Source organism: Drosophila teissieri, chromosome 3L, assembly GCF_016746235.2.
Source record: "Drosophila teissieri strain GT53w chromosome 3L, Prin_Dtei_1.1, whole genome shotgun sequence".
NCBI classification, from domain to species: domain Eukaryota; kingdom Metazoa; phylum Arthropoda; class Insecta; order Diptera; family Drosophilidae; genus Drosophila; species Drosophila teissieri.
Genome location: NC_053031.1, coordinates 9,621,924 through 9,678,114, shown reverse-complemented (window position 1 = coordinate 9,678,114; position 56,191 = coordinate 9,621,924). Strand labels below are relative to the sequence as shown.

The 56,191-nt window shown below is 43.2% G+C and overlaps 3 protein-coding genes across 9 annotated transcripts; 2 read left to right on the top strand and 1 right to left on the bottom strand.

Moving 5' to 3' along the window:
* Window positions 1–3,595: 3,595 nt before the first annotated feature.
* Window positions 3,596–43,094, top strand: LOC122615753 (zwei Ig domain protein zig-8). 6 transcript variants are annotated; one of them, XM_043790843.1, is made up of 8 exons: window positions 3,596–3,731; window positions 7,405–7,701; window positions 33,752–33,963; window positions 35,417–35,627; window positions 36,727–36,864; window positions 39,381–39,508; window positions 39,977–40,145; window positions 40,779–43,094. In XM_043790843.1, exons 2-8 carry the CDS (start codon window positions 7,662–7,664, stop codon window positions 41,126–41,128), a joined length of 1,248 nt encoding a protein of 415 aa, XP_043646778.1. In that variant the 5' UTR covers window positions 3,596–3,731; window positions 7,405–7,661; the 3' UTR covers window positions 41,129–43,094. The 6 variants fall into 6 exon arrangements, with proteins under 6 accessions (XP_043646778.1, XP_043646775.1, XP_043646780.1 ...); XM_043790840.1 differs by having other exon boundaries at window positions 3,640–3,763; XM_043790844.1 differs by having other exon boundaries at window positions 3,692–3,735; window positions 7,485–7,701.
* On the top strand, window positions 22,824–24,069 carry LOC122615754 (antigen 5 like allergen Cul n 1). Its single transcript, XM_043790846.1, has 3 exons — window positions 22,824–22,997; window positions 23,060–23,466; window positions 23,526–24,069. Exons 1-3 carry the CDS (start codon window positions 22,848–22,850, stop codon window positions 23,800–23,802), a joined length of 834 nt encoding a protein of 277 aa, XP_043646781.1. The 5' UTR covers window positions 22,824–22,847; the 3' UTR covers window positions 23,803–24,069.
* LOC122617680 (scoloptoxin SSD552) lies at window positions 37,522–38,709 on the bottom strand. 2 transcript variants are annotated; one of them, XM_043793628.1, is made up of 3 exons: window positions 38,684–38,709; window positions 38,405–38,549; window positions 37,522–38,349 (listed from the first exon to the last, which is right to left on the bottom strand). In XM_043793628.1, exons 2-3 carry the CDS (start codon window positions 38,528–38,530, stop codon window positions 37,732–37,734), a joined length of 744 nt encoding a protein of 247 aa, XP_043649563.1. In that variant the 5' UTR covers window positions 38,531–38,549; window positions 38,684–38,709; the 3' UTR covers window positions 37,522–37,731. The 2 variants fall into 2 exon arrangements, with proteins under 2 accessions (XP_043649563.1, XP_043649562.1); XM_043793627.1 differs by lacking the exon at window positions 38,684–38,709 and having other exon boundaries at window positions 38,405–38,632.
* Window positions 43,095–56,191: the final 13,097 nt, after the last annotated feature.

The window sequence follows — 56,191 nt, the reverse complement described above, 5'->3', positions numbered from 1 at the left end:
ATGGCGGCGTGTCCTTTTGCACAACCCCCTTTTCACCCATTTTCCCGCCAGGACACCACCCAGCACACGTATCTGTGTCAGGTCGCTTGCAGTTTTCATTAATGTTGCAACTGGGCGAGGAGTTCGTCGAGGTCCAGGTGCAAGCGAGAGGGGAGACCGGGGGGAAAGGGTCGGAGACAGGGCAGACCTGGAACAGGATCCCCCGAACAAAGTAAATATGAGTGCGTTGTATATCGTATATTGTGTTGCAACCTTAGGCGGAAGGACATGCAATTTGTTGTTGTTTGCCCTTGTTGTTACGCCAGCTATCGCCCTCCCCCTCCCACATCCGCTGGCCCGCATGACTCCCTCTCGCTCGCTCTCTCTCTCTCATCATGCATGCTGTTTGCTTTGTCTTGTCCTTGTCTGCCGGCGGAGGGAAAGAGACGGGCGGCATTGCTGCTCTTTGTTGCACCTAAATTGACAACAATATCGTTTCATTTGCTCACTGAAGTGAACTCATCAGTGCCCAAGTCCTGCAGCCTGCTGCCCACCAACACCCACCACTCCCCTCGCTACAGATAAAAAAAATCTTCGATATACATAAGTAATTGACACTAATGATGTGAGAAAACTGATCTTCTTCAATATGGAATCCATTTAAAGTCTTAAGAAGCCTGCTTAAGTTGATATATAATTCTTATAACTAATAATTAACAACACTTTATTATTAACTGCTGTTACTGGAATTTCTCCCAGTGCATGCCACACATACCCACACATTGCCACGTCATTTTTTGCCAGCTGCTGCCGCTTGATTATATTGGCTCTCAGCGAGGAGGACAATGTGGTTCCACTTGAAGTTTTAGTGGATCGCCCCGTTCCTGATTGCTGATGCATGGTTGCGATTCCGGTGTTCCCTCAGAAATTCAGCAGGCAACAATTTAAACAAATTCAATTGTCAGGGGAAGAGGGCCGAGCAAAACTCATTTACACTTTTGCCTGCCACTGTTGCCCATGGCAAAAAGCACAAATAAGTAAAGTATGGGCAAAAAAAAAATATGTACACAATTGTTGCAAAACGAAAATTCTTGAGCTTGAAATTTGCATTTGTTATTACTTCGTCGGTTTGCAGTGGCAATTGTTGAATATGCAACAATGCCCCCGAACAGAACCCCCTCTCCCCCCTTCCCTCCCCCACCATGGAGCGCTATAACTCGGTTAGCAGATTTAATTCCAAGCCAGATCCTGATTGTATTACAATGTGGGCGGCATCACGCCCCTTTCATTTGAGAGTGGTGGAGAACAGCATAGAAATATACGTTGAACATTTCCATAAATCATAAAATTTTTGGTTGGCAAATGAACTGCATTCGCCCCAAGTTGTTGAGCTAGGGGAAATCGTTTGTAAGATGCCAGATGTGTGTACAGATCTCGTCTGAAATTAAAGTAAATTGAAACTACTTTGCCAATTAGTTGAAAAATAAAGATTTGCTTCATTAATCAATTTATAACTATTTCCAAGTGCTTTTGAGGAGTCAAGAGTTGAAGCTGGCAATATCATAAAACATCTTTCACTTTTATCGGTTACATTTTAATCTGAATTTTTGAAGTGCATTTTTTGTTCGTCGAGTGGGAGTTAAGCAAATTCCTGCAACAATATTTTCTGTGCTACCAAATTGGAAACTTTTGGTTTTTTGCCGTTTCGCAAAGTTTCTAATACCGAGCAAGTAGCGAATGCCGCTCATCAGACTGCGACCACGCCCCCCAGGATCCCCGACGCCCACTTAACCCCACAGTGACCCAGACTTTTAAACACCTCTGACAATATGTGCAGAAAGTTGATAACTGGAGAAATGTTCTGGGGTCGAGTTGGTTAGGAGTTGTGGCAAACTTTACCGAGATGGACTCTAAGTGGGTGGTGGGTGGTTGGTGGCGGGATGAGGTGGCCAAGGTCGGCGGAATGTCGGACCATAATCGGCTTGTTTAATTAGCTCACTAAGCCCCACCTGGATGGGCATTATGCGGCTGTCGGAATAAGATGCTCTGATTGAAAGTGCCGCGTGGCTTGCCACAAAAGCGACAACTAATTGCCACATAATCAACAACAGCAGCAGCACAGGCACACCACAAAAACAAGCGACAACTAAAACCCAAGGCCGCAGGCGAGGTTTTCGGGTGGTGCTAGGTTTGTGGGTGGTGGGGTGGTGCTGCTCCGAGTGGTGGTGGTGCTGGTGCCACACAACTGGGTGGCTGGATTTTGAACACTTGCGCTTTTTACCAACTCAATTTACGCTAATTACTGCCTTTCGCTCCAGCGATAACTGCTGTCAGCTGGCTTGCACCCCGCCACTTTGCCCCGGATTTTCATCATCCCGATACCGCTTTCCCTGCGAAGAGCGGGAAATCCCTTAGCCGGCTACCCAGTTTCCCCATCTACCCATCTGCCACGCATTTCCATACGCCGCGCGAATTTATATTGTCATTAGCTCTTTTTGTGCCAACTCCAGTGTATTTTATTGAAATCCCTGCCTTCTGGCCACATCATCCAATTCGCCGCTAAGGAGAAAGAGCTAATTTAAGAGCACTGAAGAGTTTTTAAGAGCATGCGCACTCTTTTCTAGTTTCCAAGCAATTTCTCTTCGACACTGACCTAAGTCTGTCAGTCTGGCGAGAGATATTGTCCCAGGCAGACGACTTACGTCCTTTATAGAGATGACGTCCCTAAATGTAAATATATGAGAACCGAACATACACAGAGTACAAATGGGTAATCATATAATATAATCGTGTAATCATAAAAATGATAATAGAATATGCAATTCTCTAAAATAAAAGAATATGTTCTTTAGAAAAATTGAATAACTTTTTTAATTGTCTACGAAACACGGAGAACTTTCCATGATTATATCATGATCATATCGTATCATATTTTACCTTTTTTAATATAACATTATTATTATCTTTATCATTATCTTGTTATGGGCCGTTACTCCTTTCATTAGAGTAACCCTTTTTACTATACATTTTTACTAAATGATGTTGTTGTGTTGAACATGGTCTAATCATATTTTTTTAAGGACCCATAATAAATGCTTTAAGTATTTTGCATCTAGGACAGCTGTTCTCTTGCAAAAACATAAACTGAATTACTGCCTTTCACTTCCCTTGCTTGTCACTTAACTTCCCTGCATTAAAATCAACTTAACCCCTTAAAAACAGGATCGTAAAGGACACTTTTATTTGCTTTGAGAACATAATTCGACGGCACTAAGCTGAAACCCCCTGTTGCCACTAACAAAATAATCGCGAATTTCCAAAACTATTTAAAACCTTCTATTGCAAGACCTTGAAAGAGGACGCAGTGTTGTGATTAAAAAGGGAAGAGCAAATTAAGAGAGCGCAATGCGGCGAATTCAGCTGCAATAACTCGCTCGGCACACGATTTCCCGTTCCCCTTTTCCACACACACGCTTTTCCCGAGCCGAAGACAACAAACCCGAATGGCCGCTGATAAAGGCTCGTGTGAGTTCGGAAAAGCCCCCGGAGGCCCCAACAAATGCTCCACTGGCTGGCAGAAATCAGTTTCAGTTTCTGTTTCTGTTTCAGTTTCAGCGCGACATCGACGGTGAACGAAAGGCGAAGGCGCGGAAAAGCGCGTGAAAATTCGAATAAAAAGTTGAGGGAAATGTGAGGCCCAAATACGTGAGGCGCGACATTTTCCGGACAATAGTGTGTGAGCGTGTGTGCATGTGCGTGAGTTTCAGTGACTCGAGGCTAGAGAGTGAGTGTGAGTGCAAACGGATAAGGAAAAGCGGGCACAATTGGGTCGTAAATTTTGGAAAACGTGTGAAAACGCAGGAAAAGCCTCATTGCCTCATTGCCCCATTGCCGGCAGTCGAAAATTGAATGACCTTTTGTCGCTTTTTTTGTTGTTCCAGTTACTGTTACTGTTACTGTTTAACGTTACTGCTGTTGCTGCCAGTGCTGCCATTGCTCTTATTGTCAAATTAAAACGCTTTCGGCACGCGAATATTTTACGACATCGCCCCAAAAAAATCATACACCTAAAAAGGAAAAGTAATAAGAAATCTAACGAAATTCGGTGCGTGCTAGCTGCTTGTCAAATGTGTGGCCAGAATAAAAAGAATAAAAGCAGGAGAAGCATTCCGTCTGCGGACAAACAAATTATAAAAGTGTTAAACGCCCACACAACGGCCTCCAGCCACGCCCCCCGCCCCCCGGCTATCTCATTAGCATGCAGCAAATTAAGTTGTTTTATATTTAGACGACGGCGAGGGGAGCCCAGACCCCAAATACAAATTAACAAATTAAAACAACACACAAATGCCAAACAAAAAACAAAAAACGGAGCCAAACTATCTTTGATCTGCGTCAAAACAAAAAAAGCATTGCCACAAATATCGAGCGTTAATACATTCATTTGTGTGTAATCCAATATTTCGGCCGAGGGGAGACACTGAAAGAATGTGACAAAAATTAATAGAAAACACATAAAATATTATGTGTATGAAATTTACGACAGACTGATCACAGTGCGTATGCGCAATGTGCGTCGCCCAAAGGAACCGAAATATATGCGAGTATATCGCTCGTATGGGTATGATAAGATGTGGTGGCTGTTGGGGAAAATTAAGTTTCCTTGGGAAAAACTTTCGCTTGTCTCAACTGAACAACTGCAGTTGTTGATGGAAAAGTTTTTGTCGAGTGCCAAGTACTTTGGCTTTTCAACGATTTTTCTTTCTCCCCCAGCCGCAGCACCAGCACCATCACCATTGTGTTGGGTATCAACTTTTAAGGCCATCAGCTTATGTGCAATCCTGCCCTGACATCCACAAACACAATTAAATTGTTTCCTTTCTTTGTTCTCGCACATAATGCCATGTAGCCAATAAAATGCGAAACCCTTCCTCAATAAAATATTCATACACCAGGAGTTAACCGGCGCACAATGGGCCAGAAACAAAAGCAAAGAGTAGAGATTGCCCGTGGGTATAGAGTGGGTGGCAAATTAGGCCCACCCGGAACTAGAGTTGCCCCCTAATCACAGTTACTAAGCATTAGAGCAGACACTGCCCCCAAGCTGAGAGGCAAAATGCAGACGCTTACAATTAGAAAGAGAGGCCAGAGGACACTCAGAAAGAGAGAGGGGATAGTGGCAACGAAGGAGATGGGCATAGCAATTGAGTGCGTTAACACTTTTGAGAGACACTGCTGACGTTGGCAGGAGTCTCAGACTCCGTCTCTGTCTCCAAGTCCTGAGTCCTGAGTCCTGCGTCCTGAGTCCTTGCCTCGGGCCTGGCCCTCCTGATTCCCACATTCCGGTGAACCCCCTGTCCCCCCCCCCTAATTCCATTACGGAAGCAACAGTGACAAGTGGCCAAGGATGCAAGGATTCCAGGCAGGATTCCCAACAGGAGCAGCATGTCAGCAGCAGCCACTTCTGATTGAAGTCGCACACAGAGGATCCCGCAGGCAAAAGAATTTCACCTCAGAGCCAGTGATGATCTTCTTTTTTAAGTATTTGTTTTGAAACTATTATTTATTTTTAAATATATTTATTGGATTTCATATAAGCTGATTTAGAATTTCGATTTCATATCAACAGCTGCAAAGAGTTTAAACAAAATTAAATGACATTATTTTTAGAATTTGTTTGTTCTTGCCAGGTTTAGTTATTTATATTTATTTATATTATTATGGTAATTTTGTCAGTTTTACAATGACATTATTTTTAGAATTTTTTGTTGATGCCAGGTTTGATTATTTCCATTCAAAAGATAAACAAATCGATACTTTTTCCGATAATAAAATAGACTATTCAATTGTTTCCATTATACATAATGAGTTCCCATTGTTCCATGCTAAAATCTTCCCTTTGTTTTACTGTGTTTCTCTGCATGTCGAATGAGTCCTGCAGTTGAACTCGGACCTTAATCCCAACCCCCCGCTCATTAGTGTGTCAGTATCTTGCGGAGCAGCGGAGTTTGCAATTAATTAAGTTTTAATTAATTTCACACAGTGCCGGAGATAAAAATTCGAAAGGAAAACACACACACCGTGTGTTCCAGGGGTTGCAAGGGGCGTGTGAAAAAGGCAATTCCCCAGCAAATGTTTAACAAATTAGATGTAAGGAAAAATGCCCGAGTGGCAGTAAAGTAAAGTTTTTCCCAGTTTTTCCCCTGGGCAGGGCAATTGATTGATGCCAAAGTGAATGGATGGCAGGCAGGTCTGAAAATAGTACCTCCAGAAGATGGGGCGTTGCTGCTTTGAATGAGTTCTCCAAGAACGCCTCATAATTTTGGGGTTTTCGGGTTCCTGGGGCGGAGAATTATTTTCGGATCCGGATCCACATGCCACCGAAGTTTTTGGGAAATGAAATATGCAAGGGCAGCTGACCAGAGACACTTCCCAACTTCTGTCGATTACTGATTCCGGTTTATGCATTAACCATTATTAATTGTACGATGTGAGCAGGTCTTTCGAAGGAAACAGCACTGGGCGTGTAATGTTCTTCTAATTTGTGGAGTAAACTTTTGTGCGCCCTTGGAGAGGGAAAAGGATTCCATTTTAGGCCCTTTTTAGCCTTAAATAATTCTCCTTACTCACAAGACAGCCAGCGATTGAAATCGATAGTTGATTGGCTTTATTAGTTAGCAGAATTTTTAAGGTCCTTTTTGAATCAGAAAATCTTGATTTATGCTGTGTTTTATTGTCCATCAGAATCTAGCTTATCAGTCCCGACATCAACACAAATTTAATCAATTTATGTTGCACAACATCAAGGGTAGATGCGGGGCAAAAACACAACAACGAAAGCCGGACAAATGAAATTCCTTTTAAAGCTCTTTAGTCCCAGACGAAAATCAATTCTTTTTGGGTACGTTCCAGGCGGAATGAAAATAAAAGTTGTCCATGGAAATGCGAAACGGGTTGGGCAACAAAAAATATTATTTCGGCCTAGGACGAGCCAAAAGAGCAAACACAAGTGCAACTGCAACTGCAAGAGCAGCAGCAACAACAACAGCGACAGCAGCAACAAGGACGAAAAACAACAAGGACCATTCCGAAAAAGTTCAACAAACGAACGTTAAAGGATTAAATTGTCTGCCATTGATATTAAGTGTTTTAAATGTCATTGCAAGTGTTTAATTCACGCGAAGCGAAAAGAGAAAATTGAAAACAGGCGCAATTGCAGAGAGAAAAATTTGTAGTCATGTAGATTTATTGCGCTATTAACTATTAAATTAACTATATTTTATAACGTAATATGATTGAAGAGAATTACTATTACTATTGGAATTCCTCTTTGTAATATTTGTGGGATAGTGAATCCTTTTAATTGGAGAAATGGTCAATTTACAATCTATTTTTTTGGAAAACTACAATTTTCTCACTCTGCAGAAAAAGCTAATAGAAAGCAAGACTCAAAAAAGTGCTGTGTGTGAATAAGGGAAATCAAAACAAAAATATATCAACCCCAGATATTGCCTGCCGTAGATCAAAGTTCGTAAAGCAAAGTGCGAATTGATAGGACACAAGGCAAACCATATAAAGTGAAAGAAAAAAGAACCGAAGGAGGATTTGAAGCAGAGTGCAAAGGTTATAGCTGCAGCCCTAAAAAGAGACAAAAAGGCAGAAACCGAGTGGGTCATCGCAAGATGTTGACCCTGTGGACGGCACTCTTCTGCTGCCTGACGGGTAAGTCAAATTCCCCACAGGATCCTGTGTCCCACAGGACAAACAACTCATTCCATACTCGTATACTGCAGTCTGCTTAAGCATGCATACGATTATCAGCAATATATATATACATATATACCTATATACATATACAAAATAGGCCTCCACCAATCCGCTCAAGGTTGTTATTGTTGCCGCCTCGTCGGGCGCTGAATCCTTTTAAAAACATTTGTGGTTCGGGCTGCGAAAATCCTGATTTATGTTTCTGCCTGCTGCGTTGTCCTTGCAATCCTGTGCTGCTGTTCTGACATGGCCACTGCCAACCGCAGCAGGAGCAGTGAAAGCGATGGGTACACGCAGAGGAAAGTCGAGTACAATGCAGTATTAATATCTAGTGGTCCTAATATAAACACTATCTCAACTGCAACCAAACTTACAAAAATTTGTATTCAAATTTCTACCAACTACATTTGAAACTTTCAACTAAACACCCTTAAGTATGTATTTATTATTAAGCTTTTATAAATCATAGTGATACCATTGCATATATTCTTTTTGATCTGCATATTTTTAAAAAAGTGGCTTATATTTTTCCCGGTGTAAAATTGAGAGACCAACGCGGAGCCAAAGCAAACAAATGCGGTCGCTTGCTGGTCGCTTGGGGTCGTTTTTAAGGGCATATCGCATAACAGCAGCTCCTACGAGGAATGCGGGGTTAAGGGTTATGCTCTGTGGAGAGCGGGGTGTGGTGGGGTGGAGTGGGGTTCAGGGGTTAAGGCTGAGGTGCCTGGTGTCAGTGCACTTTAAATTTTAAACGCGCTTCAAACGCACACAAATTGCTTCCTACACATAATTATGCATAATTGAAAAGTGTAATTATGCCCGAGACTCCGACTTTATGAGCCGCAAACTGTGCGCTCAATCAGGCGGACAGCAACAGTTGTGGGTGGTTGAAGGACTGGGTGGTTGGGTGGTGCTGATGCCACACAGCCGAAGGAGCCACCAGTCGACCCACTCAAACGCAATGTTTATGACTCGCAAGTCCTTTTAATTGCGTGCCGCCTGCACGGAGCAAAAGGGCAAGAAAAGCGAAGGAGCGTTTTATTTTCCCCAGATAGATTTACCTCTTCTCCTATTAAATTTCATCCTGACATCACCAGACCTTCCAAGCGAATGCCCTTTTCTGGCAATAAAACGGGAGGTATTGCCTTGATATATAATATTTGCAGTCATTTCTAAAGTGTGTAGGTTCGCTTCATAATAATTGCGAATAAAACAAGTTTTTTAATTGAACTTAGCCTGCAAATATTTATGTAGCACTTTATGTAATTTAATGGTAAAACTGTTTAGTAAATACAAAATATTCCAGCAGCTTTGAAGCATGTGAATTTGCGTTGACAGGACGCGACTTTTTTTCGCAAGATCCTTATAAATGGATTTTTCCCCTGACGCTGACATATATGTTTGTCATTCGATGTTGGATGGTTATGTAAGCAAAAACTTATCGATCCTAACACTATATACCTGTACACTCGCCATCCATTTGGCTTTATTCCTTTGCCATTCTGGCAGCCAACTTTTCATTGTTTGTGTCCTTTGTTTGGGCTTTTGCTCCTGCCCGTTTGGCCATGTGTTTTTATTGCATTAATTTTTATGGTCGCCTGCTTTTGTTGTTCTTTAGTTATTGTTATTGTTGTTGTTGTTGCTTTACGGTGTGTTTTGTTGTTGTTGTTTTTATTGTTGCTAGCAGCGCTACCGCCGACTGCTCTTGTTTTACTTAGCTGCGTATGCCCCAAAGTAATAAAGCGAATTGGTTTTCCTCAAATAATTTCCATTTTAAATCCAGTTGGCAAATCCCCGCCCACTTCGGTGGATTGCTGGTATTTTCTTTCACTTTTTGCTGTACTTTTGGATTTTCCTTTCCGCGTTTTCTTGTTGTTATTTCGCCTGTTGTGGGCGCTAAGCAAAAGTGGCTTCACTTCCCGCCTCAGATTGTTTCTAAAGTTTTCCCCGAGATTTGTTGTCGTTTGCCCAAAAGTGGCAAGTGGCATCGGCAATTGTTTCTCCTCCGCTGATCCCTATGTACATATATATTCTACTTGAGTATTCCTTCTTCAAAAGGATGTGTATCCTGATGGAGGCTTGTACTGTCAGTTGTCAAAGGAGGCCTCAAAATTTAATTGAAATTTAGTGTAAACACAATGACAGCCAGTCGATTATCCTGATGCGGCGGCTTCAGTGGCTTCAGTGGCTCCTGCTCCATTTCCATTTCCTTCTCATTTTGCTGTTCAACTCGTTTGCAGACTAAACTCACAATGTGTGTTCAGACATACATGTACTGAGAAACAAATTCTGAACCAATTCGATTTATGATCAAAATTATGGCTACATTAGCTTAAATTGTAGTTATAAAGCAAGTAACCAAAAAATAAAATATGTATTTCTGCTGATGAAAAATCTATCTAATATTAGAAAAATAAATGTAATAGTTTTATTACTGATAAGAGTACAACATGTAGAATGTTGATATGGTGCTAAATTTATCTATCTGTATAACTCGCTATATTTCCCGGGCAAATCCTTTGCGCGCAAATCCTGTCAACTTCGGCTTGACTTTCCAATTTGCCATCGTTCGCCCCTTGTATGTGTCAAAAAACTTGGAATCGACCCCCCCGAATGGTGCCCCCTGACCCCGCAGAACATAACATTTCACACGTGTCACTGAGCAGTGAGTTGTTGGCTGTCAAGATGCCACAGCTCCACCCCGATCCTCGCATCCTGCGAGTCCTTTGAGTCCTGCGAACCACCGACTGGATTGCAACCCGCTGCCAAGACAACCACCAACGAAATAGGGGCCCCGAACTGTATCGGCCCTGTATTAGCATTCACTCACTCGGCTAGCGGGCCACTCCCCCAGCCGCCCACTTTTCCGATTTCCCCCCTCGCCCCTCTCCCCACACTCCAGGCAGCGAGCAAGTTGTTTGCCTATTTGCTTTGTGCATATGGAAATGAAATGGCAAACAAGAATGGGAGCTGAAGTGGAGCAAGGAAAGCCAGGGAAAAATTACGTTGACACAGGCAAACGCTCTCAAACACACACGCACACATGTGCGCGGCAAAAGAGAAAGGCTCAATCACACCAACGCCAAGTGAGACTTTCACCCTACTTTCCCTCAACTTACAGCAACAGCTTAATGCAATTATTTACTGTTTCCTTTTCAATCCTTTTTACTCTATAAGTGCTTTTTAATGACAAACATCAATTTATGTATTGAATCTCAAATTATTATTAATCAAAAATAAGTTTTTCTTGCAAACCTAAGAATGCCCACTGGCAAATACATTTCAGACTGCACATGAAGGTAATTTGAACAGCCCGATTTAATCGAACAATTAAACTTGATTACGGCATTACAACGATTACAGATCAATGAAATGCTGAACAAAATGGGATTTGCGACAGTCAAGTACTCAATTAGTGCCATAGCTACCGAATAGTTGCACTGATTAAAACGAAAACTCTGCTCAATTTAGTTTTATCACTTTGGAATGCAATTCAATTACTTAAGGCCATTAAACATCCTTTGGCAATAAGCAAAGTGCACAGATGTTTAAAGATTAAAGAACCAATGGACGGTTCATAATCGCACAGATTAACGATATGACATAACTCAGCGTTGATACTGGAAACTTTTTCTCACGCTCGAGTTTAGGCCTTTTTTTCTTGCCAATTGCCACCAAAAGCGTTGATTGCCCCTTTTTAACCCTTTTTTAAATGGGCGAGTGCTCGGTTGAAAAACTTGAAAATATTCCAGGGCTCCTCGTGTTTCGCCTTTTTGGGTTGGCAGTTCATTTGAATTGTTTTTTTTTGCTGTTCTTCTGTTTGGCTGCCATTTGTATCCTTTGTAATAGGGTTGCCTATTTTCAAATGCCCCCCCTCCATTTCATTTCTTTATTTTGCTTATCGGGGGGAAGCGGCAACAAAAAGCTGAGAAAAATAAAAGCGAATAGGAGCATGAACAAATTGTTTACGGATGTGTTTGTGACCCGCTCCTCTGGCAACAAAAAAGCAAACCCCAAACCAGAAACCAAGAAGGGATGTAGCAGAAATTCATAACAAACTACATTTCATGGCTTTGTGTCTCTGTGTGTGCTGAGGAAATTCACTTGACTTTTGGCCACCGTTTCTTTCCATTTCCCTCCTCCTTTTTTTGTAACCAATTTTTTCTTGGCTTCTTCGGTATAAATAAGCTCTGGGCCAGGCCAAATCGGACTGCTGCAGTTGTCGCCATTCTGGGGCAACAATGGCCAATAGGTAGCATACACATACACACACACACACACACAGGAGCATGGGTATTTTGCCATGGCCCTTATTTATGGCTATTTGTCGGCGGAGTTGGCCAGGACTTTCATGGCATCTTTATGGCCCCAAACTATATATGCATATCGCAGCATTGGAAGTTTGCAACTTTAAAGTCAACAAACTGCCAGTCGCAAAATAGAGGGAAAAACACACACACTCTTCGCCCAAGAAGTTTACTTTGCAGTTTCTTAGTGGGCTTTACTTAAGCTTTTTCCCCAACTTTCCGTCAAGTTTTTTGTGTTTGCTTATCCGTTACCAAGGATATCCTCTTAATCATCTTTGCCAATAAGTGTTGAATAAATGTGTATCTTATTTATTGCATATTTAATCCCCATCTATGTGATCAACTCGCAAATCAACTCGATTATTAGTTTTCAGGCTTATGTTTCCCTGGCTCGATATTCCACGTCAATTGAAGTCAATTGTTGACATATTTGCCAAGAGCAGCAGACTTCCATGACAGCCTCCCTTCGAGCCTGGCTGGCTTTTATTATTACGCCAAATTGATTTTGAATTTAGTTCAATGTTTATGGTCAAATGATTTCATTTTTGTGTCAGCCAATGGGTGGTGGGGCTGACGGTGAGCCAGGACCTCCAGGCAGGACCTCCCTCAATTTTTGCCCTTTGTCTAACTTATAAATCATTTGTGCGGCGATGCGTGAGCAAACGCCCCAAAGAGCTTTAAGAACCGACTCGCCCGAGGGATAATCCAGGGGCCCAAAAATAAATATGTATGCGAAACGAGGTAAAAATGAAAAGCGATGCCCCGAAAGTAATCCCCAATCGATTTACAAAATTCACAAAAAAAAAAACAAAAAGCAGAGGATACAACGAAGTGTAAAGAGAAGCGAGACTCATTCAATGAGTTTCCGTTCGCCATTTGGTGACTTTGAGCGAGGTTCCCTTTTTATATTTTTGCATAGAGGAAGTCTTCTGGTGTCGGGGTGTACGTACGTATACATTTTTTATGTATTTCATATCCATTAAGTTCAAAGCGAAAGATGTGTCCGGACAGGCGGCAACATCGGCGGAAGCCTCTAATGTATTGGCTCCGACTCCACTTGGGTTGCCCCATTCCATCGGATGCTGCCACCCCAAATCACCACCCTGCAACACCCTGCACCACCGGGAGGCACCCGGAACCACTCTGCACCACCTAGCTCCTCTGATTGCCCGGTCCGCTTTTCGCCCGGCGACGTTGAAATTTCAATTACTCAAGCAAAATGATAAATGAACTTGTAGCCGCAAATTTTTGCTTTGCCTTTTGTCTCGGCCACCTCGACCTCCCTCGTCCGCCCCCTGCTGCCACTTTCTTCATTCTTCTAACCAAAAGCCATTACGAAGACAGCCCACTAAGTGTGTGGGCGTGGCAGTGGCAGAGGCAGTGGCAGTGGCAGACATGTGTGTGTTATAGTGTGTGTGTGCAACTTTTGCCAGCTCCCCAAATGTTTGACAGTTTTTCGCACGAAACAGACCAGCATAGTGGCTCATTAAACTTTACCAACTATTCCGGCACAAAGAGCCGCAAAAAAAGCATGTCTTGGCTTAAATAAAACATTTTAGGAAATTATTGTCTAACAGAAACGATGTCATTTGGTTTCCAAGCTGTGGTATAAAAATAATTTGTACTGTGTACATTATTAAACTGGCACAACTTTGTGTTTGAAATTTGTGAACAAAAACTATGCTTATTATGCATAAAGTAGTTCGTGGGATACTTGTTCTCTACTATTTTAGTTTTAAATGCTAGTTAAAGTATAAAAAAAACTATGGAAAAACCCCTTTGCACTCGTTCCTAATTTCCTCACTTCCCTCGCTGCTTTTCACAGTTAAATACCCTCTAAGTGCATACTTTTAGGACGCACTGTTTGAGTGTGTTCAACAAAGTTTTACTGCGAAAAGAACGAGAGGGTGGAGGTCCGGTTCTAGTTTATTTTAATAATATTTGCTTGGCCTGCAGTCCGAGTTGCCGTGACTGTAGTTGCAACAATGCATTTGTAGTTTGCAGTTGCAGGCTGCAATTGCAGCTGAAGTTGCACTGTGCCACTTAATTAGCGAGTGAAATGTGTGGCAACATTTCGGATGGCGCAGCTTGTTGGCGGGAATTGAGTTAATTAAATAAGCTGGCATGACAACTGCTACTAGAGCGACTTCATTAGGTCCGAGGGACTTGAACAAGTCAACCCAATCCGACACACATGTGCCCACTCCACGCACCCTCGAGAATTCAATCACTCAACAACGAATTTAACGATTTCCAGACACACTCATCAATATTCAGAAGCTGTTTTGTTTGCTTGTTTTTGGTTTCCTCGATGCACAGGAGAAAAAGGTATTTTGATCGTGATAATATTTGTAAAGTACAATTTCACTATTTGTATAAATGTATATGTGATATCCCTTCGATGTCTTAGCTACTTTCTCCTACCCATTTATGTATTTTTTTTATAAATTAAACCATTTTTTTTCTGTGCTGTCTGTCGAGGATCCAGCATTCGTACTTCTGCTCAGTGAGCCACTATAAACTCCTTTCGACATCCACTTAATTGCATTTCATTCATAGCTAAGCAGCAGCCATCCTGCGGACTGCAAAGGGAGAAAGGTGTCCGCAATGGTGTGAAGTTTTATTTCCCTTCAATGCCATTTCACACTCGCTCCAGCGAATTGGTTTAAGTAGAATGCAAAAACAGCGAAACAAAAGAGAACTAAAGAATTCAAGACTCGACTCCGAAATGACCATTAAAAAGTTGCTTACCCAGTGTGTTTATAGCAAAACTAAAAATATTGTTTTGTGTTTACTTGGCCATAAAAAGCATAGTTTAATTAATCATTAATTTGTTTATGACAGTGAAAATTTGTCTAGATGTCGTACATATGCTTCAACATTTATGGTGTTGAAGTCTTGAAATTCTCGAGAAGTATTTTTACTGAATTATAAATAGAACATATTATAATAGAGTATATCGAAATATATAATCCTTGAATATATAGAGCCAAAATTCTATCAGAGCTTACGTACTCCTATATACCCAATGAATACTCATTTGAGAGGCGCCAGGGCAGAATGCAATGCCAAGTGGATGTTTGGGTGTTCGGTGGAGTGAGTGATTGCGGTGGGTGGGGTGGTGGTTGTGGATTCGCAAGGTTGGCGCTGCCAAGTGGGCGGTGGCGAGGCGAGGAGTGAGGGAGTGCGAAAGTGAGGGAAGCTGCCGGAGCAGCGAAAGAGAAGTGCCAAACAATGGGTGCAATGAGCGCTGCAAGTGGGCAAAAAAAATGAACAACTTAAGCTGCTCAGCGTTGTTGGAGGTGCTTCTCAGTTTGGCCAAAGTTACCCACCGAAAGCGAATGAGTGGTATCGTATGCACAAAGTTTGGGGAAATTGAAAACGCAACATAAGGTATTTTAAGGCTTGGAGTCATGTGTTGCATAAACAACTTTTCACAATACGATATTTAAAACTTACTTTAACAACGTTGCTATGCAAAATTAAGAGTTGGGCTATATAAATCACTTATACGCCGTGTGGTCATAATTACAATTGAGTTTTCGTGTTTTTCGTTTCTATGTCCTTAAATTGTTTCGCTTTATGTTACGGAATTCCACAGTTTGTAGCTTTTTTTCCTAGATCTTACCCTCTTTGTTCCCCTGACTTTAAAATGCGGCACGGACATTCCAATCGCTTTTGCCTTTTTGGCCTGCGGCATTGGCGGTGGCTAAAAATTGAGACGTCACCGCCAACGCAGCAAAAGGAACGCAGTGGAAATAAAAAAGAGGAAAATGGAGTGACTGGGTGGGGGGTGGTGGGTGGAAAAAGAGCAAACTTTGTTAATTGAATTGTACGCTGCACGACTTCAATTGCAGGCGCTTTCTGAGCGATTTCAATCGCGCTTTTGGTCAATGTTTTAGCTGTCAAAGGGGTGCGGAGGTTAGATGGCTTAAGTCTCGGCGTCTATTCTAAGCGTTTTGGTGTTTGGTACGTTTTTCGTTTTATCTCCGCTCGCCGCACAGAATTCCGACCTCCCACCCAGCAGAACACCCCACTTTAGTCCGCTTGACTAAATGTGTTGGGATCCAAAACATGCAATGTAAACACTTACGACCGCACATCTGCTGCAACACTGCCAGCACCCCCCTTTTGTCCCTCTCCCTTCGACGGTTTTATTAATACAAATATTAATTTTTGCGGCGCTGCATGTGGCAGGCTTGTTTACACTGACGCCATTGCCGAAACCACCCAGGGATTTACCATCCAACCAACCAACCAACCAACCGAACTGCCACCCACCGAATATCACGCCCCAGTCATTGGTGTGGGTGTTTGTGGTGTTGTTGGTGTATATCATTATCCCACTCTCCACGCACTTCAATTTGCATGAACAAGGCGAGCTGGTCCCCTTAAATTATGTGCCACAAAGGCAGCCCAAAATGAGACTCCCTGGCCAGCGACCTTGACTATGGCTTCATTTCTGGTCCCTGCTTTTGAATAACTTAGTCGGGCCGAGAACTTTCGGGGCCCATCTTCTTGGCCGAGAAAAGGGAATGCATTTCCGAGTTGATGAACAGTGTCCATCAGCGATGCACAAGGAAAAATAGGACAGCAAATTCAGAAATTTACATTTTCACTGAAAGTGCGATGTTCAAAACCAACTCTTAGCTTTCTAAAATATTTTTTTTACATTTACATATATTACTTATTGACATAATAATCGAGTTAAAGCAGAGTGGAACTAATTACACTTTTACTGAGAAGGCTATGTTTCATTAAGAACCTTACACCAATATTACATTAAGTGCAAACAATCTGAGTTCAGTTTTCCCCAATGCGCTGGTGGGCAATCGCACCTGGCCTGACCCACCAGACCCACCTGATCCACCTGACCCACCTGACCCAGTTCAAGGCTGCAGAAGATGAGTGAACTGAGGTGCAGCGAATCAGCCCGGAGGCCAAGCGACTCGGAAAGGGGAGTCCCAGTGGGGTACATTAGCTTTGAGCAAAACTTTGAGGAACTTTCGTCCTTTGCGGTGCTGGCCAACTGCAAAGGGTTTGTCTTTAATCTGCGGATAGTTGGACAACTTCTCGTCGAGGAACTACAAATCAAACTATTTTCTACTTAAGGGGACACTTACTGCAGCCTGAGGTCGGAATTGGGCGCTTTATTAGTTTGCTTAGAGTGTGGATGCAATTCTTTCATTTTGTTGCTACCGAATTTTCTACTTCAGTTCACGTTGTGATTCCTGAGAATTGTACTGGGCTTGTATCCTGTGAAGGCAGCGACCAATCCCTTTTCCCCTACCAATACAAACTGCAGCGAGTCTCCACAGACGGAATGCGGCAATTGCTTGCCTTCTCGGCTACATCCTTCTTACACTTTGAGAAATATTTTCTACTTCATCAAATGCTGTTTTTGTTAGATTTAAATATGTATAAGTTGTTCCATCAAATGGGTGTTAATTAAAAATGTACCATTTATATAGTTCATCAAGTTTTTGTACATGTTTAGGAAGAACAGTCTTAGACTCAAACTAAATCCCAAACAAAAATTAATTTAAACTATTTGCTCGCTGTGAGATGCTTGCTATTATAATAAGTGTTTCCTTTCGAGGAATGGAAATTTTTCCGAGTGAACGTCTCATTTCCCAGTCCCACAGCAACCCCATTTCTCTCAGCCAAGAGAGCTGGGCAAATATTTTCTTAATTAGTTGCTGCCAAGGCTTTTCCGGCTCACGAAAAAAGTGCATCAAAGCGGGAAAAGTGTGCGAGTGTGGGGGAAATGGAGGAAAACGGTCGAGTTGAGTTGAGTTGGTCAGTTGTCAAGTGTGAAAAATTGCAGCTCAAATTGCAGTACAAAATGGCTTCAAGCGCTCGTTAAAAGTCACGCAGCACGCAGAGGAAAAGCGGGCCGGGAATATGTTTCAAAATTTATGCGTATGAAAACAGAAATTATATTAATTACAACGGGCACCGGGGGGAAAGTGGGGACAGCATTACTATAAATTGCAGCTGCGACGGAAACAACGGCAACATCGTCACCAGGGGGTTAAACAACACTTGACATTTGGCCTCTCACCCCTCTCGCCCCACTGCACATAAAAATTGCATAAAATTTGCATGTCAAAAGTGCGACTCGAGTTGTGCGAGCCACCCTAGTCCACCCCACTCCACCCCAGTCCACCCCAGTCCACCCTAGACCACCCCATTTGGCCATCATCAGCGTTGTTTAGCAAGCGTTTGGGGAATTTACTTTCGCTGCGCTGCAAATTTGCAATCAACATAACAATTATGCGCAAATGCAGTGGGGGAGCTCAACTTGTTTATACACTCGTCCCAAACTTTGTATTTATTTACGCGCAACAGCCATATGCTGCTCCATGGTCCATTCGCATTTAAAGATCAGTCGGCTAATTAGGGTGGGGCCACACATGTTGATATAAAAGGGGAGTTGGAGTCGTGCACAGCAGATTCCTCGTTGTCTGGCCCACAATCAAATAAGCGGAGCGTAGCACTGCGATTGTCAAAGCGTATTTAATGAGCAGACTCCCGGGTACGAAAAGCCACCGCCACCTAGCGATATATCTGATAGGACTCCCCCTGCTCCACCACCACCCAAGTGCCCCAGTACCCAAGTGGTGCTGTGGTTCCTGCGAAAATCACGAAATCAGTTGGCAAGAAATCACTGCAGACAGTGGCGTAGAGAGCGAGGGGTCCTGGCAGAGAAGGGGACCCCAAAACCGCGGCGACAACATCGAAACAACGACGACGACGACATCATGCTGGCACTGTTTGCTGGGGGACACCGTTTTTTTTGGGGTGATATTGTTGTGGGAATGTGTGTTCTGGTGCACTCACAAAAATGTCTCGTAATGAACTGAATTCCATTCAAATCACTCTTCGTTTGACACGCAAACGGATGGTTGCATAACATTGTAGGTTGTTTAAGCATAAGCATAGTAATTGGTATGCAACTATTCATTATTTTCCCATATTCCTAGACTCAGCACATTATGAGCTAACAAAATTATAGTTCATTTTTCTATAATACAAGTACTTATTTTTTGTTCAAGTGTTAATGCCCTGTAATGTCTACAAGCAACCGGATAAGAGCTTGTGGCAAATACCGCGATGCGTGTCTGTCTGCCTGCCTTTCCCTCTATTGCAATTGGAGGTGGAAAAATGCGGTGGGCGGGGGTTTTTCGTGAGGAAAACCGACATTGTCTAGGCCGATTGTGAGGCTTTTGTTGTTGCCAAGGTAGGATAATGACATCAATATGCATGACAGGACAATCCGAAGAGTCGGAAAATGAGGCAGTATGGACTAAGTGAACTGGATAGCTTTAAGCTCTGTAAAGTTGGCAGATGCTTCATTACCAGACCCGCTCGATAAGAAACGGAACTCGTTACTGCTAAAGGATCATTACTGCTAAAGGATCCTTGCCTTGCCTCGCCCACCTAAGCGAGCAACTCCTGGGAATTTGACCAAGAGGTGGCACCAAAGTGGCAAGAACGGACCACAGGAGTTTTTCATTAGTGCAAGTGCCGCACAGCTGCATGCACACACAACACCCACGCGCCCAGCCACACACGCAGCCACACACAGGCACACACACAGTCACACACAGCCACACACAGCCACACACATGACCAACTACCAACACGTTCCCGGCATTGCGAAACGTGCCAAAAAGGATTGCATAAGCGCAGGCGGACAACGAAATCAGTTGTGCAAAAAAGGTGGGGAGAAAACAAAGAACTAAAAAACTAAAAACAAAAAATGAAACGTAAACACGGGCAGGGCGAGGACAATATTTTTGCTGCTCCTCCGATTGCCACTACTGCTGATTCCTCTTTTTCTTGTGCGAGAAAACAAATCTGAGCCACACATGCCCAGATATTCACACTGAGCCAAAAAGGTGGCACACACATTCAGTCACTTGGCAGTTTAAGCTACAAATTGTGTAATTTTAATAAAAGGAAACTCTCTTCATGCTCATGCTGCAAATATTCAAATGGCTCCTAAAATGCACTGCAAGTACTCCTTTCCATCGCAGATAACCATTTGCATAAAGTCTCTATCTTTATGGCGATATCTCTTCCGATCTAGCCATTTCCATGAATATTTAACTCCCAGCTCGACCATGTTCCACAACTCCATCGCAAATCATAGCCGACTAAGGAACTTTTTCAAGTGCAGTCGTTGGCAATGCGTTTAGCAATCAGCTCACGACTTGGCAGCCAGTCCGAGTTGCACAGACTTTGCCTTCGAACTCAGAACTCAGAACCCAGAACTCAGAACTGAGAGCTGTCGTTGCGCATACGCCACGTTGCACTGCAAGCCGGCCGATGGGGCGTGTGTTAATAATGCGTGACATAAACTGGAGCTCCGACAACTCCCGTCGATGGGACAAACGAATTGAGTTGACTCGACTTGAGTGGGGCATTTTAAGTGACAGCCTGTGAGGACTGCGAGAAACAGGGCGAAGGAAGTCAGTTCTGCAGACTTTGTCTGCGACGCTGGCGAGTAAATGACATCTTCTTTGTTTTATTGACATGCCGCACACTCAGGAAATGCTGAACAGAGATGAGAGAGATAAGATTGAGAGGTGGCATCTTAACACTTAAATTTTTACTTAAAATATGCAAATATGTGCTGCCAAAGTGCCAGTGGCAAGTGCGCCTCTTACCCAAACTTCCAAACCTAATGTGTGTGCGAATGTGTGAGAATTTCAATTTCCTGCTCACACCCAATGCCAATCAAAGGAAAACCCCCATCGAGGAGGAAGGGTGAATAAATTTGAGCGAACAGCGAGTGAGGAAATGAAACCAAATTGAAATTGTTTCGCGTTCGCACACAAACTTCCACTTGCCCTTAAAGGCTTCTTCATTTTGGGCTCGACTTGTAAGCCCGTGGAAAGTTGTAATTTCCAATTGACATTTTGCAAGTGCATCCCTCTAATCCTGCAAAATGGCAAAAGGGGCTGGAAATAATTACAAACTGCAATTATTAGCCCGGCTAAGGAGGCGCTGCCAAGGCAAATCCAATTAAGTGAAAAGCAAGTGTAAGCCGATGCCTTTTACCTGACCAGCTCACCTGATTCCTGGTCACCCACCACCCACTTTTCCCATTTCTCCCCCCTCCCAGTAGTTAACTGGGTAACTTTAGCTGATGACCTTAGCCTGTTTTCTTTTTTTCCAACCCCCTTCGGGTTTTCCGCCCTCAAGTGTGTCGCTTTCCTTTGGCTCTCGAGTTTCCCTCGGCTCGAGAGCATGAAATGAAATTGCCGAGCTACGGGCACAACAATGGCTATAGTAATAATAAATAATAATGGTTAAATGTGTTTACAAAAAGAGAGAAATCTTTGGCTGTTATCTCGACCAAAGTCGCCTCCTTCCCTGCTCTTCACCGCCCTTCACTCTTCACTCTTCACTCTTGGACTTGGACTTGGCTTACTTTTGTCTGCTGTGAACTGTCATTGCGTGTTGCACACAAAAACACCCGGAGACTTGCAGCGGAGAAGGGGGTAAGAGGGGAAAGCGGGGAAAGCGGGGAAAGCGGTGAAAGCAGAGAAAGGCGGCAACAGAAAGCGGGCTCTGTGAAACAGAATGAGATATTATGTGGCAAGAGTTGCTTCACCAGTTGGCAGTTCTACTTAATTTTTGATGCGAAAATGCCACTTGAGTCTGCTCGAAGTATGCAAGCATTTTAGTTTTACAATTTCGGCTACGTTTGGCTTCAAATTAAGTGGGGTTTTCGTTGGAAAACCGCAGACATATAAAGTCGTTCAAGGAAGCTATTTAACTGTAAGTGGAGTACAGAAATTCTAATACAAACAAGTTATAACAATTTGTAAGTCCATCATATCAAAAGCTTTTAAATAGAGTTGATGAAAATGACTACCATTTTACTACAATTTCTTGTTAACTATTTCATAAATTTAACCTTTTATTCATAATTATCCAATATTTCTTCAGAGTATTATGTGCATAGTCATAAGTATTTGAGGTTAATATAAGTTGTGTTGCATCCCGTCCAATTAAATAATTGAATTACTTGGGAGACCTATCAAGAGTTTCCCTGAGACTCGAGACCTGAGCATTTCTGAAAACATTGTAAAGCCACCCTCGTAATCTTCTGTCCCATAATGAAAGTGAAAAACTGTTGCAGCAACAGCAAACAATTTCGCAGCCGAGGAGAAAACTATTTCAATTGAGGTAGAAAATGAACGACAAGGACATGGCGGCATTTCCCTCTGCTTTATTTTTCTTCCCTTATTTTCATTTTCTTTTTGCCATTCTATGTTTTTCTTGGGCTTGCCATGAATGGATGCCCACCTCCCAGCATTTCTTTTTGTGTGTTTGCAGTTTAAATTGCGCTATGAAAGGAATTTTTTGGATTTAAGCATTCGTTTTCATTTGGCTTCTATTTCTTAGTTTTCTACATCTCTTTTTGCTTTTGCCTAGGATGCCAAGTGGGATAATATGTCAAGTGGCATAAGTCGGCGGGGAAAGCTGGGAAAGCTGGGAAAGCGGAGAGCTGGTGAAGCAGGCATTGATAGGATCGAAGCAGGTGTCATCCCAGTTGGCAACCAGGTCTTAACTTGGTCATTTACGGACGACTAGCTGTGTTTGTGCTGGCCCGGCTTAGCCCCAGTTTCAGTTTGAATCAAGTTGCAGTGGCAAAAACAGCTGTGGCAAGTGCTCCGATTGAGAAACAGTTGTCTCCCCTCAATATAGCCCGACTTCTGGGCAGTATAAAAGGGGAACTCGGTTGGCAAACGAGCAGTAAAAGAGTGTATCAGCAGCATGTCTACAGCGTTGGTAGTGGCCCTTATGCTCTTTGGCTTCCTGCAGGTTGCATTCAGCCAGGACAATGCAACCGCTCCCCCAACGGACTATTGCCAGAGTGGTTTGTGCCCCTCGCTGAAAAAGCACATTGCCTGCAAGAACAAAGGGGTAAGGTTAGAGTTACCCTGGACCTAATAGTTTGCCTTCAATGGTGGTATTACTTGCTCTAGGAGTTGGGCAAACAGTGCGATGCCGGCGCCCATTTGGTCAATCTCACTGGCCTGCAGGACCTGATCCTGGCCGAACACAATGCCTTGCGCAATGTCCTTGCTGCTGGGAAAATCGCCACCTTGCCACAACCCGATCGCATGGCCACACTGCAGTGGCATGCAGAGCTGGCCAACCTGGCCACACTGAATGTGCAGCAGTGTGTCCTGCAGTACGACCCTTGCCACAACACTCCGGAGTTCCAGAACTCTGGTCAGAACTTGGCTTGGATCAACATTACCCTGCTGCCTGAGGAGAAAAATCACACAGATGAGTGCCTCGTGAAGGAGGCGATTGGCGGCTGGTGGAATCAGAGTGGCAACATCACAAAGGAGCAGTTGCAGCGTTTTCCCAAGGGAAAATTGGGAGAGTGCGTTGCGTTTCCTTATGTTTATTTGGCTATTTTTAAATGATTTATTTCGCAACCAGTTCCATGCGCAATTTCGCCGTCTTGGCCCGCGACAACAACACCTTTGTGGGCTGTGCCGCGTTGAGATTCGAGAAGCCCGCAGGACATCCGCAATTCCTGTTCGCCTGCAATTATGCCAGCAATTACGTTCCCGACTGGCCCATCTACAAGGAGAAGGCCATCGGCTGCCAGTCCGGCGCCGACCTCAAATATCCATCGCTCTGCAAGGCTGGCGAGCAGTACCAGGATCTGCCCGGGGAGCAGGGCGGCAAGGGGAAGCGATTTTGGACTATCTAAGAGGGGAGTGCCAAAAATAACGCCCAGCTGAAGGGTTGGAGTGCGTGGCAGGCGCACTTACAGTCTATTTAACACGTTGATTTGTGTCGCAGTGCGTGGCGGTCATATATCATCTCACAGTCGCATCAGCATTAGCACAGACACCTGGAGAGGTAGTGATGCCGAAAGCTAGATAAATAATTCTTATACTAATTTAAAAGAAAATTCTAGATAAAATTTCTGATTTATTCAAGGAGAATAAAGATTAAAGTATGCCATACAAAGGTAGAAGGTGTAGCCTATATACTTTATACATTTCGTTGAAGACTTGTATAAGAAAAACGTTTTTCCTTAACAAGCAAAATGCTTAAGGGAATAATGATGCGCTCACTGCATAGCCCCATGTGTAAGTACCCTGTAAAACAGCTATAAACTGGCTGAAACTACAGCTCTGGCACTCACGCACAAAACCATCATCATTCTCATCAGCAGCTAAAATATGATACGCGTTGTTTGGGCACGGGAAAAAAGCGAGCGAGACGACGACAAGTTGGCATCTAATTTTAACGTCAATATACAAAATGTAAAAACGTGTCTTCATCAGCTCGTAATATAGAGACCACCATTTCCACCATTTCCCCCCGCCACTCCCCCCGCTGCGGCCACTGAAATCCCTAAGTGCCTATTAATAATGCTGCCTCGGCCGCCAGAAAAGAAAATGTAAAATGTTTTTCCTTGGATCTGCATTATTTTTAGTGTCCGCTCGCGATGAGGCCTACGTTTAATATGCCGTTACTTTGTCAAATCCGAGGCTCATTAAAGTCGGGCGAGAAAAATAGGCAACATTTTTGTTCATTTTTTCCGCTGCGATAATTAATTTCGTACTAATGCTGGCCACATTCATTATGGCTTAATTAAAATTCAACTGGAATTAGTTGGCAGCACCTCGAAAAGCGACCATTATAAACTTATCAAGCCGAAAATTCATACATATATTCATAAATGCTTATATCTCTATTTTTTGTGTGCTAATTACATTTTGTTGCGTTTTCAGTTTGTTCATTTTGCCTGAATATTAAAATCACTACAGTGACGTTTTTGTTCTGCTGTTTTGGACCCTCATTAAATGCGTGTAAAACTAACAAGGCCCACAACATATTTCACGCGGCTCATAAAAGCATAAATATCCGCATAAATAAAATAGTTTACAATGTAATGTCAGTGGTTAGAGTGATATAAATTATTCTCTTCTCTGCGCTGGGACAACAATGTTGGCTTTTACAGGCTTTTACTGGCTTTTGATGGATGTGGGGGATGTTTTTCCTTTATAGGGTGCGCTTTATTTACGACGATGCCTATCAACTCAGGGTACCAATTTAAGATTAAATATTATTTTAAATAAATGAGAAAAATGTGTGTTCAATTTGTATGGGATTTATGTCTCAACAAATTAAATATATGCATACACATACGTTGCACGTTAAAATAAACATAAAACTATTAATATAGTGACATTTGATTTAATGAAGTCGTAAAAGATTTCTCAGGTCTTCAAGCTTTCCACTTGATAGTGTGTGGCGAATTAATATTTATATTCCGTGATGTCGAAATCCAAACAAATCAAATTCCGTGCTGCTCAGAGGGAAATTCAATGGACTGTGCGACCCTGAACGCTTCGCAAACTTGATGGCTGGAAATGAATGAAAGCGCCAATTTATGGCCTAAAGGAGGACTGTGCGTTGCATAAATTGTGGCTGAATTTAAACAAGTTAATGTGATATTAGTTGGAAGCGGGCATAAATTATGAAAGCGTGCTCTAGTGGGGAAGTGGAGGGCGACGAGGATAAACAAAGCTCGCCTGATTTACTGCTGGCCATTTGACTGTTTAATGAGCACTCAGATGTGTCAACAGGCTATATGGAAATTTATTTAATTATGATTCATAAGTCAAGTCACAAAGTAGCTTACAGCCGGCGATACATGGCAAATCCCATTCTGTCAAGTGCTTGAAGTTGAGCGCCTTGGCTGGCAAAAGTCTGCAGCTCGGACATGGCAGCATCTAAAAGGCAATCAAAAGTTTTTGGCCCAAAAGAAATGGCAACAAGAGCGCAAAATGGCAAAAAGGCAAAATGTGTAAAAAATCAAAATTGGCAAAGCAAAACTTTTGATTTATGCAATTTGCGCTAAAAATACAAATCCATTTGATCACACTGGACACTGGAGTGGAGTGGGGCAAATAAAATTTGGCCAACAATTCCAATAAAATGGCAAAGCAGGCTTTGATTTATTTGTCCTTGACGGGGGACGTGGGAATTCCCCGAACGCAGCCGCAAATGCCTAGCCCCCCGTCCCTCTCTCGCAGGACCCAAATGTCATACATGGAGCATAATAAATGGGATAGTAAAACTTTGGACAGGATTGGGACCCTGAGCATGGGCTTCTTGTGCCCTGTGCCTTGTGTCAAGTCAAATGCAAATGGCCGACAAATTTGCCAGGCTATATGGCGATATGCAAACAGAACAGAACAGAACGGATATATGCTTTGTTTATGTATATACATACATACACATGTATGTGACCGCAGGCTAAACTGGCCACAAATTTCCACACAATTTATGCGGAAAATGTGGAGCGGAAGAGGAGACACGGCGGATCCCATTGCCGGATCATTTATTTTATAGTCCGTCGCTTTAAGTTATTTTTCTTCATTATTTTTTATGTGGCTCCGAGCGAAAACAATTGCCAACGGCATTTGGCAATCAGTGCCAAATGTTTGCTCTGTTTGCGCCAATAATTTATACGAGGAGCAACAACACAACAACACAGAAACACAACAACCCACAGACGGCAGACGTCAGAAGGACATCACACATACGCCGCGTTGGCCGGCTAAGAGCTCAAGTTCATAGACAGGATCTTAACGGCACAGTTCATTAGCGGTCCCTTTTGGCCAGGAACTTGGTTTATTAATCCTCCAAGGAGTCGAGGGACAAAGGACGGCAGTTGTCATTAGGGTTCGTCCTGCGATTTCCGTCTCTCTCCGACATAAACACCAAATTAAGTTTTAGTGTTTCATTTATTTTTGGCACTCTCTTCAGGGATATACATACATACATACATCCATATATGTAGTGTGTGATTCGGGCCTATTTGTTTTTATGGCCCCAACCATGAGCCCTGCGGTCTGTGTAATTTTTGGCCGGCTCCTATTGCCTTTTGATTGTTTGTAATGAGCTCGTCGTCCTGCTCATGTGCGGGGGTAATCAAGGATATGAATAAAACAGCGATCGAAACAACCCGATAAAGTCTGGGCAAATGTCAAGTGAGCTCTGCCAAAGCCATTCAAGTGATCCACTCAGGGGGAAGGACTTATAGTGATGGGATTACATGCTGATTTGCTCTTCATATTGTTTTCATTATTCAATTTTAGTATAACAATTATCAATTAAACAACTTTATGGCTTAAATTAAATCCTTTTGTATTTCTCATTGCTGCTTGATTTATAAAAATTCTGTTGATTCGATTTTTTATCCTCGTGTTTCGATTAATTCGTGCTTTAATTGATTCGTTTGAAATGTGATTCCAGCTGATTTAATTTATTTGCCAATTTCATTCGTTGTTTATTCAGCTCATTTGAGCATAACATTTGCTTTGCTTGCACAGTCATTCCTAGCGACAGGTGCATTAATATTATTTTCCAGATTTTAACCACTTTCCAGTTCTAAACCGCCGATCAAAAATGTTCAAAGGTCACTCTTCAATTTGTTGCACTTTCAGCGGCCAATTGTGCAGCAAACATAATTCAATTAACGCCTGGCCATTGGATGCCACCACACAGGCACACACACACAGACACCCAAGTAGAAAGAGAGGGGTATAGGCGAAAAGAAAGAGAGAGGGCGATAGAATGGCCGGAAAGTGGCGCTTACAATTTGCGCAATTTCCGCCTGTGAACAACATCAAACAGAAAATCTCCACTCCATTCCCGAATGAAAGCAAAAACATAAAAACTTTGCTCTCGTTTGATGTGTGAATTGTGCAAATATTTTTGTTAAAAAAATATACGCTCCTCCTACTCCGTCCACTGAGCATTTATCATGTTTTCGTATACGTTTTGCTGGATTTTCCCTCGAAAACTTGTTAAATGAAAAACAAACAAAGAATGTTTGCACATAATGCGATTAGCGGCCTCGGCTTCGAATGCCATCGAAATTTATTAGCCGCTTATGCAGTCCGATTGAAGTTTAATTGAAAGCGTAACAATATTTACCAGAACAATATTAATTGACAGTTGATGTTGCGTGTCAGTCAGATATTTCATTTTCCGTCCTGATGCCTGGCCACTCAACACAGATGTCCTCCTGGATCCACTGTCCTCCACTTTCATCTACTTTAATGCTTCGCCAACAGCGGAATCTAATTAGCATTTGAAACCCCGCCGGCCGGATGGCATGGCTGAATAACAATAATTGCTTAAATAAACACCACGACAAATGCACATTAATAAACATCAGTTGGCTGAAATGTGAATTATGGCAAGCCCATCTCGAGTCCCGGACTCCAACATGCAATCAAGTGCACGAACGAACAGGAGAGCTCGAGCAGAGCTCTTTGTGGGTTAAAGTCGACAAAGCCATCGGCAAAGTGCAACGCCATTTGCATGTCGGGTTGGTCATTCACGTCGCCATCAACTGGTTGGTGGATACAGTGCCACTCGAAAGTGCAGAACGCACTGCAACTTACAAAATACTTGGAAACGCGTACTATCCTTAATGCAGTCATCAAAAGTCAAGTCACCAAAATAACTCAGATACAACCATGTAATAACCACTAATAACAAAACGAAAGCATAATAGATAACATTTGTTATAAATAATTATGTAAAGTACTTAACCTTTAATAACAAAACGAAAGGCATAATATATAAATAACATTAATTAATAATAGGTATATACAACAAAGTTTCAATTAAGTATGCCTCTCAGCGTGTTGGCTTGAATCAAGATAATGGAAGCAAGTTAGGACTAGAAAAACATGACCCCTTCTCTAAACAATTTCTATAAATTATACCTCAGCTCCTGTAAAGCGTTCCTCTTAATTATATATGATGGACTCGTAATTCCTAGGCAGCTCGGAATGAAAAATTAACCAAATTATATTTATGGTCCGCAGTGTAAACGACATACATATGTATATAGTATGCTAAACAGACAGTGCGTGACGCTCCCTCGTTCTTGGACTTCTTCGTTGGACTTTAACATGGCAATTATGCATTTTTAATCAAACCACCATAATGCTTCCGGGAAAAGCTTTTCTATTGATTTTCTCCATTAACCAATTGACATACATCCAATGGGTGAGCCCAGTGAACCCTTTTGAACCCCAACTGGAAGATAGTATACGAGTATATTCCAATAAGCCAAATCAGACATGCTGAACGGCAAATCAAATTGTATAGAATCATTCCGATTCAGTTTCTGGCTACATTTGCATACAAATGCAGCCGGGATTAAAATCAAAATTCGATATGCCACAGGCCACACACACACCCGCACACCCACACACACATACACACGAGCAACCTCTTCGAGAATTTACCCAACAATATTTTACTGCTCAAGACATTTCGACATTGTTGTACGAGAAATGGGATAACCCTTTCCCCCTTTCCCCTTTGCGTTGTGAGGAGAAAAACTTACCCAAGTTCTTCAATTACAATTTGATTTGCAAATGACACAGAAAGAAACATGCCAAGAAATTGAAGTGGAAAACTTGGCAAAGTCGAGAGGGAAAATGAGGAAAATGCGACAAGTCGGGTTGGGAAAGTTCAACACGAGCCGGCGCAAGTGGAATTAAATGTTTGTTAAAGGTTTGCGCTGATTAAAAACGATGGAAGGCACTCCCTAAAAACTTTTTATGAACATAAACCTCGGATATACAATCCTAGATAGGAACCCTTCTAAAAATTTCCACCATCAACAGCGCCACGGGCAATTGAATCCTTTAAGCCGGGCACTCTTTCATGGCTGCCGGCAATAAAATGTTGCAACATTAAAAGGGCGGTGCACATAAATAAAAAAATCGCTGAGTAAAAAATTGGGTTAAAAATTAACTACACCAAATTTAAATCAACTCCGGATGGGTTGACTGAGGGGGGGCACTGAAGTTTTTCGGGAGAGGGGGGATCTCTGGCTGTTGCCTGTCAGCGAATCCTTCGAATCCTTGGGCGGCCGTAAAAAATCGACTCGTTGGGCAGGCTGAATACGGCCGGAGTCCTGGCAGCCGTAAATAAAGCGCCGCAAACATTAATAACTCCCATTGGGTGTGTTAACAAGCAATGACCAAAGAGGGCCGTACCCGGCAGCACTGGGATTTCGGATTCGTTTTCCTCTGTTTTCCCTCTGTTTTTCCTCCCATTTCCCCGGCATTTTCCACCCTTTTCACCCCGCCCCCCTCTGCCAATGTGCATAAATTGCAGTAAAAATGGCGCAAAATTTTACATTTTGTGGCTGTTGTGAAAAACGACGTGCAACAAAAAGTCCGGTTCAGTTGAGAGCGGAGCAGAGCGGAGTGAAAATAAGTAACAAGTAACCGAGAAACTCGCAGGCATGTAAAAATTGCGCATACGCCAGGTGCGCCGCGCCACATAAAATGGTTGAGTGATGGAAGCCGATGGGCGATGGGTATGAGCCCAGGAAGCACCACGAAGGTGGGTAATGCATGTAAGACAATCATTTTGACAGCACTCTCCGCCGTGTTTTTAGCCCCGGAATTGGCCTCCGGCTGTGTGCTACCCATTGGGCCGTCGCTCGCCTGGCTGCCTCCTGATTACTATGCACTTTGATACTTATCTTTAATTGAGGTAACAGTCAGCACGGCGCAAGGATACGAAGGATGTTGGCGGACCAACAAAGGCTCGTCTGCCACGCCACGCTGAGCACACATTTCATATTCGCAGTCTGCTCCTTTCGGTCTGTCAGGATCTGCTTTTGGTTGGCAGTTGGGTATGGAAATGGGAACAAAGTGAGGGAACAAACTGTGCTGTCACTTGGTTTTTTACTTTGGATACATCTTTTTAGCTGGCATTTAAATTTGAAAGTTACATCAACATTGGAATTCTAACAATTAAATTGAGTGTCAGGTCTTCAAATGTGCGAGTTGCAATAGCTCATCAGTGCTCTTTTAGAACAAGTCTACAATTGGAAATTATTCTATATAATAAGCAAAGAATGTGTTCTTTAAGTTCAACATTAATAATTGTTGACTGATATTTTTCTATTCAACAAAGACCTTCAATGTTCAATATTAACCAGAATTATTGTTTTTATTTGCGTTGTTATTTACGAAAGAAGGCTAACACTGATTTAAGCACTCATCCATACCCTCACGAAATTGGGTTTAATGTGATTTAACAGGCATTCTCCGGCGCAATTATGCGTTGACCCCTGCCATATTTGACCTGGCGCCGCAGAAGTAGTTCAACTCTGTTTCAATTAATCGTTAACCCTTCCGGCAGCTCGACGGCAGTTCGACGTTTGCCGCTGCGGTTGCCCACTGCTTGCTTTATAAATATTTAAGACCATTAAACAGACAGCATGCACACACACACATGCATACGTAATGCTGGCCGTAGTCCTGGCCAGGACTAAGCGTTTTATGGCCCTTCCACACAGCCGATGGCCATTGTTTCCACAGGGTGGAGCCGTAGTTTTGTGGCCATGCATGGGGTCGCAGTGGAAACTGAAACTCCCTTCGCAAACCCCAACTCCTTCCACATTCGTAACCATAATCGTCATCGTTATCGTTTGTACTTGGTTCTGGGTTCTGTGTGCTGGGAGCTGGGTGCTGGGTCCAATTGTTTGGCCATCAGGTGAGCTGCAATGTCTGCGGCGGATGCCAAGGCTAATTTTGCGTAAAATGAGCGCTGAGCAGCCGCTCGAATGATTCATTATGGTTCCCCAAGGAGTCGTCGTCGTTGCATGCGCATATATGCAAATGAGCGGATACGGAGGAGTCGAAGGGGATGTTTGGGCTAAAGGACCTTCCGGTGCCCGGGGGCCACTGCACCCGCACGGCGCGAATCAATCATAGATTGTCAACGGCCACGATTCGCCCGAGTCGGTGGCGTATACATACGTGATGTTGTTATGTTGTGATGTTGGCCCCTCCCAGCGGGCCCACTAATTGATTTATTGCCCCCGAAATTAATTCTATCCCAGCACATTAGTATTTATTGCACAATCTGCGTTGGCGATAACGAAGTTCCGAAGTCGTACAGTCGGCTCCTTGACCTTTAGCTGAGATTCTTGTCATGAATCCGCTTTTTGAATAATTTTCATTTTCAGATTTGCCCGCAGCTTTTTGTTCGCCCTCAAATTGCTGCCATGAATAAATGAGTTGCTCAAGCGGGCCGAGTACAAAAGCCTGGCTAACGAGTCCGTACAAACAATCATCATTGGCATGATGGCATGATGGTCCACCACCCACCCATGGACCACCCACCCACCTGGTATTTGCTGTTTTATATAAAAGCAATACGCATATGCCCGACATGCCAATGCTGCAGCACTGCTATTTGCATTCACTTTTCTGCAGTGTTTGCCCCCAGGGGGGTTTCCCCCATGCAAGCCCTGCGAAAAAGCCCTATGGAGAGCTCTGTGGAAAACCCTGAAAAGCGCTTGTAGGACTTCTGGCTGCTCTGGCAGCACTGACAGCTCTTTAAGTTCTGCGGTTCGTTGCTGGCTTCGGAAAACTGAAGTTCTGGCTAAACGACACTTGGAGGGGATACTCGTGTGCATGGCAAACAGACCGAATTTCGTCGAATTGCCACTCGAACAACATGAAAGGAAGCGCAATTATTTATTGTTTGTTTACCATTTAAAATCAATGTAAATATATATTTATGCAATTGAAGTTTACGTGAAACGCTCTCATATTTGCAATAACTTCTGAGCTGAACTGCCAAATCGAATTGGCTGCCAATTAATTTCGCCCAGTGCAGCAACTCGAAATGAGCATTGACTGATGCCATTACAGATGGCCATTGAATGGGTTTTCCGACCAAAGGCATTTCCTTTACAGGCAGCCTCGAATTTTCCTTTCTCAGCTTCGGTTTGCGGTAGAATTCCATTTCGCTTGCTGGCAGCTGGAATGCAGCAAATACTCGATTCGATTGCCAGAGAAATGGAATATGGCATTTTTGCATATCCATCGCACTTGCAAATATAATTTAAGCAATCTTTCATAATGCTCCGTGATTTTTTATTGCTGTTTCGGTTTTATTTTACCCACTTTAAAAGTACCCAACTATGTATATGTGTACCTCTGTCTGTGTTTAATTTCGTAAATAGCAAAGTTTATGAGCTGCGCCATATGGGAGTCCGCTTAGATTGTTGTTTGTTTGTTTGTTTGTTTTGTTAGATTCTAGATTCCTTTTAGGCGGAAATGAAATTTTTACAGTTTTACAGTTTCACAATTTTGCCGTAAAAGGGTTTCATGATTTGCGTGTTTTTTGGGGGGGACTGGACTGGTTTTGAGTGGGTTATAAAAGCTTTCTGCCTTTGCCGTTTTACAAATACCGACTGCGAAGTCATAGAAAGTCGTCGTCGCGTCGAGTAATTAGAAAATTAACCCCTGCCAGCAGGCCATAAATGAAAATGAAACAACAACTGTGTTTTCGCAATGCGAGCAACTAACTAAACAACAACCACTGCCACTCCACATGGTCGCCACTTGGAAAGTCAGCCAGGCGAAGGCCACTTAGTGACTCTGTTTTTTTTTTTAGAGCGGAAAAGCGTGAAAAAACGAGGGGGTTATGTCATCGTTTTAATTAAAGAACGCGACTTTAAGGTGCAGCTAGCAGGAAGTTGTGTGTTATTTTACCTTATTATTATTATAGCAGGCCATTTTCGCACTTGAAGCTCTATCTGCGGCATATATTATACTCATATCTTATATCGCATTTTTCAGGGCTGGCCGTGTGCTACCAGCGGCAATCCGTAAGCAACAATAATCACAATAACGCCGAGGCGAAGCCCACCCACGCACCCCCCTCGCATTATCCTCATGGCCACAAGTGGAACGAGCCGTACTTTGATCTCACGATGCCCAGGAACATCACATCGCTGGTGGGCAAGTCCGCATATCTGGGCTGTCGAGTCAAGCATCTGGGCAATAAGACGGTGAGTCCTGGCATTTTGGGATAACGCACTTCATCACCAAACACGTGGCAAAAATCTAGAAACTATTTGGCTTTGTTTCAGCATATGTAAAACTTAGGAAAAGCTTAGGGGTAAACGAACGTGGAATAGGAGAATGTTTATTAGAATAATATAGAGATTTGCCAAGAACTTTAATATTGATTGCATGTTTGTTATTTGGTATAACTTAAGCTAGCATCTATTTTCGCACAGTGCATTGAGTCAACAGGAAGACAAGGGCCGGAAACATTTCGTATTAATAATCTTGATTTTTATTTACATTTAATAAACAAAGAGCTCCCCCAAATGGGGGCGGTCGCAAGTGTGGCGAATGTGTCGCCAAATATCCACTTAGATGGCCCAAACAGACAGAGCGGGGTTATTAAATTTGCTGCCAGTTTATTATGTAATACGTGACAGCAGCCGACACCCAAACACACACACATGCTGACCACTTGGCCCTAGTTTTTCCATGTCCTTTTTTTTTGTTGCTAGAATGGCGTCACTTGATCCACCCAACCCAATTAAAGGCTCCGCTAGCCAGTTGTTAGCCCTTAAGTTTTTCGGGTAACAAAAAGTGTGGCCTTTCGGCAATCAAAATTAAATTGGTTGCCATAGCAGAGCAGGCGATATAATAAAGATTTTTTTTTGGCGCAGAAACAATGCGCAAATATTTCGCACTCATTGGCCAAAGTGTAGCGTTTTCTTTTAGTGGGAAAACTGGCAGGTGTTGGCAGGCAACGAAAAACGTTGATAACGCTAAGCGATTTGGCCACGGTCATGGGGCACATAGATTTCCTTTAGGCCAAATCCGCTTCCGCAATCAGTAAACTACACAGACGCACACACGCGCACACTCGCACACACATCATCCAGTTAACTGGCCGTACTCGCTTTTTGGCCAACAGTAAATTTATGGCCAGCCCAGGCTAAAGTTTACTTTCCAACTTTTTTTCGGCCTTTTTCCTGCTGCTATTGCAGAATTAGACAGGCGGGCGCAGCCGGCAGGAAAGTGGAACTGCACAGATGGATGCCACACAGTTGGCTGACTCTGTCTGTCTCTGCGACTGTGTGTGTTATTGGTTAGACAGTTAGCCGCATAAACAAGGAGCCTCCGTGGCCAAAAAAAGGAGGCAAAAAGACCAAAAAAAGTGGCAGGCCAAAAGGACGGACAAAAATTTGTATCAAATGTAGTGGGCAATGTCGAGTGAATGTCGCAGTATGGAGAGTATGGGAAGTATGGGAAGTATGGGGCGTATCATTTTCCGGGTCTGTCATGCGTTCCGCACACTAATTTCAAGTTGTATGAAAATTCAGTCTGTGAGCTGCATAAATTTGCCCGTTTTCTGCGGTGGCCAATGGCCCCCAACGAACTACAATCAGGGTCGCCTTAAAGTTCTCGGCACAGCGTACTAATGGAGGTCCTTCCCCGCAGGTTGCTTGGATACGACATCGTGACCTGCACATCCTCACCGTGGGCACCTACACCTACACGACGGATCAGCGGTTCCAGACCTCCTACCACCGGGACATCGACGAGTGGACCCTGCAGATCAAGTGGGCCCAGCAGCGGGACGCCGGCGTCTACGAGTGCCAGATATCCACGCAGCCCGTGCGCAGCTACTCGGTCAACCTGAACATCGTGGGTGAGTAGATGCTCTGCTCCAGAGGAGATATACAAAGATGACCTAGTATCATCAAGTCATTGAAAAGTTATGCCAACGATTATAGATTTTGTAACTATTAAATAGCTTAAAGCTTTGAAAAATAGAAAAGAAACGATAAATAAGATCTTCATACCTTGAAAGATAAATATCTTGTGGGTTTACTTAAAATCCAGCTCTTTAACTTACAAATCAATAGATAAATCAGCTAGTGTCACTTGGAAAAACATAGTTTAAGGAGACAATCTCTGTATGGAGAAGACAGTAATTCTACCAGAGTAAAATGTATCCCACGGAATGCTCATAAATCCACTAGTATCCCAGATACATGTGCAGACTCGAAATAATTCCGGGCCTCTGTTTGGGGAATTTCGCATATTTCTCAGTATTGTTTTTACATATTCATGCAATTTTCAAGGGTGTAAATTATGCACACTTGGCAATCGTCACAGCAGGATATAAAAGCGGGTGCTGCCGGTAAATATGACGGGGGAATTTTTCGCAAAATTCTTTCGGGCAGATTGATGGACTGACAGGAACTGGCAGGAGCCACGGCGCACACACATAAATGGATATCGACAGGATGCCTATTTATACGGGATTTAAGGTGTAGATAGCAGCGGAAACCAACTGCGCAACGAAAACAGACGTGTATTTTTTAAAAAAACATTTATCCTCTTTAAGCCTGGGGCCACCGTACGTTTTTATATTTTGCTTGAATTATTCCCATGGTTTTTCTAAATCAAGCGCGTAGCGGAATAACAAATTCGGAATTGGAATAGAAATTTGATGGATAAAAAACTTTAAGTTTCGTTCTCTACGGTGAAAGCCAACAAATTAGGTTTCAATTATTCAGCAGGTGAACTGGGGCCCCGCAATTATAATGGATGGTTTATTTCTATTTTTGGTTCTATGCCCGCGCCGAGTACTTTGCCTGATTAGTTTAGCCACGGGCGTATTATAATTATTTCAACCTTTTTTTCTATTTATACTTTCATATTTTCCTTCATATGTTATTTTTCCATTTTCCTTTGTTTATATTTTTGGTTACCCATCCCCCCACCGACGTGTCGATGAGCAGACCTGATAGACGCCGAGACCAGCGATATGATGCAGCAGTATTACAACGACGACGCCTTCTACATAGCCGAGAATCGGGTGTACCAGTCCAGTAACGATGAGTTCGCCGGCATGTTCGGACCCATCCAGACAGTCGCGGGTTAGTCCTGGTGAAGCCATCCAGACCCAGACATCCTGTGTACTCGCAGCACACTTATTTCTTGGCCGAGTGACAAGTCCGACCGCAGATAGAGGAGGCATTAGGTGGCAGACGGAGATGAGAGCTCTGCTCGAGGGCTGCCATGCATGCATATTATTTTTTAATATTTTACAACATTTTTCGTGCCAGCTGAGGGGCAGGATGCGGGGCAGGATGGGGGCAGGATGGGGGCAGGATGGGGGGCAGGATGGGGGGTGTTTGTGGAGTCAAGTGCTGGGCGCCCGGAGCAAGCACTTTTCTGGCTCATGACGAACAAATTGCTTTCCAACAAGCTTTTACCCACTAACTTTGCCAGCTTGTTACGGTTACTGTTGCTGTTACTGTAGCTCCTCCACTTATTATTTTCTACCTTTTCGCAATTTGCCGGTCTCCTCTCTGCAGTGTTGCCGCAATTCGAGCGCCAGATGATTGCCACATTCGCAAATAAAGCAACTTGAATTGCTATGAAAAGTGGAATTAAAATTGCTAAAAAGCAGTTATGGCTAAAATAACATACGTATTTCAAATAATAAACCAAACTAACAAGAGGTTTCTGTCTTGTTGACAATTATAAAAGTAAATATTTTAAACGCACATTTATGTAGCATTTGCCACAGTTTTATTGTGTTTATTTATGTGTTAGTTGTTCATTGCATAATTTAATACAATTTAAATTTCGTCACCTTTGGCTAGCAACACATCTCTACCCGCAAAGAAAGCCAAAAGTTCAGCACTGCCTTTCTTCCACTGGCCATATGGCCAAGTGGTTCGCACATTTAATTATACCCACAGCCTTTGCAATATTTATTTTGCCGGAGATTCGGGGACTTAGTCATTCAGGGTCAGTGTCTTGCAAAGGCTGGGGTATTCATCACTCTGTCCATTGGCACACAGGCTGGCATTGAACTGGCCCTCCTCGTAGAGGTTTCCCTTGGCAGGTGGTCCTGAGCTGTAGTAGCAGACGAGCACGAAGTGTATGTTCCACAGGTCGTAGTCCTGGCCAGCGGCACAGCCCATGTGGGAGCTGCGATCGTTGATGATGTTCCTGATTTCACCTTCCGCATTGTACGTGGCTGTATCCTCCAAGTCGTAGAGCTCGTCCAGCCACTGTTCCGCCAGGATGGTGATTTCGCGAACATTCGACTGTCGCATCACTGGGCGCGGGTAGAAATCCTCGGCGTAGTTGAAGTGCGGTCTCGAAAAGTCATCGGTGGCCACGCAGGAGTCGGCAGGCAGATCCATTTGGCAGCGTTTCAGGTGATACTCGGCCACCACCGACAGGTAGTTGTCCCACACCAATTCGGGCATTTTCCGGGCAGGTGGCAGGTCGACAAACAAGTGGCTGGCCACCTCCTGCCGATAGCCGTTGTGCAGACCGAGCAGATATTCGCGGAAATATGCCATATTAACCAGGCCATGAAAACGCAGGCAGCTCTCGTCGAACATCTGCAAAGAGGTTTTTGAAAAATAGCCATTCTTGTGGCCAGTCGACCCTTCTCACCATGTTGTTGTTGCACCCAATGTGCCGCTTGCCATGACAGGACTTGATATCGCAAAAGTCGATGGCAAAAGTAGATCTGAGTAAGAGAATACGACCCACAAAAAGAGTCAACTGCCAGCGTTGCATTACTGTTGAGAACTAAAAACTGAATGGGAAATTTAAAGGTGTTTTAAGAGTAAAGTACGAAAAAACTCAATTGCCAAATGGCAAGTAAAACGAAATAACTAAACAAATTGTTAGGCTTAAACAAGGTACACAAAAATGCAAAAAATTACTCACAACTAAGAAGTTATTATTTTGACATTTAATTTAGTGTAGCAAAATGTTTTTCCGTGTTGGGCAATGCGAAAGCTTAAAACAAATAATATTGCTGGCTTTAATAACATTTTAATTATAATATTACACTTTGTCTTATGCCGATTACAAAGAGTCTCCCCAATGAAAATATGAAGTTCCCCCATAGATCCCCAAGTAGCATAAAATTGAGCTGTTAGCCAACTTAAAATCACTTTCAACTTTGTGCAGCCTTGTCCTTTTCAAAGTTTGCCTTTCTGGCCGCCTGACGGGCGGTAATCGATTATTTAACGTGCTGACTTTGACTGGCACGCCAGTTTTCCGCTCCCAGCTCCCATTTTGCAGCTCTCTGCTCTGGACTATGGAAATTGGGACAAAGCCCAGCTGGACCGGATTGGCCTGGCCAGAAGTTGGGGACTTAGGTACGTGGGTACGTGGGGCACATGTCACTGGTAACTGGATGTGCTGGAAATTGGGAAAACAAACCATTTCGCAATTTCACAACTCGTCAGAGATGGGGAAAATGGGAAATGGCGCTGATTAGGCGACGTAACACAGTGATTAGCAGAGCTCGGGAATTTTGGCGATTTATAAAGGGAATGGCAGAGGGATTGCATAATGGAGATGGTGCACAGCCATAGTAAATATCTCACTCCCTCCCCCAACCATTTTCCATTCGCAGTGCCCACGGCCACCATTCTGGGAGGACCTGATCTGTATGTGGACAAGGGCAGCACCATAAATCTCACATGCATCATCAAGTTCAGCCCGGAGCCACCGACCCACATCTTCTGGTATCATCAGGATAAGGTAAATATCTCTTAAAATCAATTTGCAGGCTAAAAGTAACCAGCAAAAAAACACAAAAAAAAACAAAGAAGCAAAAAACAAATTAAGCGGCTGAGGGCAATAGCAATTTAAGGTTTTCCTTTTTGGTGCCAAATTATCGTGCAATAATTGAGTTTGTGCGCAGTAAAAAGCGCAAAAGTGGAGCGTGCGAGGAGGTAAGGATAAGGGGCGGTGCCACGCCCAGCCAATTGCTGCAGGATAAACGTTTTTAACTTTTATGAGCTCTGTGCTGGCGCCTCTCCAATGCGAGTGTGCAAGTATGTGAGTGTGAGTTTGTTCGCGTTTGCTTACGCGTCGTATACGCAATGTATTTAATTTTGGCTTTTATGATTATGAGAAAACATGCTTTTGCATTTAGCTCGGCACTCAACGAGGCAACGTCGCATTTAATATGACAACCACACCCACGGTTATTTTTTCTACCTTCAGGTGCTCAGCGAGGAAACTTCGGGCGGCCGGCTGAAATTCAAGACCATCAAGTCGGAGGAGACCAAATCCATTCTGCTCATTTACGACGCGGATCTCCTGCACTCCGGCAAATACTCGTGTTATCCTTCGAACACGGAGATAGCCAGCATACGCGTCCATGTCCTTCAGGGTGAGTTGAGCTTCCTTTCCCTGGCCCACGGTTTCTTTGGCCGGCTATCGGGTTCTCACTTTAAGGCCTTAATTGGATGCTTGAGTTTGATAAAGTGAATTATACATTCATGCATCTGCTTGACCTCGATTTGTATGCATTAAACTTGCATCTCGTTCGCTCTCGTTCGTTTGCTGGGCCAACTTTTGCGCAATTTATGAACTGCTGGCCACAACAGATGAACACTTTGAAAAATGGAGAGAATCAAGAGGTGTTTTAAATTATACTGTTCTCTTTCAAAAAAATGTATTAAGTAGGCATAAAGATGATAGAGTAATTTTATTCCTATAAAATCCCAGAATAGTAAATGATCTGCACATTTCTTTATGATATTTTCTTATACTTAGAAAGTATTTAATAATATTTTCTTTAAAATAACATATTTTATGAATAATAAACTGAAACCTTGGCAAATTCGTGCCAACTTAATACCAAATGCAGATCTCCTTGCAATGCAGACAAGCTACAAATTGTTGTTCATTCAGCGCAAGTCGTGTGCCGCGCTCTCTCCCCACAAATCTGGTCATTTTGCACTAAACATTTTCCACTTTCCACTCCCCATTTCTCATTTCCCATTTTCCATTTCCCGCACAGGCGAGCGACCCGAGGCGATGCAAACGAACGCGGCTCCGGCAGCCGTTGCCCTGGCCTGTTGGTCCTGTCATTTTGGCCAGGCCACGCAGGCGGTCAGGGTAATTAGCACAATGGTGGCGGCGCTTGTATTGTTGGAGGCCTGCTCCTCGCTGCTCCTGCAGGGTGGTGGCGCTGGAGCAGGAGCAGGAGGAGGAGGTGGATGTCCTGGAGGAGGATCTGCCGCAGGAGGAGCCACCACTCGAGTCCGAGAGATACGGGAGAAGCCGCGCACAAGTTACCCGCTTGACCCCAAGGTAACCTCGACGACGTCCGCGGAGCGTGTCAATAATGGCAGCCGGAATGCACGGTGATAAATTAATGTCGCCCAGTTGGAATTCCACCGCCAGTGCAGCGCCCGAGTGCAGCTGAAATGATTTATACTCGAAGTTACAGGAGCATCACAGGAGCAGCAGCAGGAGCAGGAGCAGCAGCATCTGAGGTCCTTCCACTCCAGCTGCATGTAATACCCATCTGAAAAACCAACTAATTATGCTAATGATGGAAGGAGGCGGATGCTGCTGAAGCTGCTCCAGGAGCTGCTCCTCCTGCACCTTTGGCATGTTGTAAGTAAGCGTGTTTCTAATTAAGTGGGCTGGGGATTAGTTAGTTAGGCGGAAATCGGAGCCATGTACATAAACTTCTCACGTAAATTGCCAGCACACTAGCGAACCTAGCTAAATGGAAAGCATTTCGAATTCGAACGAATCATCAAATTAGAGAACTATATTCAAGTGGTTTGCTTATAGAGCCATGGCTAGAAGTTTATATATAAATAATAAAGGAAGAATGGGAGAGCAGGGGTGTTGTGGAGCTAGTAGAGATTGAAAAACAGTCATTAAAGTGTCTATGACCTAAGGTAACTAATAATTTGTTCTATAGCTATAAGGCAATTGAAATTTAATTTGTATATAGTGTAGCACTTGACAACTGTTTTTGAATATCTTCGGACTTCTGGAGGACCCGCCCCCCACTAGTAACTTAAGTATATGCATACGTAGCGAAAGTTTACTCAGATCGTTGTAAATACTATTGGGATTCGTTCTGGATTTATCTGTGTGTTGCCCTTGGGTTACCCTGTATAGCCTAGAGTTTAAGCAATGTGTACATACTTAGAGATACCAAGTAGCTAACTGTTTTGACACGAACTTCTTCGAAGGTTCCTAAACTAATTTTCTATGAAATGTACATGTCCCATGGGCTCTCTCAATAATCTATGGGAACTTGGAGAATGCATGAGAATGCATGAGAAATTCCTGCCAAAACCCGCCTCAGCTTGAAGTGCGACTTTCCGGCTAGCAATTTATTTAGAAGAATTTCGAATTTCTCCAAGTCATGTGGGCAGTTCCTGTTCCCATTTACCATCTAGCAACTACCATCTACAAACTACCAACTACCATCAACTCGAAGCAATTGCTGCGAGTTCATTGCTCTGCGAGTCCGGGGAAATTTAGAGCCACCCAGTTCGGCATGTCCGGTTGCATTTATATATGCCCTGCCATGCCCTGCCGTACCGGAAAAAAGGCATAGTGGGCAAAAGACGTGGACGAAGACACAACTGGCAAGTCACTTTTCACTCTTGTCAACAAAATATTTGCATTTCCATTTCGGTCCGAGGCCGTCGAATGTGTTCACGTTTGACTTGGGTTTGGGTTTGGGCTTGGGTTTGACTTCGTCTTGAAGGACTTTGCCCGGGAAAGCGGACTCCTCTTCCTGTGCCACATTTAAAAATGTATGGGTTCCATGGCCGGCAAATGGAACTGAGTTTAACTGATCAAAATTGTAAATAAACCTGCATATATACCATATGAATAAACTATAAATTGTACTCAAGTATTCGTGTGGTAGTCATACATTACATATACGAAAACACAAACATAAGAATGCACAGTGCTCGCAAATCGGACATATATATATAGATATGGATTTATATACGTATATGGATGTATCGATATTAAAAGTGTAAACCCAACGCATGCAAAATTAGTCGCGACATGTAAATGAATGTTTAATGGGTAAATTAATGTTGCCACAAAAAGGGACAGGAAAAACCATGAATATAATTGCAATTAAGCAAATAAAATGAGAATGGAAAAATGAAAATATGTTATAAGCATAATAAGGGGAAAAATAGCGAGTATTATTACAGAAGCCGAAAAGCAGAAAGCGGAAACAAAAACAAAACCCTGTTGACTTTTGTTGCAAACAAAATGGCAACGCATTATGAAGATTATGAAATTGTTTTTAATTTTTAAGCGCGTAGCCACGTAAACATGAAAATCGGAATGAAAAATTTCAATAAAGTTTTTTTAGTTATTACACATCCAATGATAAATATGTATAACAAAAGCCTGTCTTTTCTCTGATTTTTTCGGGAGCCTGTGAGCAGTTGCCACATGCTGAGTCGAATCCGGGTAAGATTTATGCAAATATTTTATATTTTCCATTGCCATTCATGCATTTGGCTTGGGAATTTTAATGGGCCACACGCACAAGCCAACAAAGGACAACGGAATTTTCCGCAGGGGAAGAACCACGGGAGACTGCAAGTTTTCTCCGCTTTTTCGGGAACGCCATTTTCCATTTCCCACTTTCCATTTTTCAGCCTAATAAAGCCGCAATGCAAGAAACAGGGCCGACCACCAAAACTGGTGGCACGAAGAATGGGCATTAAGTGCCTGCCAGCCAGCTGGCCTACGACTAGCTCTGGGCCATGTGTGGCAGGACTCTGTTTGCGCTTTGGTAAGACATCAAAAGCCGTTAACATAAAAGTTTATTATATGACAAGTATGTATGTGTATGTGCATGTGGGTGTGCTGTGTGCTGTGTGTGTGCTGTGTGTGTGTTTGTCCTGGCCCGTAATATCATGCCAAAAAGTTTAATAGCGCACAACGCGTCAACCCAGGACCTCTCCCACCTCTCCCACTTCCACTCCCTCTTCCACCGAATCCATCGAGTGGAAAGCGTAAGGAGCGCATAAGGCGCATGAGGCTCATGAAGCGGAAAGCTCCCACTCCGCTCGGCGCAAGACAGGATTACCCAAGATGATGACGACGATGATTGGAATACTCTGGTTTTGGGACCGCAGCCTCGTGTGGATGGATGGACTGCACGGGTCGATAAGTCGGATGACCTGCAGGGGAAAAAGAGTAAATTGAGTAAATTGCATATAATCAAATTGCAGGCAATATTTGGATTTAAGGTTATTTACTATAAATAAATATACATTTATTAGGTATCATCATGAATTAGCATTGGAATATGACACAAAAACTTTCTGTAAAGTGGAAACCACGAATTGATGAAAACAAGTTTAAATGCCTCATAAATTGTATTTTTTAATGGTAGAATAAACTTCTTTTTGTACATGCCTTGGAACTTGGCAACTGCTTGAAGTCTCCCCAATCTCATATATATAAAAGACTTCCCCAAAAGGCGGCCACGCAATTGCCGGATATTACCTTTAATTGCGCACAGCTCGGGTCACAGATGTCGTGGCGAGATGTGCACAGATGAAAGTTGGAATGCCCGGGGAATGTGGCACACAGTTGGGTCCGAGGAAAGGCAATCGACAAAAGGGAAAATAAATTATCATCATTCTGACATTTTCATTTGTCAACGTAATTTTCTCTGTGTCGCATTCCAGCGCCGCCTAAAAGGACACTGCGCTCCTGGCAGGATCAACATAAATGTTTTCAAAAAAAGCCGGGCAATATGACCAGGAATTTCACTTCACTTTCGCTGTCAAAAACAAAATAAAAGCCAGAGCAATGAGAAACACGTTCGCCTTTTATGTGTTGTATGTCGCCTGTGGAGAGCCCTAATATGGCCGCGTACATTTTTAATGCGAAAGTATGATTTGATTTGATTTTATTTGACTCAGCCACACGTTTCTTCGTCTTCGTCTGCAGCTGAAGTTGCAATTTAAATGTTCAGTGAACATAAATCAAACGGCTAAGGCTTTAAACACACACCGACTGCTGTTTTTGTCCTTGCGAAAATCCACTACATGATATATTGGCTTTGCCGTGAGTCCTGGCAGGCCCAAAGTCCTGTCGAATATTGTCCTCCAACTGCCAGCCGCAATAATGTATGTTATTTTACTGATTCTGATACTGATTTGGATGCTGATGCTGATGGTGATCCCCTCGTCCAGTCGTCGTATTTGTGGCATTCCCAAGGTAAATGCTAATGGGCAATTTAAATGGCAGCATAGAGACCAGTTTGCCAATTTCCCATTGCTCTCAAACGACTTAAGTTGCTTACTTTAACTCAGTCAAGTTTCGGACTTTTCCCTGCAAAGTCACACAGTACATTTTTCGCCTCATTAGTGCTCACAATCCCTGTCATTAATAAGTGTAATTACTTCGACATTCCCTTAATTTGTGCCCTTTAAACTGGAACAATGCAAAAAAAGGGGAAAGCAAATTTGTTGGCTATATTGTTTACACATGTAATGAAATTTCTGTGGTTATTCGACAGGGAAAAGATGGGGTTATGAGTGCGTTTCCCTTGGCAATTGTTTGGGTGCCAGTTTTTCACTCAAATTTCACATTTTTGTGCTTTAAAAATAGCAAATTAATTACATTTTACGCAACGTAGTTGACGGCAACGAAATACAACAAAAAATAAAACACATTTCCCTAGCTCATAATTAAATTTTGCACTTGTGCACGAGGGAGCAAAACAAAAAAAAATGGCTTTAGATGGGGTTACATGGCGGATACGTATGGATTTTGTGGTTTTTGGGCTGGGGGAAGTAATACGGCTTTGATTAGGAAATCGGTTTAAATGGGTTCCCGTTCTCGCTGACTGTTTGTTTTGTTTGCCAGAAATTTCATTTTATAATTTTTCTGTATGTGCTCTCTTGTGGCTTTCCCTCTCTGTTTTGGTATGTGTATGAGGGGGTGTGTGTGTGTGTGTGAGCCCGTTTTAGCCGAGAATTGCTTTTTGAATATGTGGGACATTGTTGGCGCTGTCTCCATAAATGGATAACCGAGTTGGTCCGCATTTGTTGTTCACTCGGTGAGCCCCACTTTGGGCTGTCATTTTTGTGGTCAACACTCCCACTAAAAACCAAAGACCCCAATGCAAAGGTCCTCCTAATGCAATTTGTCATTTTCACATTTTGTTTCTCTGGCTCTTTGCTGCTCTGCTGCTCTGGATCTCTGGCTTTTGTCTCAAATGGAATTTTTGGCATTCCGTTCACATAAATTAGGCCCGACTGTCTTTTTCTGTTTATTCTTGCCAAAGCTGCACTCAAATTGCTCTGTAAATAATTATTTTTCCCATTTTGTTTGGCTGCAAATTGTTTACTTTTCGCATAGTTCCTCATCTCGTTTTGCAGTTGGCAAATTTCATTAGGAGCTGTGACTGCAAATTACACAGGAATCCTCTTTCTATTGCCTGCACGGTTACACGAGCGTTGTCATAATCGTTAATCCATATGGCCATCTGATCTGCACTAAGCCGCAAGATAACTCGATTTGCCGGCAACGGTCGTTCTTGGTCAATTTCAGTTGGCATCAAATGCAATTACCCATCTGTGTGTGAGTGTGAATGTGTGTCTATGTGTGTGAGTGTGTCCATGTGTGTGAGTGACCCATTAAATGCAGGGGGTTGTGTGTGTGGGTGAGTTCCCAAATCCGAAACAATGACTCATAGCTGCGCCAAAACTGGCTGGATCTGACAACATATTAAACATAAAACAAATCTAGCTACAACAGAAGTACAAAGCATATAAAATAATAAGTAAGCAGTAATTTTGGCTCAATAGTTAGTTATTGATTTTTCTTGTAAGTTAATAAACCTGTATTAAAAGTTTATTTGCTTAGTTTCATTCGTACACAAGTTGCAGGTAGTATTTGATTATAAATATTATTATAGCAAATCGCAATCAGTTGAATTCACTTACGCCGGCCTGCACATCCTGCCATTATCCCTCCGCTTTAGTTCGAATTATGAGCTGTCAGTTCGGATGAAAAATCCCTCGACCCTGGTGCGCATTTAATGCCATTTAAGCCGGCCCTTTTCCAAGGCGGACAGTGTCCAATTGCCGGGCACTTAACTGAAATACAATTTTTATGGCTGCGCGGTGAAGTGCGGAGAATGTGAAATCCTCGCCGGCAGTGATGTCCTTCTCACTCCTCACTCCTTTTGCCACATTATTGCATACTTTTGCTCGGCGCTCAACGCTCGAGTTGCGACTTTTCGCACATCCTTGTGACTGCATAATTTTGCCATACGGCATGCCGGCATATTCTCATCTTTCGTTTGTATTTTGCATGATTTACTCTGATTTCAGCTCGCTGCCCCCGCTGCCACAACTTTCCTCGCTGCCTTCGGACTGCTTTTGTAGTTTTATCACACTCTTGACCCATAAATCAAACATGTGTAAATGTTTTCACTTGATATGTATGCACACACTCACACACGCATACACATCAAATGCCTCTCTATCTATTTGCCCCGCATTCCCCAGGCGAAGAGGATGGTTATAGAGTGAAGCAAGGTCCTTCGTCCTGGCTCGTGCGTGTAAACGTAGCAGAAAGGCGTATAAAATATGCCGCAAATAGCTGCCTTCTCTCTATTCCCAATCCTTGTGCTTCATATTCGTATATATACGAGTATACGAGTCCTGTCCCCAGAGTTTGGTGTCAATCCCTTTTGATGGGCCACTGACATTTTTGGCGGCCTGTCATGGCGTTTTTGTGCGAATTTTTATTGGATTAGTGGCTATAAAGTAGAATGAGTTTCGCGCATAAATTCACACATATTCACTATTTCTGCGGGCCTCAATAAATATCCGAGAAATGCCTCTGCAAAAGCCCCAACAACTCGCTAATTGTGTCAAAAAAATGGAAACACAAATATATTTTAGCAAATTGTATTTTCAGCTGGCAGCCTTTGGGGGCCAAAACTCAATTTGTTGCCATTTAAATTTGAACTCTTTCAATCGCCGCTAATGACGATGTTGGCGGTGTGATTTTATGAATTTAATTTATCGCTCAACTCAATTAAATTAGCTGCGGTGAGGTGTGATATGTGCCAGTGTGTGAAGAACATGCAAATTGTTTGCCACATTCCAAGTTTATGAATAGCATAAATTCCAGCCTGAGAATTGGCCGCAATTTGTTGGCCTGGGCAGCGGCAAGTTTGTGACCCAGGAAGTGGACCCTGACCCTCGGCGTCCTCCAGTGGCCAAGGACGCAGCGGATGATGTCCTGGCGCCCTGGCACAAGCATCTGCAACATCACGTCTGTGTCATAGTCATTATAATGCCACTCGGGCGACGGCAGGCCACTAAAAGTTATATGTGCCACTCCTCGCACTGGGATGACCTCCTTCCAGCTGCAGGCGGTGAAATGGCAAAAATGCAGGAGCAAAGTAAGGACGACCAAGAGGAGTCGAGTTCTGGTCGGGAACTTTTTCCATTTTACGCTCGACAGCCTTTTAAAATGTAATTTTTGCCTAATTAGCAACAAACAACGAGACAAAGTCTTGAAGTCCCTAATTTTGCCTTCGCTGCTCTGAGTCGCTGCCTCACTTCGGCACTGCAGCAAATTTTCAAAGATTTTCATAAGGCCACTTATTGTGAAAGACTCCTGGCCTTTCTCACTGATAATAAAGACAGGGATCTTATGTCAAATATTATTTGTTTTATACATAATACTATTTATGGTAGGCATAGATTCTAAATGGCCTCTGTGGGCTTTGCTGTACTTGAATGTCTTTCAAGATATTTATTATTTCAGTTATTTAATTTAGATTGCATTATGTTTATTTATTTATTTTTAAGTAGCATAATTGGTTTATAATGTTTCATTGAATGCAGTTAATGTTTGATTATTTGATCTAATTACAATTATCATGAAGTAGATGGCATTTATTTGATTTAATGAGCTCAAATGTAATACAGATTAGTGCGAGCTGCAAATTATCTTTTGTTTTCGCCGTGTTCTCGATGTCCCCTCCCCCTTGGTTCCTTTGCTCCTTTTGGCCCTGATCTGTCATGGCTTTGGCGGCTTTGTCTCGGCGCACGGTTGTCTCGGCCAAATCTAATTTGCGCCTTAGCAGCTGCTCAGAGCTCCTCATCGGCGACCCATGACCTTGGAGCTGTATCTGTATATCTATATATCTCCCCGTGGATTCATAGACCTCCAACGGAACGCCTTTAACGGATACAAGCAGACTGCGAGCCCCGCGGGGGGGATTAAAGCCATTTTGGCTGATGGATTGCAGGGGTCCTAGCCGACTTCCCCACGTGCTGGCCACGTTCTGCTTTCGTCATCTGCCACCGTAACTGCCAACGTTCACAATCATAAACAAGAGCGAAATAGAAATGAGTATTTCACATTCGCACGTAAACAACGCATTGAGTGGCCCAAAGAGGGGGGCGTGGCTAAGCCACATGCCGCTTGCAAAGCCATGTATGGCTAATAGGGTGGACTTTATTGAGGTGCTGCTCGGCAAAACCCCAATTCCATTACAGTAAATGGGAAGTTAAAGGGTGCTTGTAATCTCGTATGCAATGCAACCAACCATTACTATATTTTTCCAAACCTCACTCGTTTAATAGCTCATCAAAAAGGGATTTAAGATTATTTTTATTTGTCCGTCGGCAGATAATTAATTGAGCTGGTAATGAAAGTCAGAGTCATGTATGTATGTAATACACTTAATAATTAAAATGTTGTTTCTGACAGTTAACTTGGCAGTTTACACATTTATTCAAATGAGTATATGCCCTTATTAAATATCCAATGACCACATTGCGTATGAGTAATACGATTTCGTAGCCAATTAAAACAGTTTTTATTTCAAACGCTCGCGACATTTCGCCTTCCAGCGGAACCAATAAAGTGCTACTTGTTATCATTTCTTTCCCACTTTCTCAAAGGACAGAAAGGTCCACCCAAAGGAAAACTCGCCGAATTTTCAGCTTTCCCCCCGCTTTCACCCGGCACTTTTCACTCCGCCCGACCTAATCCGCTCGCCCGGCTAATAAAAGTAAACATTTCTTTCCGCGTGACTAAATACCTTTCACTTGCTGTCGCTGTTTCTGTCGCTTGTGCTGGCCACGCCCTCTGCCCACCTTTCACCACCCACCGCCCACCACCCAACACTTGACTTGCCGCTTGGCCCCTTTTATTAATCGCGTGTCGAGGCGCGTCATGCGTCGGCAATATGAAGTAGAATTTTGCAGCTTTCTTCGCATTTGTTGTTGTGGGTGGAGGGGTGGTTGGGTGGATGGGTGGCTGCTGGCGAGCTAATTAAAAATTATAATTAATTGCAGTTGCTGGGCGCACAAGTCACTCGCATGTGCGTACGAGTGTGTGTGTGTTTGTGTGTGGAGGGTGTTCTTCTTTGAGAGGGTGTGTCCAGCATATCTTGGGAAATTCATCTAAGTTCGCCGGCAGACGCATTAAGCTTATTAAATTCGGCTAGAACAAACGTGTAACCTGCAACCTGGAAAGACAGAATGTGTGTGTGTCCGCATTAAGTTATTAAACGGAAAAGGTAACAAAATGTTATTTAACTTTGTAAGCCAAGATGTTAAGCGGCGATTAGTTGATGTCCTCGTTATGCTAACTGCTTATTAAAAAACGTAATTACAAGATCCAGTAAAATTCGGTATACGGCCTGAATTGGCCTGGCCCACTCATAAATTTCCGCAAAACATAATTTGAGGTTGTTGCTGGAGCATAACTCATTTTACCTGCCATTCGGGTGCGGGGGGTGGTGGGTGGGGGTCGTAATTAATCGGATATAACGACAAGCGAATTAATGAGTGGAAGGGTATTAAGATTATGCGAAGCGGGAATACGCTAAGCGGGCAAAAGGGTTTTAACCAAATTCGGGGAGCATGTTTAATTGCATTTACTATATAGCAGCAGCAGTAGCAGCAGCAGCAGCACTTAATGCAAATTGAAAGGGTGCAAATAGCTGGGATTTTGCTGGTTAAGTCCCCTTAAATAAGCAAATGTTCCCGATTTTACACTATCAAGGACTCGCCTTAATGTGTTCTGTCAGCATTTTAATAAAATGCAACATAACTACAGAAAAACAGGCCATTGCCCAATGATTTATGCCGCTGAAGTTTGCTGATCAATGGCAAATAATAAATTAAATTACTTTAATTGCACATTACCCGGACGGCAGGACATCGAAGTGTGAGTGTGCGTATGTGTGTGTGCGTGTGTGTGAGGGTCCTTAATGAGAGCCTGGTGGCAGTGGAAGACTGGTGGCACTCCGTATGGAGGATTAAATATACGAGCCACCATTTGCAATGGCCAATGCATGAATGCAAATCGAGCTGCGACAGATGCCACTGACAGTTGCCACTTTTCCACCTCTGCCACCTTTTGCAGCTCACCACCTCCATGGGAAAGTTGACTTTAATATTTCATTCACCTTTGCCACGGCAACCGCAAATCAATTAATTCATTACAACTGCCTGCTGGAAAAACTGCTGACAAAGGCCTCGTCATTATCGTTCCCATCATCATCATCGCGAACTACAGCCTTGCAAAAAGGGGAGCAAAACTGCTAACCAAGTTATTTTCCTTGCCTTTCGTGTTAATTATTTCCGCTGGCAGGACAAGGCTTTTATTTATTGTACTGCGCGCCAAAGGAACTCTACTTTTCTGCTTTTCGCAATTGGCAGTTTGAGTGCCAGCTGCCATAAATAATGCAGATACTCTTGTCCGAATTTGACAGTAAAGTGCGTTTAATTAAAATTTACAACTCGACTGCAGAAATCATTTAGGTGGGGCGACGAACTTTGCCCTGTTTCCCACTTATTTCTCCCCTAAGTTTAATAATTTATAAATCAGTAGTTGCTTAACATTATTCAGAGTACCTTCGTTATCCACGACAAGCTTCCACACATGTACTTAAACTCAAAGAAACTCACCCGCTCATCTGAAACCAAAGTATTTCAGTTCCTTTGTCGACAGTTGTGTCGAAATGTGTCCTGATCCGGCATCGCATAAATAAGTAAAGGAAATGAAAGAACATTAAACGGGAATTCAGGGAAAATCAATTCAACGCACTGACAACAGTCTTTGTATATTATTAAAATTTTCAACTCCTCCTCCTTCTGCTCCTCCCTCCAGTGAATAAATCATGAACAGCTGTTGCTGCTGGCTGATTGATTTGCTTGCAATTTACATTTGGCCAGAACCGGATTTGCCAGCCCTCATTACGGCCCCGCCCCCTAAAAAGGCACAAACAAATAGGAAATTATCAAAAAAGAGAATAAAAATGATTGGAAATTGCCTTAGCCATTTGGCCATTAATTGACGTTGATCGACAGTTGCCATTTATACAGAGTCTGCACAATATTTATACGCTTCTGCCCATGGCCTTGCCTCGGGCCGCTCCTCCTTGGCAATCATTTATTCATTCATTAATTTGTGTTTGTTTTATGTTAATTTATTTATTACACTTTCCCCACATTTCCCCACCACCACCTGCTTTCATCAAATTAAAGGTGAGCCAATTACGAATGCCGGCGAAAGTCCGACTCCCTTCGAGCCCTCGAGCCGTTCATATGCGCATAAATAAGCTCTTTTTGGCAGCTCAGTTGGCAGTTGGCAATTCGCAGTTGGAAGGGCGAATTATGGCCCACAGTTCTGCTGTGGCACTTAACAAGTTGCTTTTTGATTGGCGCACGCAATTACTGAATTTTTATTTACAGTTAATTTGCTTAATTATGACAGAGACAAAGCCACGCATTGATGTTTACCATACGCGAGTTATGAAACTTAAGCCCGCCACTTATCACATCAACATTTCTGTCTTTGAAACGCTCCGCTCGTATTGTATTTTAATTAAAGCACGTAGTCGCTGGGGGGGCAGGGAATGCAGGCAGCAATTAAAGCCAAATAATGGCAGTCAGCAGTGCATGCGAAACATGGAAATGAACGCCAAAAGGCCAGCTAACAAGGCGACAACGCCGCCGTATTCGTATTCGGCATTGCGTATACGCCGCGTTGGCCCATTACATAACGCTTTTCTTCATTTGGTGCGCCGTGGTGCCCGCTCCGTTGCAGAGCCTTTTTCCTCTTCTTGTGCACGACTGGACACGCGTAAAGGTCGTGTCGAAAAAAAAACACAAATTTACGCCATTTCTCGCAGAGGAGCCTAGGGCCAAAATGGAAATCGAAGTTGAAAACGCAATCATTTTATGGCATTTAAGATGGTTTTCGGGGTTTCATTAAACGAACTTAAGCACAGAAGTGATGCAAAACTAGAATCATCGTTTACTAGAATCTCTTAACCTTTAGAAGTTTTATTTGTGTTGGAGACATATCTTCTAAGTAAACACAAACCCTGGCAAAACCTGGTGGAATTCGAGTTAATACCCATTTGCAGCGTTGTTTAATTATGCCAATTTATGCTAACAATCAGTGCGCAATAGGCAGACAAGTGCCAAAAGCACCAACAAGCGATGGAAAGTGGCAGCACAACGAGCAGGGGGCGTGTCTCGGGGCCAAATGGTTTCAGATAACACGTAAATAAGGACGCACACACACACATGCACACGCAGATTCACACAGATACTCGTGCAGAGAAACTGCGACACATGCAGAACAATTGACTTGAGCTAACAAAAAGATACAAGATACAAGGCAGACACACACACACAATAGACACAATTCCAGGCCATTGTTTTACAACTGCCAACAAAAGCAGCAAATTTAACTTCTTTGCCTTTCACATACATATGTGTGTGCGAGTGTGTGTGCATGCTGTCTGTGTGTTAAGTGACTTGTTTTACAATGCCAATGATAACACATACACAACACGCACTGCACACAGTCGCCAAGAGGGTTACACATGGCAACATCTTGATAAGCTCGCTATCTGCGGCTCGTCTGACATTTTGTAATTGAAATTCTGGTGCAGCCTACTTTCCTGCGCTGCACCCATTACGCATACGCCACGTTGGCCACTTAAGGAATTAATCTATTTGCCAGACCCTCACCAAATCCACGTCTGCCCAGGAACCCAGGCGCTCGAAAGTGTAACGTCATTTTCAAAATTAAAAAATGTATATGTAAGTTGAAGCATGACATTGGCTGCTTTACACTGGCCAGGAAAAAAAAAAACATACTCATATGCCTGAAAATATGTTTTACTTTCATGTTATAAAATCTTTTTCAGATGGTTAATTTTGGCAAATTTAGAAAAGGAACATTAATTATGAATTATTCTCTGTTATTCTGGTTCAGTTTTAGAACGCCAATTTTGTTGGCCAGTGTGGCGCCTGCACAGCAATTCTGCTAGCTGTTTTGCAGTCTGTTAGCCAGATTTCCAGCCACATACACGAGACAACTTGTTGCCCCGACAGGTCGACAGACAGCAGCAGTTGGCATGAGTGTGCGCAAGTTTTCAACTCAGCCCCTGGCAAGGTCAACTCGGTCTCATATTAAAGTGAAAATTTGTTTTATTTTGCTGTGCGATGGGCGATGGGCGATGTGCGATGTGCATGAAAAATAGATGAGGCCGGCCGGCCGGTCGGCCAAAAAGAGAAGTGCCATCCTGGAGCTGCCACTAAGAAAACGGCTCAGCGGAGACAGAAACACGAAGCGTAGGACAGGACTTCATTGAACCTAATCAGTTTTGAGGCCAGAGCCAGTTTGGGCCTGGAGTTTGGGCTCTGGCTTGGGTCCTGGCACGTGGCCATTGGCCGAATGGTCTGAGGCCACTAATCCCATAAATAATGCACAGGACAAACAAGTCCGGCAGATTGGCAAGGATTCGGCGATGGGAACGGGAACGGAAACGGGGACTCGGCGCTCGGGAATCGGGACTTCAGAGTCTCAAAGATGCGGCTGGCCAATCATTTCAAGGACATAAATTCACGCAAATGTTTCAATCAATTTTGCGCTGCCCAGGCACAATACAAATTCAATTTGACCCACAAATTGCTGGCGCAGCCCAAAGGACTCACAACACCCCCAGCCTCTACCACCCAACATGTTGTGCGTTGTGTTATTGGGGCATCTTTATGCGATTACAGCAACAGCGGAGCGCCGTGGGAGCGCAGTGTTCACTGTACAGTGAAGCACGGAAAGGCTTTGCTGGCAGAAAACAGGACACGGGCTGGACAGGCGCAGGATATCGCACACAAAGGACGAGGCGAGCGTCGCACTAAAAAGGGACAGCGCAACGGAAATGTCTAACGATTGAACCAAACGGATACCAGAGGGGCGCGGCCGGAAGGGGCGGTGGGTGGTAAGTGGGAGGTAAGTGGGTGGGTGAGTAGACGAGAGTGGGGCGCATGAGAAGCGGTAATAAATGACATGACAGACATCGAAGCGAATTCCTTTGAGGGACCCGGAACCCTGCATCGGAGCTCGACTCCTGTCAGACTCATAACCGCTTGCCAAATGCAAATGGGATGGTGCTTACACTTGAACAAATATTTTAAAGCAAACAGCAGTCAGAAATCTTAATAAAAGTCGACTTAATTTAAGAACAAAACCATTTAAACCTTTGACACTTATAAAATCCATTTTAAAAGGTAAGTAAGTAACTTTTAAGCCACCTATACCATTACCTTCATTGCCAATTATTGTTAGATTTCAGATTATAAATTTGAATGCACTACTATTTAATGTCAGTTTTTTTTTTTTCCAGTGTAAGAGGGTATCATGCGAAGGACGACTGCCAGAGTGAAGCAACTGGGTGGCGGCAATAGAAGCAGAGTGCATACTGAGTTTCCTCATTAAAAACTGACTAAATTGAGTTGTGTGTGAGCTGTCTTGCAACATCGCCAAAAAAAGAAAACCCCACCGTTTACATTTCTTGGTAATGCGCTTTGCTTGGATGGCGAAAGGGGTAGGGGGCAATCCGTGAGGGGGTTCATCCACTGGTTACAAGTTGCGACTGCCACTTGCAAAATGCCTGCCAAGGATTTATAATGTTGTCCTCGTCCTCGAGGCGCTCGAGTTGCCGTTAAGTGCACGAGTTAACCCCGTTTTGTGTCTTATGCTTGCTCCTTCTTTTTTTGCCCCCTTTAATTCTCGTTTTCCAGGACGCAGGAGGAGCTCCTGCAGCTGCAGCAGTTTGCCACTCGAAGGATAATCGTGGAATCGTGGGAGATAATGGCGTGTGCGTAATATGCGAATGGTTTGCTAATCAAGCGTGTGATAAATGCCAATGGGCGAGTTTGTATTTCCATTTTACGGGGTAACTAATTCTAAATTAATTCAAATATCAAATAAATTCAAAGAAGTAGTTGACTTGGAATTAAATATTTTAATTCATTTAGTCTGCAACTGGAAATTCATCATGGTTGTGAAACCTGAGTAAATTTATCAAACAATGATTCATGCTGTTTCTAGTTTTTTCATCAGGAAAAACCT

Coding starts and splice junctions, on each gene's coding strand:
- LOC122615753 (XM_043790843.1), top strand. CDS start 7,662: ATGTTGACCCTGTGGACGGCACTCTTCTGCTGCCTGACGG. Junction 35,628..36,726: donor GGTCAACCTGAACATCGTGG/GTGAGTAGATGC, acceptor GTCGATGAGCAG/ACCTGATAGACGCCGAGACC. Junction 39,509..39,976: donor TCTGGTATCATCAGGATAAG/GTAAATATCTCT, acceptor TTCTACCTTCAG/GTGCTCAGCGAGGAAACTTC.
- LOC122615754 (XM_043790846.1), top strand. CDS start 22,848: ATGTCTACAGCGTTGGTAGTGGCCCTTATGCTCTTTGGCTTCCTGCAG. Junction 22,998..23,059: donor TTGCCTGCAAGAACAAAGGG/GTAAGGTTAGAG, acceptor TACTTGCTCTAG/GAGTTGGGCAAACAGTGCGA. Junction 23,467..23,525: donor CCCAAGGGAAAATTGGGAGA/GTGCGTTGCGTT, acceptor TTTCGCAACCAG/TTCCATGCGCAATTTCGCCG.
- LOC122617680 (XM_043793628.1), bottom strand. CDS start 38,530: ATGCAACGCTGGCAGTTGACTCTTTTTGTGGGTCGTATTCTCTTACTC. Junction 38,350..38,404: donor TTGGGTGCAACAACAACATG/GTGAGAAGGGTC, acceptor ACCTCTTTGCAG/ATGTTCGACGAGAGCTGCCT.